Below are 71,765 nucleotides of genomic sequence, written 5' to 3'. Positions count from 1 at the left end.
CATGCAAGCCGCTCCTACTTCTCAGATAAAGAAAACTGGGTTTGAAGAAGAACAACATGATGATGCTGAAGGTGAGTTTCTTGCTACTTATCCTTGTAGGGATTACCAATGCTGGCATGGAGTTGGGCATGCTCAAAAGTGAACGTCATCATCACTCAAGTGAGGATGAGCCTTCGGAGTCTTCAAAACCATGCTGTGATCTCTGTGCATGCACAAAGTCAATCCCTCCACAATGTCGCTGTGCAGATGTTAGGTTGGGTTCATGCCACTCAGCTTGCAAAACATGTATTTGTGCATTATCTTATCCTCCTCAGTGTCGTTGTGTTGACACCACCGACTTTTGCTATGAACCTTGCAAGTCCAGTGATGATGACTAGGTATAATCAACATGTTTTAAATAACCTCAACTCACAAAGCCCCTTTAGGCTTTGTTTGTGTTATGTGAAGAAAGATTAAATAAAACTATGAATAAAAGCTCTTACATATGGCCTGTATTTTGCTCTTTCCTAACTTGTCATTTTTATTATTCTCATTCAAGTTATGTGTATCTAAGATACTAACATGTTTGTGTTCCTCTTAACACGCCTAAAGATCGAAACTCAAAATTCGAGAAATATGTATAACTCACGGGGGAAAAAAATCCAAACTCTAACTGGAGATATGTATTAATTGCTTGAACTAATTACAATTCATACTTTTATCTTTATTTTAAACTTTAGTAAAATTCATTTAAAAGTTAACATTAAACTATTAAATATAATTAAAATAAAAAAATAAATGTGTGTTATAAATTTATATTAAATCAAATGTTTTTATTAGAAGTATAACTTTTGATTTTCTGATATCAAAACAGCCTGGAGCCAACTTAGCCAATGCAAGTCAGATTCGAAGATATAAGAATATTCGAGACAGATTTCATTCGACCAACTCAACTTTATTCGAAATCAATTTTTGATTGATTTAAAATATAAAAAATTAAATTTCACCAATTCTATAAATTAATTGTATTTTATTGAAAATTTTAAATTTGATTTTGATATGCTTTTAAAACGAGTTAAAACTATACTTACTCGTTTTTACTGCACACGTTATTGTGTTATATACTTAAAATTTATATTGTATAATGACATCATAGTATATTTATGTTAATATGCATTATTTATTTTAAATTTATATATTAAAATATATTTTAATTTTATAATTTGATTATTCATAATGTGAAAATTATTAATCTTAATATCAAATTTCGTCAAAATAGAATAAAATCTAAAAAAAATATTTTCAAACCATAACCTTACGTCTTATAAATATTTAAAAAAATTTCAAATTCTAGCAAAGCCTTTTACTTTTAAACTTCTAAAAATTATTTTATTTTTCATTTTTATCAGACACCTTCCAAAAGTTTAGATAAAAAAATTGCAGGTTTAATGTAGAAAAAAAATTAACGAAAGACTAAATCTGCATAATTTTAAAAGAAAAACTTAAAAAACTAAAATTATACATAAACATAATATTTATCTCCACTATAATTTTCAACGGTTTATTTAGAAATTAGAATAGTTACTGGCTATGCTACTCGTGCTCACATATGGGTCTGAGCAGAATTTATTTTATTTAATTCATATACATTCAAAAAATTTTAAAATATCTGACATTATGTTGGTTATAAAGCCATTCTCCTCTCGTAAACATAATAATTATACTTTTGTTCTCAAAATATATATTGATCTTTATGTGTCATGTATTTTAAATTTAGTTTTTATGTATAAAATATTTTTTTAATCATAATTATTTTATTAGAATAGTCCATGATATTTTTGACAAAAAATAATGATTAAATTAAAATAGTTATATATAAATATAAAATTAAAATTATATAACATATATAAAGATGAAATTAAGATTTCGTTAATTATGACAACTATCGTTAGCGACGATAACTCGGATAATGAGAGGTAGGAATAGAAATGAGTTAGGTCGAGATAGATTTAAGATTAAATGAATCTGACTTATTATACAAAATTAAATTCTGAAGCTAAAGCTATAATCTGATATAGGCTAATTTTATAAGCTTGATTTGACTTTTTTAGAAGTCTAACCTAACCCAATAGCCTATTTAACACTAAGGCCTTCAAATAACACTATATTTAAATTTAACAGACCAGTGGGCCAATGAGCTAGTAGTCAAAGGGCTAGTGATAGCCACGTCGCAATAGTATCAAACAAACTAGATTTTCTTAAAAAATTTGCAATAGGAGTAAACCTAGGTCATCTCACAAGGACATAAGATACATTCTGTTTTTAGTTCCATCATGTAATTTCAGATTAGTTTAGGGATGGATTGTTTTGAATTAAATTGTAAACAACAGAAAAGAAAAGAACAAAGAATAATTCTAACGAAACGAAATATAAAGTTCAACCAAATCAAGATTTCAATCACTACAACGCAATTCTCATTGTTACACGAATACAATTCCAACGAATTTTCAATCAACACTAATTCAATACGACATTAATAATCCAAAATCTAAATCTAAATTATGAATTCCATCAAAACAAGAACTGCAATCGCAAACCCAGTACTCTAACGAAATTCAAAAAAATTGATTTATTGAATTATGTGAATTCATTTATTTCAAATCTAAAATTCTCATTCTCTGTTTAGAATGCAAACAAAAATTCAATATCATGAAAAATACGTAATTATCCTAATCAGAAAAGAGGAGGAAGAGCGATAATTCGATAGAACCTAACCCAAAACTCAAATGCGATATAGTTTTTGAAACCTTGAACCGATTGATAGATTAGCCTTACTTCATGATCATGCTTGCTTCGGCCAAAACCAGAAAATACGAAAAGATAAAAGGTAGAGAGATGAAAATAAAGGAAAGAATTTAAAATAAAGACTTTTTGAATTTTGAAAAATAATGAGCGGGAAAAGAAAAACAAGGATTCGTACATGAAGTCATAACCTCTATTTAAAGACAAAATAATTGGGCTTAATTAAGGCCAAATTCCCTAATCAGGTTCCTAAACACCTAACTAAGTAAAAGACAAAATAATTAGGCTTAATTAAGGCCCAACTCCCTAATCAGGTTCCTAAACACCTAACTTAGTAAAATCAACAATACAATCAAATTCTGAAAATTTCAGTGCAGGGCCGCAACATTGTGACGCAATTTTGGACCTAAAGATGCTCGAACTGGGCTTTTCTCCCAACAGAGAAGTTGTAGATCTCTGTCTTATCTTTCCAGGGACATTAATTTTGTCCAATTCTGAGTAGTGTAGCTCGAGATATGGTCTTTGCAAGAAACTGTGTCAAAATAAGAAATTATGGCGGGAATTAAGAAAGATTTATATTTAAGTCCTAAATTACTTACTAACACAAATCTAAACTAACACATCAAAATAATGCACTAATGAAGCTCAATTAAACCAAAAATATGGAGAGAAAGATGTACTAAAATTTGACTATCAACTAGCAAGCCCTATTATTAGTAAAATAGAAAATATACGATAAATAATTATATTTAAGCTTGGATGCATGGAATACTGGATGGATCTTGGACTCCTTAGGTAAGTCCAATCTAAATGCGAGATCACCAATGCACTAAGTGATGGTGAAAGGCCCATAAAACCGTTTGGCCAATTTTTGTACCCTTTGATCAGTCACAGAGACTTGACGATGTCAAATTACTGCTATTATGCATCTATTTAATTATTAACCCTATTGATTAGGGTGGTGTAAACTTGAATTATGTTTAGATGTGAAATATAAAGGTTGTATAATTTCTATGTGATGAGCTAAATTTATTTTGAAATTCTATGCTGTGATGCTGTTGAGTGTGAGCTATAGAATGATTGTAAATATGCTGAGAGTTTGGATAGTTCTGAAAGTATGGTTAAGAGTTGAAGATATTATATCCAAGAAAGAGAAATTGGAGTTTGGGTGCAAAGAATCTTGCTCAGGCGAGATTTGTCTCGCTCAAGCGAAATCAGATAAGGATGCCTCAATTGTAACCTTTCCCAGGCGAGGATGGATCTCACCCAGGTGAGAGCTGACCTCGCTCAAGCGAAAGGAACTCGCTCAAATGAGGAGTCGCAGGAAGATTGGAGAGCTTTCTAGACCCAATCTCGCTCAGGCAAGATTGTTGCTCGCCCAAGCGAGATGCAGCTCGTTCAAGCGATGAGATGCTCGCTCAAGCGAGAATATTAGAAATTTGAGGAGTTTTGCTGTCTGGTTTTCTCGCCTAGGTGAGGGTTGGCTCACCCAGGCGACGGCAGAGCTTGCTCAAGATTGCGCGCGCTGGAGGGGTATTTAAGGGACCCCAGCGTCCAGAAACGTCATTTTTCTCACCAAACAGCTTTCCTCTCTCGTTTCTCTCTGTTCTTTCTGCTATTATCCCTAGACAAAGCCTTCTCAAAGCTGAGATCCTTCCCGATCAAAGTGAGATCTACTATCTCATCGAGGTTTAGGTGAGTTCTCGGAGCTCAGTTATCACTTTTGCCTTATTTTCTCTTTCACTTCCTCGAGAGACTTAGATCTAGCTGTTTTGAGTAGATCTAAGCTGATCAAGTTGTGGTTCAACGGTCGATCTCTCTACGGGAACTACAAGGAACACTATTTTAGAACTCACCCTAGGTAAGGGGAGCTTACCTATCTTAATCTAGTTTATGTTGTGGGAACTGAGAATAACGGGCTGTAGAAGTAACTTTGATGATTATCTATAGAACTGTGCTATGATAAGCTTGAATGCAATGAGTTATGAGTCGTGGGTGTGTGTTGAGGCATCTAGTTGATGTGAGAGCTATTTAGTTTTGTTGAGATAATATGTGTTGAAAGACTTGATGTTGCTGTTAGAGTTTCTATGTAGCTGAGTGGTTGAGGTTGAGTGAGATATTATGTTTCGCTGAAATTACTGAAAATGAATATATGAGAAATTGTTGTGCTGTTAATGCTGTATAAAAATGCATTTATTGTTGTACTCTACTGATTTAGCTGTATTGTTTATGCTGATTATGAACAATTGCTGAGCTATAATATGCTGATTGTGCCGTGTTGCATCCTATTCATTATCATTATCATTTAGAGCTGATTACGATGTTGAACTGTGCTGTGTCTGGATCCATATACCGGGATGGGTCGCTCCCAAACCGGAAAACAGTTCCTCTGGATTACTTAGACTATGAAACCAAATGGAAGCTGTATTGCTGCATTTGCATTAGTTAGGCTGGGAATGGGCTAGACATGCTGTAATATGCTATGTGTTGATTTTATAAGCTGTTTAGATGATTTTATTCATGATTCGTTCATATTTTATTAATAAGGTTGTCTATTTCATAAGTTTACCCTTGCGCTTTATTGTGTTGGTACGTTTGTGCTGCAATGATCATACGATGGTATGTGAGCATAAGGTATAGATAAGGCATCGACTTCTTGAGCTGGAAAGTCTGGCTGAGAGACGTTGAAGTTAGCAAAGAGTTAACCATTTTTGCTTATCTATATTTGAGTATAGGCCTAGACGGTTGGGTTATAGTTTTACCCAATATATAATGTAATGTATAGTTGTGTAAATTTTGGAATTATTTATATAAATGCCATGAGGCTTGTTGTTTTCTTTAATTTGGATGTTAAAGTTGAAGATTTTGAATATTTACACTTTCTGTATTTATATTTATATATTTAAATAGTTCAAAAGTGTAAATGGTGGATTAATAATAAGGCAGAATGTTAATGATTCCTTCTAAAAAGGGGGTCGTGACAGACGATATGGCCTTAGATTCACCAACATGCAATCACCCAGCTTAAAAGAATGCGAAATACGATGCTGGTCAGCATATGCCTTCATATATGCCTGGGCCTTTAATAGATTGCCTTTCAACTTGTTAATATAGCTTCTCGAGTGGACAATTCTACATCAACAACTTCAAAAGTGCTAGACCCCGCCACATGCATAGGAAGGGATGGAGGAGGCTTGCCACAGACTGCTTGGAAAGGACTCATACATGTTGATGTTTGATATGCAGAATTATAATGCCATTCGGCCCAATGCAGAAGATGACCCCATTGTGCAGGTTGATGGTGAACAAATGTGCAGAGATATTGTTGCAAGATTTGGTTAATCACTTCAGTTTGCCCGTCACCTTGCGGGTGGTAGGCAGTCATCATTCTTAGTTTCATGTCACTAAGTTTAAACAGTTCTTGCCAAAAATGGCTCATGAAAATTGGGTCCCGATCAGATAAAATGCTCCACGACATTTCATGTAACTTGCAAACCATGACCACAAATAATTGGGCCCTCTAAGCAGCAGAAAAATTGGATCTCAGCATTCCAAAATGGGCAGCCTTTGATAGGCGATCGACAACCACCAATATTAAAGTATAGGTTTGGAATGAAGGGAGGCCTATAATTAAATCTACCGAAACATCTTCCCAAATCCCAAATGGTACACGTAAGGGCTGTAACAACCAGGGCATGCATGGGTGTTTTGACATACTGGCACATAGTACATTTCTTCACATAGTTATTTACATCTTGTTTTAGCCCCTCCTAATAAAAATTCTCAGATATACGTCCCAAAGTCTTCGTAACCTCCCAATGTCCTCCAAAAAGGGGTAGCATGAAATTCCTCCAGTATAAGAGCCTTCAAGTCAGTATGGAAAGAAAGATAAATTCTGCCTTTGTAAAATAAGACACCTTGGAGAATTTTGTAATCTCGACGAGCATCGGGGTCTTGTGCCACCATCTCAATCAACCGAGTCAATATAGGATCAGTTCAATTCAGGTCCTAAACCTTTGAGAATAGATCTGAATGAGGAGTAGTGATGCTAAAAATCTGACTGTCAAGAATTGAAGTGCGAGATAAGGCATCTGCCACTCTATTTGAGGTCCCGGGTTTGTAAATGATCTCATAGCAATATCCCAGCAACTTGGAAAGATAGTACTGCTGCTCAGGAGTTTGTATAATTTGCATCATTAACTCTCTCAAACTCCTTCGATCTGTATAAATCAAAAAATTCCTTCCCAATAGATAGGTGCGTCACTTCTTAACCACTTTAGTGATAGCATGGAGTTCTCTCACATAGGATAACCCTTTTGTTGTAACACTGCACCCATTCCTAAGCCTGAGGCATCCGTTTCTAGAATAAATTCTTACTGAAAATTTGGTAATCGCAAAATTGGGGCTGAGACCATAGCACATTTAAGATTGTCAAAAGCTTCTTGGGCTGTAGGAGACCAGTTGAAGGCATATTTTTTGAGCAAACTGGTTAAGGGTAGCGCAATAGTGGCATATCCTTGGATGAACTTGCGGTAAAAACCTGTAAGTCTTACGAACACGTGTAACTGCTTCAGATTCGTGAGTACAGGCTAGGCAGTCATGGCACGTATCTTTTCTAGGTCTGGGCCAACCCCATCACGAGACACTATATGTCCAAGATACTCAATTGCAACCTGCACAAACATACACTTCACTTTCTTAAAAAAAATTGGTTAACTAATAAGCAGTTAAACACAATTTTTAAATGATGGACATGTTCAATTAATGATATTTGTTATATATGAGGATGTCGTAATAGAAAACTATGACGAATTGGCATAAATGGGGTTGGAACAACACATTCATAGTGACCTAGAAAGTGGCTGAGGCATTGCAAAGCTTGAACGGCATAACAAGAAATTTGTAATGCCTTTTATGAGTCAGAAATGAAGTTTTATGAATATCCGCCTCATTCATTTTGATATGGTGATACCCAAATCACAAATCCAGCTTACTGAACTATTGGGTTCCATGCAATTCATCTAGAAGTTCTTCAATTGATGGAATTGAAAACTGGTCCTTACTTATGATGGCGTTCAATGCAAGGTAATCAACGCAAAACCTCCAGCTACCATCCTTCTTGCGGACCAACAAGACTGATGATGAGAACGCATTGCTGTTGCGTTGGATAATTCTGACATCTAACATTTCACGAATCAGCCTCTCCATTTCTTGTTTCTGAAAATGGGGGTACCGGTATGGCCTTACATTCACAGGATTGGAACCCTGTAGGACTGGGATTTTGTGGTCAGTGGTTCGCGAGGCTGGAAGGGTGTTAGGTGTGTCGAATAAATGTTCATATTGGTCAAGTAAGCTACTCACTTGAAATGGGTATGGTTCGGTTGGAGTGTGTAGTGAGGAAGCGGGTATGATTTGAAAGTGGAAGAGCTCAGCTATGGCGTTTACGGATGAGAGGCATTTGAGCTAGTTCACAGTAGCTTCGGCTGGTTTGGGCTTGGTTTCTCCCTTTAATTGCACTACTTGGCCATTTTTTATGAATTTCATGGTAAGGGTGTCATAGTCCGTTAAAACTGGGCCCAAGGATTTGAGCCAATGGATTCCCAGCACGCACCCGTTAGCGGAAGAGCTAACAAGTCTACATGGAATTAATGTGGCCTAATTTTAAGACCCATATTTAGGCAATAAGTATCACATTTCAGCTCTTCTCCGTTGCCCACAAGGATTGAGAAGGGTTGGGCCTCTTGTACAATTAGGCCAAAAAAACTTAACCACTCTTTCCTGGACAAAATTGAGGGTGCTACCACTGTCTGCTAAAATTGCAACTGTTGACTTTCCAATAACCCCGTGTGGACTAACCCGTTAATGAGTGAATACTGATCTGGGCTTCTCCTGGATCTAGGTCATATGGTGGATCGAGTTGTGGGCCTAGAGTATGACTCATCACTTCCAATCATTGATCCAACTCTTCCATTGACGAAAATTCAGGAGCTAGAAGGAGAAGATGGAATTGCTTCTTACAGCGGTGTCCAGAGACATACTTCTCATCGCACCAATAACAAAGACCTTTTTCGCATCTCGCTTTAAGACCATCAGATGACAATTTTCAAGCTGAGGGAGGATTTTGATTGTTATTTGGGATAACTAGTGTGGGAAGTAAGGGTTTAGTGTTTGTGGGAGTGGGTAAAAGGCCAGTGGTGGTAGTTTTTGAGGTAGTAGGGGTAAAACTCGAGAAATATCCCAATTTGGATTTAGCAGCAGCAAGCTTCTCCTCCTGAAGCTTCGCAAGACTAATAGCCTCGGGAAGTGAGTTAGGGCGAAACAAAACCACCTCTCGTCAGATTTCTGGTTTCAGCCCGAATATGAAGCAACTTAGGTAGAAGGTAGCCGAAAGGCCATACACACTATTAGCAAGGGTCTCGAAGTGAGTTTGATAATCTCTCACTATTCCTATTTGGGTCAGTTTGAACAACGCACCTTGGAGAGTGTCGAACTCTGTTGCGGCAAAACAGAGTTCTAAGGCTCGTAGGAAGGCAGCTTATGATAAAAGTTGCCTATTAGTATGCATCCACTAGTACCAACTCAGTGCCTCTCCTTCCATGTAGACGGAAGCAATTCTCAATTGTTGGTCATCAGCGGTGTGGTGGAAGTCAAAGAACTGGTTCACCTTGAAAATCCACTCCAATGGGTCTGTCTAATTAAATCGAGGAACATCCAATTTGATGGTGGTGGATAGTCGAAGGGGCTGACTAGTGTCATCCACGAACAGTCCGATGGTGTTTTTGTTTTCAGTGATTTGGTCCAAGCTCTCGATTTTGGTGGTCATGGTTTGCATGGTGGAGAGGAGTGTCTCGTATATGGCATAATCAGATGGTTTTAGAGGTTCCTTCCATGGCTATTGCTCTCAATGAAAGCACCAAAATGATAGGTGCAACTTAAGAATAGAGAGAGATAAGAGCACAACAAGGAGAAGAATTAGAAAGGGAGAAATAGAAGATAAGAATAAAAAAAGTGAGAGGAGAATCATCTTTTTTCCATACCCCCAAATGCGACAAAGCCATTACATTTATAGTCTATTAAAAGCATAACTAACTAATTGCATAAGCAATGAAAGAGCAACACAATCATCACTTTTTACTCCGAGCACTATTCTTGTGCCTATTCTTAGAACCACAAAGTCATTAAGCCGTTTGGACCTAGTCTTCTTCCTCCTGGGCTTCTCAATTTCGTGGGCCCGATGATAATCTTTCTCCATCTCAACAGTTGAGTCTAACTCTTGCTCTAAAACTTCTTCCTTTTCATGGATCATATCACATTTTGTATTAGACGAAGTTTTCTTCATATCTAGAAATTGCTTAGCAAAGAAGAATGACAAGTGAATTTAAATGGGTAAAAGAAACTACTCCTCACACAAACAATCCATGTAAAAATACCTTAAAATCACACAATTGGACAAGTATGAAAAATAAAATCATTACATTGTTTTGGCTTTGTTTCTTGGAAATAATCTTCATCCATCTTTTTATGCATGTATGCACGCATGTGTCTATATATATATATATAGTGAATATTCATTTTTTTATTATTTTTTTATTGATTTTACTTTTTTTTGGTCTAAAAGTTTTTATATTTATAATTTTATTTTGTAAAAGAAACATTCTGAATTTAATTTTACAAAAAAATAATGAAAACAAAATTTTTTTCTGAATAAAAGGTTTGGTCTTTACAAATTTAGAATAAAACAAATTAGAATTCCAGTGAAGAAATTAAACACTTATTGATTAGAAAATAGCATCAATGATATCTCTTTTATACATTGTACAAGGAAAAAAAAAGACAACTATCGGCACCGGATAAACGGGAGAAGATAGAGAAAAGATCGGGAGAAGAAGGAAAAATCAAAACTTGGAATTATGGAAGCATTGAGGAAGACTAGTTAACAGCGAAGGTATGTGACTATCTTTTTCTTATCTCACGCTGATTTTTTATTGTTCTTTTTCTTAGTTATATTAACGTGCAGTATTTCACTTTCATTGACTCATATTGTTATCTAGCCTACATAGTGCCTAAGGTCCGGCCACCCAGCCGACATTATTGAACCAAGTATTTTCTAATATATCATTTTGCAACGTTATGCCTACTTTTGTTATTTGCTAAAACTAATAGTTGGTGACCATTTGCTACTTTGCTTTCAGAATGAAATAAATCCAAGCGTGCTCTGTTAGCAATCATATATTCCCTTTAATTAGTGTTTTAGCTTTTAGAAATGATTTTATTAAAATACGATTGCTATTCACCTCGAATGGTTATGTAAATGTTACAGTATTTGTTCTTCCTATTGCCTACGATATTGGCAACATGATTTATCACTGGACTGCACTCATTCTTACATTAATTCCTATATTCTTATTACTTATCCTACTTATCCTACGTTTCATCCAGCTAACAATTTTTAGTCTTTCATTTAAGATCATGAACTTTATTCTTTGCAAAATTCAAATAATAATATAGAATAGATAGGATAGCATTAGAAGTCTTGCTGTAATTTATGTAAAATTTTACTAGTTTTATTTGGTTATTCATTCATCTTGTTTTTTATTAGTGTGGTTATTTTTATTATTATTATTATTTATGTTAATTTATTGTTTGCATCTTAATTTTTATTTATGATATCTAGTATTATTATTCTTTATTGCATTATATAATTTTAAATATTTATTGATAAATTAATTACATTTTTAATAAAATATTAAATAAATAAATAATACAATATTTAGATCAATTTGTAATATTAACATCTAACTTCTCTATTATCATATGTTATAAATTAATAAAATCTACATATACGATATACCAATATTATCTTAAATTTTATACACTATTAATATATTTTAAAAATATTGATTTCTAAAATTAATTAATTATCGTAGGTTTTGTGCAGTGACGATTAGGTTTGTGGACCTGAGTGTGAGTAAAACCAGAGCGTGGTTGACCCCATTGTTTATTTTCCTGTCTTGCTGGGTCCTTGTCTACAATACAAGTACTGGGTTGCAGCTTCCATTAGAACAAATACCTTCATTCTCAGCTTTATGTAAGAAAACTCATTTTTGTAGCCATGTCATTCCCAAAACCTCAGACGCCCCCATCTACCGTTGTCGATGATGCTGTTTTCTCCTTCAATCGCATGCTCAATAAGCGTCCTCCCCATTCAATATTTGAATTTACCAAGATTCTGGGATGCCTCGCTAAGGGTCAGCAATTACAAACTGCCATTTCGCTTTTTCAACGGTTGGGATCAAAGGGAATTCGGCCAAACTTCTATACATTAAACATTCTGATTAACTGTTTATGCAAACTGGAGCGCAACATGAACTTATCTTATTCCGTCTTGGTTGGCCAAGATCTTTAGACTGGGTTATTTGCCAAATACTGTAACCTTAGCTACAGTCATCAATGGTCTCTGTCTTCAGGGCAATATCACAAAGGCATTGCAGTTTCACGACAAGGTAGTAAACAAAGGATATGAGATGAATCAAGTTACTTACGGAAGGTTGATCAACGGATTATGTAAAGCGGGACAAACAAGAAGAGCAGTTCAGCTGTTAAGAATGATTGATGAGAGAAATATTCCGCCTAACGTGGTAATGTACAGTACAGTCATTGATAGCTTGTGCAAAGATAATCTTATAAATGAGGCATGTGATTTTTTATCAGAAATGGTTGTCAAGGGAATCCATCCCAACGTTGTCACCTACAGTAGTATAATTAATGGATTTTGCATCTTGGGTCAACTAGAGAACGCTGTTAATATGTTCCATGAAATGGTTTTGAGAGGAATCCACCCAAATGCTTATACCTGTAGCTTATTGGTTGATGCAGCTTGTAAGAAAAGAAAAATGAGAGAAGGTAGAAGTGTACTGGCTGTGATGATAAGAAAAGGAGTGAAACCTGATGTTGTTTGTTACAATGCTTTAATGGATGGCTATTGCTCTGTTAATGAAGTAAAGAATGCAAAATATGTATTCAACTCCATGATACGGAGTGGTGTAAGGCCTGATGTATGCAGCTACAACGTCTTGATTCATGAATTATGCAAGACTAATAAGGTGAATGAAGCCATGGACATCTTTATAGGCATGCATGCCAAAGGTGCGGCTCCAAATACAGTAACTTACAATTCTGTTATTGATGGTTTGTGCAAAAAAGGAAGAATTTCTGATGTTGGGGAGCTTCTTGATGAGATGCAGAACATGGGTCAACGTGCTAATATAGTTACCTACAGTTCCTGGATAGATCAGGCAGATTTGGCGTTTAAATTGTTTAAAGAACTTAGAATATATCAGGGCATTCATCCAAATCCACACATATACACGATTGTTATTGATGGATTATGCAAGAGTGGAAGACTTAAGGATGCACAAAAGATTTTTAAGCGTCTTTTGGTTGAAGGCTATAGTCTTGATGTTCATATATATACTGTAATGATCGATGGACTTTGTAGCGAGGGCTTGGTCGAGGAAGCATTGGCCCTGAAGTCAACAATGGAAGGTCCCAACGTGGTAACTTTTGACATAATTATCCGTGCTCTCTTTGAAAGGAATGAGAACCACAAGGCAGAGGAACTTCTACATGAAATGGTTGCCAGAGGCTCATAGAGTAATTTTAGATACTTTCTTGTTTCACATCATTTTGAATTTTGGGTGAATTTTGAATTTGTTTGAGGCTATATAGCTGAGGTATTTAACTGTAAGGATTTTTCTGCTATTTGAAATATCCTAAGCTTGCTCCTGCCACATTTGAAGAATCTGTAGTGTATGTGCCAGCATGCATGAAGTGAACATCAATTTGGGTGTTTATTTCCATGATAGGCTTGTTAACGTCTTTCAAAATAATGATCTTTAGTTATTTATGTTTCAATTTTCAACTGGTTGTAATGTAATGTGAGGACTATGTTCAAGCTCCAGTGTATGATTTACTCAAGTTTAATTTCTTTCTTATCTTATTTTATGCTTAGTTTCTTAAGTTAGTGAATGAGGATTTTTTTATCAATTTTTTAATCACATATTTTATATTTAATTCAATGTATTGTGATTTAATTACATCGTTATTTAATTATTTTGATCTTGGTTTTAGCAGAAGGAATGAGGGTGATTTAATTGCAAGGTTTTGTAGAGGAAGATTGGCATGCTTTGGAATGTCAAATTGAGTACACTAAGTGAGGACAATGCATGTCAAAATTGCAAATTGAGAAGTATATTAGATTCTATGAAGCCCTCTTGAATATTTTCTTATCCCTTATTAATATATGTTTTGGTTGTAATCCCTTGATGTTTAAAATAGTTAATTTTAGTCTTTGTCATCATCTTGTTTTTGTTAAGTCATGATATGGCATGTCATATACTTAAATGTGTCAAACTGAGGCATCATGATCAAACGTAAATTGATAAAGGATCAAAGCAAAACAGTACTATATAGAACGAAAACATTTTTAAGTCATTGCTTCAAGGGCTATGTTATCCCGACACCAAATACAGTAATTGTAGCAGGCCTTACATGTGCGGAGGAGTGACCGCCTCACACCCTTTCTGGGATGATCACATGAGACCCCAATACTGTGGGGAGGTGACCCATTCAGGCTCTCATGTTACGAGAATAAGGATAGTTGGATTCTGATGGGCAACCAAAGATTCTTGGTGACAAACATTGATGATAAACTCCCTTACACCATCAAAATGGAGAGGGAATACATTCCTGATAGAGCGTGTTTGTTCTAAGGATTTTGCCAACACTAGTTTGGACCCAACTCTCTTCAAGTATACCGAAAATGTACACGACATCATAATATTCTTGAATTGTTCCTCTGGAGTTTCCAATAATGGTGTTGGAAACTCCTTTAAGTGTACAAATAATATTTATCAGAATCGAGATGTTTTATCTGTGGATGAAGATGGTTTAGACAAAGGTACAGAGCAACTACTTAATGCCTGCAAGCGTATAATCCAAGTGCAGGCTTTAGATGGAATTCTTCATTATGATGATCCTGAAGTTGATTGGTGGGTTTGAGGTGAACTATATTGCTAGCTTTCAAAAATGCAAAGAGTGCATGGAGAGCAAAGGAGCTTGCGGAGTGAATGGAAGCAATGAATTTACCTGTTACTGCCACGATGGATCTGATGCTTTGAATTGCTATGGTCACATTGATGAATATAAAAGTATGCTTTTCCCTTAGCCTCTTCTATCTCTTATCTACAATTCAACTTTTTCATTTAAAGATACAAACACAAATTCTCAAGCTAGTGTCTTGCCCACATGTAAATTCAATTTCTGCTCCACCCAATAATCATCTCAGTTTCTTAAGTCCCATGTGAATTTGGTTGTTGAAGCTGAGAGGTATGGTGTAACATGCGATTTGAATCGGTAATTTTTGTAGAGTAACATGATATTGGGTGGGAGAGTCGCAATTTTCATCACATAATGATTCATAGAAAGTCTCACTTCTCTTTCCTATCGAAATCCCCTGCCTCTTAGGTGCCTACTCTTTTCTTCAAAGTCTTCCAATTTTGAACTTCGTAGCACCGCCTATTCAGTCATCATTCACCGAAATTCTACAATTTTGAACTTGACGTCACTTGAATTGAGATTGGTGCACCAAGTCCAAGAGTCTTCAAAATCGTCATGCCCATAGAAAATAACTATAAAGCTTAATTACTAAATAAGAATTACACGTAACGAAGTAAAATAATTTTATAAGTACCAAAAGAGTTATGATATGGATTCTTTTCCCACTCACACATGGACCCCTCTAATCTTTTTTCTAATTCACCAAGTATACCCAAGAAAAGTTTCTTTGACTGTTTCATATATAATTTATAGCTATATATATAACTATCATCATCTCACTCAAAATCAATACCCAAAGTGCTATTAGCTTTACATATTGAGTACCCTGAGCCATGTCAAAGCCTTATACTCCGTGCTTGCACTAGTCATCATATTCATGGCATGCTATGCTGATAGCTCTAATACATCATCAATATGTGCTCCTTCTAATTGTGGCAACATCTCCATTCACTACCCTTTTTGGAGACGATCAAACACCATGGTTGAAGAATTTTGTGGTTATCCAGATTCTGGTCTTGAATGCTTGGAAGACAAGGCCATCATCATGCTTCCAAGTGACACGTACATGTGAGAGAAATAAACTATGACAATCATTCAATTACCCTTGTTGACATAGATGTTTTGAACGAACCATGTCCAAGGGCACAACACAGTGTTTCCTTACACAACCTTCCTTTGTCTTTCAGCTCATTAGATGTAAATCCTAGTTTCTATTTCAATTGCAGTTTAAACCCTTCATCTGTTGACTAGGGAATTGATGAGAAGGACGGTGGGAGGGTTGATTGTTGCATTCTTAAGAGATTTGAGTGCCCAATGGAAGGATTTTGATGCTATTTTGGCAGATCCTAACCTTGCTCCTGCCAAACTTGAGGATCCGGTACTGTATGTGCCAGCATGCATGAAGTGAACATTAATTTGCACTGTATTTTATTTCCTGATGGGTTTGTTAATATCTTTCAAAATAATGGTCTATAGTTACTTACGTTTCAATTTTCAACTGGATTGTAATGTAATGTGAGGAGTATGTTCAAATCACAGTGTGTGATCTTGCTCAAGTTTAACTTCCTTCTCTTCCCACTTGGATCGATTTGTGAGTTAGACATGAAACACACACATTTTCTTAAACTAGTAAAAATAATAATAATAATAACTGAATAGATTCGATTGCATTGAGTCCTTTGAAAAGAAGAGTATGTATAAATAATAAAGTACAAATTTGACTATAGATTAAAAAATTAATAATTAAAATTGGATAGTCCTTGCGAAACATGGTTATAGAAAGACAAATAGAAATATATTGACCACTTAGCTAGATTAGGACACAGTAGGGTCAATTTAATACCCTTATTCCTTTTACATCTTATGTACTTTCTCTATGTATGTTACATTTGGAATAAGTATAAATAGTTTCGATAAAACATGAATAATTCAGAAGTGTATAAATAGAAGGATTCATACACTCGTTATTTTAAGGTTTTGAGTTACATTGTAATTTCCAACGTGTTGAAACTCTCCTTCATGCAGATTATTAGGGAATTCTCTTTCCTTAAAGTCAGAATTATAAGGAAAACTAACAATATATTTTTTTCCTATTTTAGAAAGCATTGGAAAGATCAGAACATATAGAACATTGGATAGATCCTAAAAGGGATTGGATCTTTTTCTGAAGTGAAAGATTCTTTAATTGTTTCTCAATGTTAGCAAAAGAAACTTCTTCTTTCAAAAAATTAATTTTATTTTGGATAGAATTGATATTTTTAGTAAAATGTTTACTAAAAAATTTGAAAGTTATTTACTTACCCAAATGATAGGTGGAAATACCTTCTTTCAAAATCTGAAGTGGGAAAGGGGCTTTAATAAAAGGTGTTCCCAAAATTACCTCATTTTTCAAATATTTTACAAGGAAAAAGCTTGTTTCAATCTTAAACCCTTGATTTTCTATGACAGTTTTGGATAATTTATAATTAATCTTGAGCTTAGAATCACTAGCAATGCTAAATTTTTCAGAGGTTTTTTCAAAATATTTTGTAGGAACTAATCTTTCTAAAATACAATTTGAATCAGCATCAGTATCAAAGAGTGCCAAAGTATCAAGAACAAAATCATCAATAATGATCATGATGTTAATGTAAAATTTTTGAATTTTGACCTTGTTGATCAAACACATAAAAGTTTCTTCAATTTTCTCAGAATCATTATTCTCAAGAGGTTTTTCTTTCTCAACTTCAAATTCACTATCACCATCAAGTTGAGAAAGAATAGCCTAATGAATTTATTGTTGCTCTTTAATATCTTTAATCCCTTTTTTGATATTGTTAATTTCAATATGGAGATCTTGGATAGTGGTTGGTTTAATATTAGAATTCTTTTCTAATCTTTTAAAAATATTTGTTATATCGAACTTATTAGTAGTGAAATGTTCTCTAAGTTTGGGTTTGTTTCTAAAACATCTTTAAATTTGTTAAAAAATTCTTTTGTTTCATGAAGATCAAATATAGAACTTATTGCTTCTATAAGGAGATCTTGTTCTTTTGTTAAAACATTAATTTAAAATAAATATTTGTTGTAAATTTATATTAAATCAAATGTTAATAAAAAGTATAACTTTTGATTTTCTGATATCAAAACAGCTTGGAGCCTCGTTAGCCAATGCAAGTGAGATTCGAAGATGTAAGAATATTTGAGACAGTTTTCATTCGACTAACTCAACTTTATTCGAAACCAATTTTTGATTGATTTAAAAAATAAAAAATTAAATTTCACCAATTCTATAAATTAATTGTATTTTATTGAAAATTTTTAATTTGATTTGATATGCTTTTAAAACGAGTTAAAACTATACTTACTCGTTTTTACCGCACACGTTAGTGTTATATACTTAAAATTTATATTGTATAATGACATCATAGTATATTTATGTTAATATGCATTACTTATTTTAAATTTATATATTAAAATATATTTTAATTTTATAATTTGATTATTCATAATGTGAAAATTATTAATCCTAATATCAAATTTCGTTCAAAATAGAATAAAATCTAAAAAAAATATTTTCAAACCATAACCTTACATCTTATAAATATTTAAAAAAATTTCAAATTCCAGCAAAGCCTTCTACTTTTAAACTTCTAAAAATTATTTTATTTTTCCTTTTACCAGACACCTTCCAAAATTTTAGATAAAAGAATTGCAGGTTTAATGTAGAAAAAAAATTAACGAAAGACTAAATCTGCATAATTTAAAAAAAAAACTTAAAAAACTAAAATTATACATAAACATAATATTTATCTCCACTATAATTTTCAACGGTTTATTTAGAAATTAGAATAGTTACTGGCTATGCTACTCGTGCTCACATATGGGTCTGAGCAGAATTTATTTTATTTAATTCATATACATGCAAAAAATTTTAAAATATCTGACATTATGTTTGTTATAAAGCCATTCTCCTCTCGTAAGCATAATAATTATACTTTTGTTCTCAAAATATACAGTGATCTTTATGTGCCATGTATTTTAAATTTAGTTCCTAGGTATAAAATATTTTTTAATCAATTATTTTATTAGAATAATCCATGATATTTTTGACAAAAAATAATGATTAAATTAAAATAGTTATATATAAATAACAAATTAAAATTATATAACATATATAAAGATGAAATTAAGATTTCGTTACTTATGACAACTATCGTTTGAATAACTAAAAGTAGGGAAGAAAATAAATTAGGTTAGGATAGGCTTAAAGTTAAATAGTTCTGGTCTACCATATAAAACTAAAGTCTAAACCTAGACTAATAGTTTGACTTAAAGTTTTTAAAAGTCTGACCTGATCCAATAGTCTATTTGACATTAAGGTTTTTAAATAACAGTACATTTAAATTTAACAAACTATTAGACTAATGAATTAGTAGCCAACGGGCTAGCAAGCCCTATTATTAGTAAAATGAAAGACATATGATAAATAATTATATTTAAATATTATGTTTAGCTAATATATATATATATATATATATATATATATATATAACTTTATAAATACCATATTTCAACATGACATATTCAATCACTTCACAAAATTTCATATTTCAAATAATCTAAAAGGTACCATGTCTATATTATCTAATCTAAAATATCAAATTAATAATTAAGATATTTATTACAAAAAATAAAAAATGAGACTATAACGTAAAACTTAACAAACAATTGTTAAAAATAACTTTTGTATGTTATCATGAATTTAAATAATTATATTAAAATTAAAAAATTAAAAAGTATTTAAATTAAAAAGACTATAATAAAAATTAAAAAATAATAAATTCTAATAGATTGAAATATTTTAAAAATTAGATAAAGTTTTGATTGATAATTTTTTTTACAATAAATTTAATTTTGTTACTTTAATAGTATAATTATAATTATTATATTATTATAAATTAAATACTAAATTATGTTATATATATATATATATATTAATATATTTTAATTGATAATTTTTTTAAAGTTAGTATTAATTGATACTCTAGTAATATAATTATAATTATTATATTATTAAAGTATAAATACTAAATTATATTATATATTATATTATATATATATATAATTTTTTAAAATAATTATTTAATTAGACTGATTTGAGTGGAAAGTTTTTGTTAAAAGTTTAAAGTTGATATTAGATAGACATTTTCAAAAGTTTAAGTTTGAAAATTATAACAAACGAGTCAAGTCTGATTGAACTTTAAATAAGCTAGCTATAGGCTCCTGATGAACACCAAATTAAAAATTTAATGACCAAATAGAATTAATTGGGATATTGAGTTCTGATCATCAAATTTATATCAATGTTATGTAAGCTTTTCCATTCTTATACTGAATCTTGGAGTCATATTTGTTGAATTTGATTTACGACCTTAATTTCTATCTTTTGATTGATTATTATAATTTTAAATTTTAAATTTTATATCATTTAAAATAAAGTAATGTGATAAACTATTCATTAATTTAACTTTTATATAAAATTTTATAAGTTGATCAACATGATAAGAAATTTAAATTCTCAATATAAAATTTTTACAGTATGAACTACTTAAAATATATCATAAATATAATTTTTATATTAATTATTACAAAAATTAATAATTCTTACAAATATGACAATTATGATTAAATGATGAGTATATTTAATGAAAAATTTAAATTAATATATTTTATATTTAATAAAAATGATTAAACTATAAATATATATTTAAAACTTCCAAAAGAAATTATTTTTATCAATATACTTTCTCATTATTCTTCATCATATAAATATAATTTTTTTTCTCAAATGATAACTTTCAATATGTGGATAACTCAATAAGGCCGAATAGAATTTGATATCATGCCAAAAAATTTGAATTTCACTCACTTTCAAAAACTATTTTATAAAAGTAAGATTATCTGAATTTTTATAAAAATTTTGATTCTATTCCTAATTAACATGGACATCTCAACATAAAATATTGTATATATTTATATAATACATGTGTATTTCATAGAGTATTACACTAGCTATTTTATATTTTTTTTAAATTTCCTTTAAATCTTAATTATTTTCAACTTGACGCATTTAGAATTTTTTTTTTCATTTGAAATTAAAAATATAATTTTTTCTCCAAATATAAATTAAACTACTTATTTTTTACTCATTTTATTTGAAATAATCATGTATTTTCTCTTTCAACAGTAGTAACATATATGTGCTCTCGAGTAAGAAACACTTGCTAATATAATATCAAATCAAATTCCTTTACGAAATATTTTATTTAACTTATAATAACTTTACATTTACTTTATATTTTTTTATTACATCATTTATTTCATATATTATTTTTCCTTTTTTTCTCTAATTTATATATATTTGAAGTTATCTTATAGAAAAAAAGTATAGACGTGTTAATTATGAGAGAATTATCATTCCAGACATTTGCTTAACACGTACGTGTTAATCATTAAAATTTTCAACATGGAAAACAAACCTTCATTAGCAATATTATTTATTACTTGAACCTCTGATCCCTGCAAAATGTATAGAATAATAATTAATAGACAGAGCCTAGCAATCGTGGAAGCAAACTCAGCCATCAAATGGTGCATGTGTGCCACCTTTCAAGTGCAATGCAGATAAGAACGAAGACATGCATCATAAGTCTTTCTTTAAAAACAAATAAAACACAAGAATCTCGCGCCATGCGTGGACAAAATACTATTTTTAAAACAGTGAATCTGCTTATTGTTTGATAAAAATTTCTGCGTACAATAATGAGAGCTTAATTGAAAAAGAGCATTGTCTATTATATATACGATACTTAATAAAATTGTTTATCATTTGTAATTACTCTAATTCCCACCCTAATGATACACTTTATATATATGATAATAAAATTATAAATTATTTTATTTATATACTTTTAAAAAACAATTTAAAAATATATATTTGTTTAGAATGCTATCCACGCATTCTTTTAAATATATTTTTAATATAAGAGTGAATTAAAAAGGTGGATGCCATCTCTATAAATAAGTAACTCATTTCACTGCAACACATCCACTTCTCATAAAAAGAAAATTGGGTTTGAAGAAGAACAACATGATGATGATGCTCAAGGTTTGTTTCTTGCTACTTATCCTTATAGGGGTTACTAATGCTCGCATGGAATTGGGCATGCTCAAAAGTGAACGCCATCATCACTCAAGTGAGGATGAGCCTTCAGAGTCCTCAAAACCATGCTGTGATCACTGTGCATGCACTAAGTCAATCCCTCCACAATGTCGCTGTGCAGATGTTAGGTTGGATTCATGTCACTCAGCTTGCAAAGCCTGTATTTGTGCATTATCTTATCCTCCCCAGTGTACCTGTTTTGACACCACCGACTTTTGCTATGAACCTTGCAAGTCCAGTGATGATGACTAGATCAACAAGTCTGAAATAATAAGCTGCATGTGGTCTCCAATGAATAAAGCCCCTTTAGGCTTTGTTTGTGTTATGTAAGGAAAAACTAAATAAATAGAAACTTGGAACGAAAGCTCCTGTTTTCGTAGCCCATAATTTGCTCTTTGCAAATCTGGGTCACTTTTGTTCTAAGCAAGTCTTGTGTTTGAAAGAGATTAACATGAATGTTTTGGTGAATTTTACTTTTGCTTGCATTTGGTTCCATGATAGTGTAGATTAACCACATTATCTACACCCTATTTGCACCCTTTCAAAAACCTTTAATCGACACTCTTTTAATTTGTTGATAAAAAATTAACAATAATATTTTGACACGCTTTTCTTTTTACATTAATTTTACACACTACCTTTTCTAGAAAATAAATAAATAAAAGATGAGACAAATATAATTGAGTTATTCTTTCCAAAAAAGTCACTGGTGCTCACGCGTTCTGATTTGTTGAGACTTAGAAGATTATAGGTTCCTACTTTTCTTCATTTTATTAATCAATTAATCTTCTTATTTTGTTCAACAATCAATTAGTCTAATTATGTCATTAAAATCAGGCAGGGAGGAATGGTTGTGTACGTGGGTTTATTTTTGGGCAAGGTGTTAATGGGTTTAGTGTACGTAGGCCTGGGTGTAAATTTCGGGCTAATCCAGAATTCTTGCAAGTTTTCAAATTAAAATAAAATCTAACCGAAGTATTTGGAATAGAAGTGGGCCTTAAGAGCCAAGTTTAGATTTAATAAGAAAAAAATTGTTAAAAAGTATAAGTGTGATTATAGTTTTTAAATAAAATTAAGTAAAAATCTATATAGACTTTTATAATAGAAACTAAATATTGTATTTACATTTATTAGTTTGGGGTACAAGTAGTCTTAAAATATAGTCAGATGCCAAAATGAAGTTTCTAAAGTATTAGTTTGTTAAACAAATATTAAATAGAGTCAAAAAAAGTTTTATTAAAAAACAAATTTTAAAATAATAATTACTGTATTATAAGTAAAATAAATACTTATATGAACATGAATTAAACGATGTAAGTGTAGTTATTAATTTGAGGCATGAATAGTTGACAAGGAACATTTCTATATTATTAAATGGTTAAGTATATATCAAATAGAGTTAAATAAATTTCATAAGAAACTTTTTAAACAATAAGCACTTTATAAATCTAAATGGATACTTATGTAAACAAAAACAAAATGATGCATTTATTCTAAAATGTAGACAAGGGTCAAAATAAATTTTCTGAAGTAAAGAGATATCAAATAAAGCTAAATAATTGTGTTTAAAAACTCTTTAAGTTGAAATTTGATTTAGCAAGCATATACTTTCATATTAGAGCACAAAAAAAATCTAAAATATAATAAAATATTAAAGGAATGTTTTTATAATTAAATACCTTGTGTTTTTTTAGTACTATGAGAATGTCTTATCCCTTTACTTGTCAACTATTAGCTTACTTCTAATTGCTTCTGTTTTAGCTCTTAATAATTTCTATCCTTTCAATTCTTCACAAAATAATTAATAAACTTTAAATCTAAAAGAGAAGCTTATGAGTAGTTAAGGAAAAAGAAAAAACTTGTTAATTTAAAAGATTAATTATTCTTGATAGAATTTACTTACTTTAAATAATCTCTTCTCTTTTTCCTTAGAACCAAGACCTGTATTGTTTTTAGTGTTATAGTAGGACTCACAACAAGTAAGATACAATAATGCAACCTACAAATTTTAAGACAATGGATGTATAAGTCCTATCTACTTATAGATTTCTAATTTTTCCATATCTCATTCTATGTGTGACTCAATTTATATTTGATTTTAACCCTTAAATATTGTGGCTCTTAGTTATGTAGAAGAGAAAGTGAAGAAATAAAGAAATTAATAAGCTAAGTGAGAAGTGTTCAAGAAATTTAGTAGAATTTTTTGGATCAACAACTCATCAACAAAATTTTTTGAATTAAGAGCTATCAACTCTCTAATTCATTTGTGTTTTAATATTAATCAAGTTAATATATTTAAGCGTAATTTTTTCTCTTCTCTTGCACCTTATATTAAAACAGCTAAAAAATAAAGGAGGCAAAGAACAAAAAAATTTTGAAAAATAAATTATTAGTATAATGAATGTATGGATGTGTTTAACTTCAATCTATCTTTCTAAAAAAATAAGAAACATGATTATACATAAATTTCTAACTATCTAAATAATCAAAAAAATTTCCTTAACTTTTGTTTTCAAAGCTTTTAAGTATATAAAAAGCCTTAAAAAATGTATAAATACTTGGGATGCGTTAATTGCCTTAGTAGGCATTTGTAAACAAAATATTTAAGATTACTTAAATCTAAAGAAACATGTGCATTAATATTTAATATTGTGAATTAATGTTTATAATTTTACAAAACAAAATAGTAAATTTTTTTACCAATATTAAGGATTGAACGCAACCCTATTATTTGAAGATAATATAACTTTTTAAGTATTTATACTTTTGTTTATTATTTTTCCTCCTCATCCAACTAATTTTAGATAAATTGATTTTGTCATTCATAAAAATTTAACCATTTATATGTTTACTAAAATTATTTTTTAATTGGAAGAGTTGAGTACAAAAAGAAGAAAAAAGGAGGTAAAGAAGTTAAGTATAAAGATAAGAATTTTTTTTTAAAGAAAATTGACTTAATTTTTTATTATTTTTATATTTTTTAAGCAAATTTATTTCACTTAAAAAAATTAAATTATTCAATTTTTTTGCCACATAAAATATTTAGATTTTTTTTACAATTATACACTTTTATTTTGAGTTATGTGTCGTTATTATGACATTACCGACTTCAGCTATGTAGGAGTGTTAAAACAAACTAGTCCAAACCTGTCTCGTTTAAAAATGGACTAATTTTTCTAGCCTGCCTAATTTAAGAATGGGCTGGCAAGCTAACAGGCCAGTCTGCCAAAAAATAAAAAAAAGTTAGTAGTCCATTAAATTAATCGCTAATCCACTAAAAAATAAAATAAAAATAAAAAAATTATAATAAATAATAAAAAATATTTAAAATATTCATAAAATAATATTTTATTAATATTTATTTTTTAAAAAATAAATTTTGAACCTAACGGGCCAACGGGCCAACTTGTCCCGACCCGTATTTTAGCGGGCTAAAATGGAATAGACTAATGGATCACAACATTCAACTCGACCCGTCAGATTAGGTCCATTTTGCCAACCCTATAGCTATGCGACGCTACTCATGATATTAGGATTTTTAATAAATAAACGGCCTTTGTTTGTGTTATGTAAGAAAAAAGTTAAATAAATAAATCAACTTGGAATAAAAGCTCTTGTTTTCGTGGCTCATGATTTGCCCTATGCAAATCTGGGTCACTTTTGTTCTAATGACAGTTGTGGCTTTGGATTTTGGTGAATTTGACTTTTAGCTTGCATTTCGTTCCACGATTTTAGGATTTGTAAGTAAAAATAAAATAAAATACATGTGTAAATTAAGCATAACCTGCATCCTATTTACACTCTTTGGGGCAAAAAAGGAGGTGGCCTCAAAAGTGAAACATAACTAAAACAAAAGAAGACTAAATCGGAAGAAAAAAAAAACAAAACATAAACTGAAAGTAGTCAAAAGAAGACAAAGACAATGATAAAAAGATGAAAAACAAAAAAGGTGTCCTCATTATCATAAAAATTGATTGTGTAGTCGAAAATTATGTGATCTCGACTACTCACAGAACATACAAAAATTTGTCCTGTGTTACAGTTTCCATACCCTTGTCCTTGACTCTGGGTTGTACATTTTGTTTTGTCGTTTCTTCTGTCGCACTTGTATTTTGGTTGTTGTCCGTAGTTTTCACACAACCCATAAACCACAAAGCGAAGGCCCAAAGTTGTGCACATCAGAGAGAGCCCCAAGAGCTTCAAATCTCACTCTACCATTAGGATCTGCTTCAAAATTATCAACCATTACTGGTGTTGGAGCTGGTAGGCCATGTCTTTGGCTAAGAATAAGTATCTCACGACAACAATAACAAATGAGAAATTGGACCTATAAACAAATAAGAACCAGTGAGGAATAGAATGTGACGAAAAAATTGGATAAAATTGTTGTGAAGAAAATTAAAAGATTGGTTGAAAAAAAAACTTAGTTGAAAGATTAATAAATGAGATAAGAAAATATACTCTTTACCTTATTTACAATTATATTACAAAGAATAGATTCAAAATTTTGTAACTTTTAATATCCCTTTCCTCTTTAATTTTTGAAACAAAACTATGCCTTCGTAAAAAAATTTTAATCTCCTTTAGTTAAATCCTTTTGTTATACATTTTCAAAACTCTCAGATGTACCAACCTAATTTCCATTTTTAAACATTCTCTTTTTCGTCATTTTTCATCATCCTAATACAATTCATTTTCACATTATGAACTGCCTTAAGTCTTTTATATAAATATTTATACAAAGAAGAAAATAAAAAGAATCATATATTAAAAATAATTTATGCCACTTAATTTAAAATAAAAAACAAACTTCCAAAAATTATTGGAATGTAAACTAACTTTAATTTATGAGAGTAAATAAATTATTTCCATGCATCTTCAAATCCTCTACATAAATGATCCACTTCACAACTAGCCTCTTATTTTAGAAGCATTTGTGTTCAAATATTAACCTAAAGGTATGTTTTCTTTCTACTTATCCTTCTGGGGACCACTGCAACTTACTTTGATCTGAACCTCTGCTCAAAAGTGATTATTCAAGTGACGAGTCTTTTTCTGGGTCCTAAAAGTATGAATCATGTTATCATAAATGTAAATTCATTATTTTCTATTTGTAATTATAATATGATATATATATATATAGGACAGAATTTTTTTACACGTCTAAAAATTTTACACTTAGTTTAAGTTTTTTATTTAACTTAAATCTAACGATCAATAAAATAATAAATTATAACCTATTAAATTTAAATTAAATAAAAAACTTAAATTAGATGTAAAAACTTTTAATACAATAACTAAAATTTGATTTTTACAGTTGACTCTCTTTAGTGTAATAAGACTTAATTTTAGTGGTTATTGTATTATACAGATTGTATAAAGTTATGATTTTTTACATGTAATGTTAATTAATTATTAATAATGTTTGATAAAAAAATATATATATATATATTATTAACATATTAAATAATAAAAATAATATTATAGATTATACGATTCTAATATAATAATTAACTATTAGATTATATATAAAAAATATTTTACTATCATACTTTAACTTTTAGTTTTTTATTTGCTCGGTAAAAAAACCTAAGACATTTTTTTTTTACTAAAATAAATGTATACACGTTGTGATTGAATATTTTTAAAAAAATAATATTTAAAATATAAGATGTACTATATCATAATAAAAAAAAGAAAGTATATGTTATTTAAGAGTCACCATATTCTATTTACCTATATGCTATCCCTCAAAGAGTGTAGTACATTCTTATTTTTTGCTTGATACAAATGGGTAGATTATAGTAACAAATGCATGCCTTCTAAAAGCATATTTCTTTATTTTAGCCTTCCAAATATGATTGAAAGTAGTGTGATGTGCATGCTCTGCCCAATACATATCAACCATTTATAGCCAACCTTAGTAGAGTTAGTATCCTTGATATAGGTCAATTTTAACAGTAGCCTTTGTAATATATATATATATATAAAATATTTTTTTAAATAAATATATAATATAGATTAAATTATTTGAAAATTTTATTTTTTTTAAAATTTAATTTAATTTAGTTTTATTATTATATATAATATATTAAAATGATAAAAGTTTAATAAAATTACAATAATTTAAAATAAATTTTTAAAAATAATATATTATAATTTTTTTATACATAAAGATATATTTTAAAAAATTGAAAGTCTATATAGAGTAATAAAAAAATATAAATGCAAATATGGATATTCATTAAATAAAAAAGTAAGCAATAAATAAAATTATTGTAACGAAAAATAATGTAATTTATATATTGTTTTAAAATATTTTTATTTTAAAAATTACATACGATAAACTATTGAAAAAAAGTAACTTCATTTAATGTCAAGTTAAAAGACAGTTATAAATATGCTATTAATAAACTTGGAATAAAAACACTAATTTGGAATACGTATTTAAAGCAAGTTAAAAGGCAGTACTTGCAATTATTATAATATTATCATTTAAAACTGTATATACTAACTTAGTTATTACTATTTTAAATGATATTATGACTATATATATATATATATATATATATATATATATTCAATAACATATAATTAAATAAAAATATATAAAAACAAATAAAATAATAGTTGAAATTGAAAATTAGTTTTACAATTTAAAATAGACATACAATAAATAATAATATTTTATTTTATTTATTAATTCAATAATATATATAACATGCTTTAATAAAATTATAAGATTTAGATTAATTTATTTAATCATATTTAATAATTTAAAATTTAATTCATTAAAATTATTTCAACTCAACTTTAAACGAATATTTCTTATATTGTATTATCATCAAACATTTGTAAAATACAAATATGTCTGAAAATTATTTAAGAATAAGTTCATTAATTTTAATTCTTAAAATTTATTTTAAACGTTTAATAACATATTTTTAATAAAAATCATTATATAAAATATAAAAAATAAATTTTTATTATTAAAAATTTAAAGTTCGTAAAAATTGACGTTCACATTTTACTCTAAAAGAAAAAAAGATTTATGAGGAAGAATATTTAATGTTTTCTCATGAGTTTGTAGGGCCCATCTTTTTCGGTGCTCTGTTTGATTCCTACCCATCGTTCATTTCACCGTTTGCTGTTGAGTGACGAATGCCTCTCCACTCTGTTCAGAACCACACTACTCACCGCTCCATTCAGCACTAAATACCTCTGCTTCTAGAACCTTCGCAACCGTTTCAGTCAACGCCACTCGGTACCCTCTCTCTCTCTCTCTCTTTCAATCTCCACATCCCAATCGCATGTTTCTTCGTTGGTGTTAATGTCGTTCATGAAGACGATGTTGTCGGTTCTTTGTTTGATTTCGCTTATCAATGTGCCTTTTTCTATTTTCTTTTTAATTTTATTTTCTTGTTTTTATACATTTTTATTCTTGGTATTTCTCATTGTTTTAGGTTTCAACTGCAACACAAATTGCATGTCATGTGTTTTTTGTTTAACTATTTTATGCTTCAAATTTATGTTCTTTTTTGTTGATCATTATTATTTTTTGGTTGTTGGAGATTGACAACAGAGAAAAGCATGGGAATAGGGAGATATGAAAGGTAGCATGCATAAGCATAGTGAGTATCATTGAGTGGAGAAGATTGAATTTAGGTTTATGATAGAAAGGATGGATGATGAAGCTCGTGGTGATTCTTTCTGGTTAGGGGAAATTAATGGGAAGGTTCAAACCCCCACGAGAAAGAAAAGGAAATACAGAACAAAGAAGAAGGAATATGATGGGTGGGGATCGGTTTCACTTATTCAGTTTCTTAAATCGATTGGTAGAGATACAAGCACCATGACAGATCAAAGTGAGGTTGCCAAAATTATAAATGATTATGTTAAGCAGAATGATCTTTTTCATCCTACGAAAAAGAAACGAATTGTGTGTGATGAGAGACTTCATTTGCTGTTTGGAAGGAAGACCATTAGCCGGTTGAAAATCAATGACTTGCTCGAGTCACACTTTGCGGAGAATTGTGAAGAATCTTCTGATGATATGTTGTTTGACAACTTTGACTCGGATGAAGATGAGAATGCCTTGGCAACTTGTGAGACCCCCAGAACAGCAACTCTGGAGAGAAAGAGTCAACCAAGGAAAACGGTTATTAAAAAACCAACGAGCTGTTTTGCTGCCATCGTTCCTTCCAACATCAAGCTTGTTTATCTGAAGAGGAGTCTAGTTGAGGAACTTTTGAAAGACCCTGAAAGTTTTGAGACTAAAGTAGTGGGAAGCTTCATAAGAATCAGATGCGATCCCAATGATTACCTTCAGAAAAACTCACACCAGCTTTTGCAAGTCACAGGTAATTTGGCTGCTGTAGGTTGATTATGACATTGCATTCTACTAAATGCTCCTTTATTATTACTGACTGCTTAAGTTTAATACTTATGTTTGTCAGAAGCAGAAGCAAGAAACTTGAAAGCAAACTCAAATGTATTTATGTATTTTTTTTTATACATCATTAGTTTAAGTCATGTGTTTGATGAACCAGCAAAGTAGTCAAATTAGTGCTGATTGAATGATTTGGACTAGTCACAATGAATGATAATGAACAAAATTATCTGATCCAATAATATCCTGTCGGTTGGGATTCTCATCGATGAAGCAAACCACGATGTGCTTCCTAAAAGGAATGGTTTGGACTATTTGCAATGAGTGACGACAAACAAAACAATCTAATCCAATACTCTGATGCTGGGTGGGATTCAAATAACTGAAAAAAAATTGTACTTATCGTGTACATGTCACTTAATATAGGTCACTTGTCAGTTATTATTCATCCTAACTGAATTGTGGTTTAGACTATTCACAATGAAGGACGGTGAACAAACAATTAACTTTCTATGGGCTCCTTCCAGGAGTTATTTCCCAAAGTGTTATGTAGTTATTTATTTATGAATTTGGCAAGCCAATGGAAAATTGAATATGACATATATAGAAAATTTTGACAATGAGATTTATTTCTTCTAATCATATTTATTATAATCTTATTATTCATGATTAGAATTGCATGATTCAATATGATTGACTTGCCATGTCATGTAATGGATCGTAGATGATTTGAATCTTATGAGTTATGATACATGAATGAATTGGTGTGATTCCATATCATTAATATGAATTGCATGATTCAACAATTCGTTGTTTTTTCATTTTCTACCATACTCTTACCATTTCTTATCAAAGATATTGCAAAGTTGGATAAGTTTAAATTGTTAAAGGAATAGGAACCAAAGGCATACACTGTCATCATGCTATACAATGTATCTGGCTATTTAATTGCTCTATTTTTAGTCTCTAAAATAAAAGCTCCACAAACACAATTATGACTTCTAATTTCTTTCATGTGACATGATTTATATGATATATTTCAAGCTATTTTTGTCATGTCTTTGACTCTTATGATTTGATATGATTCATGATTCAAAAATTAGCTTAACGATTCACAATTTGAATTGCAATTTGATAACCTTGCTTCTTGTTAGTTAAAATACAGTTCTTTCTGGGCTTTCATTCAGGTATAAAGAAGAGCTCTGAAGCAAATGGGGAAATTCACTTTCAAGCTTCTGGTTTCATTAAAGACATCAGGATTCAAATGCTTTCAGACGACAATTTCTCTGAGGTACAGTAAATTTATCTTGCTATTTTTAGCTTTATTTAGAAAAAATAGTAGACTGCCATTGAGGGTTAACTCAACTAGTAGCATCAAATTGCATTGATTCGAAGGTATTGGGCCTGATTCATGCCATTGATCCCTCACTGATAAATCATTTGTACTGTAAGTACCATTTTAAACAGTTTGTGCCATGCCCTGAACTTGGAATGGGGTGACTTCTCCTTCCCATTAATTTTCATGTACCCCACAAAAAAATTGCTAACTCTGGCACATTAAAATCAAGACACATTATCTTTATTGATATGATATATCAAAATTTAAAATTTTAAAACTAAATTCAAGTTAAGATTGGTTAAGATCATAATAATTTTAAATGTTTGTTTATCTAAAAAAGGATATCTTTACTTTGATACATTGTATGTATCAAGATTTACGATTTCAATCAAATTAAAATTGAAATTAAATTTAAGAAATAGTATTTGAAAGGAACAAAAAATGAATGTTCAGAAGCCATTTGGCTTAGTCAAGATAAGAGTAGCTCCTAGAAATGCTATTTTTCAAGAATTAGGGCTTGAATTTATAATATAGGGGTGGATTTGCTTTACTGACTAAAATAATTCTAATAAATGCTGACAAATTAATAGCATACTTTTGCATGAGAATCACAACTTTGTGTGACTGCTTTATACTATCTTCTCAGTGAGATTTATCATGTTCAAAAACTTTCTGCCTTCCTTATCTGTATAGTTCTGCCTTTATATTTTTGGGTTTGAGATTGTGAGACTTTGGTTGCAGGAGGAGTGTGAGTATTTGCATCAGAGAGTAAAAGATGGCATGCTCAAGAGACCAATGATCGTAAGCTCTTTTTAGCATTTTAATTATTCTAAAATAGAAAAATTCCTGCAAACACTAGAACAATCCACTTCCTTAAACAGTGAACTGTAAGGAATAAAGAGCCAGTGTATTCTTTATTCATGAAGCCTATTTTATTTTAAATGCTGTGTCTGATGCTTTAAGAATCCGACTAATGTGACATTTTTTTATGCATGGTAGGTGGACATAGAGAAGATGGTAATAGTATTGCATGAGGATATGACTAAGCATGTATGTACTGAACTGTTGTTGAACCTAGTGTCTTCATTGCTTTATTTATGTTTCTGTTCATGATTTTCTCAGTTTGTCAAGCTAATTTTTGAATCATGAATTATAAATTCTGACAAATTGTAAGTTTTAGGGGCACAGTGTTAAAATAGCTTGAAATATATTATAAATGATATATAGTTCTCAATTTGATAATTTTAAACAAGAAATTGACAAAATAACTCAACCACAAGTCTCACCAAACCAAATTGTAAGTCATAATTGAGTGTGTGAAGCTTCTATTTCAGAAGAATGGAAATAGAGCAGTGGAATGTCATCTACTTCATCCGTGTACACAACCCTAACTAGCCTAGGTTTGGTAATAGATTATTTTTAGGAAAAAAAAAAGTTTTTTCTTCAAAAGCTCTCTCAAGAAGCTGTTAAATAAGCAATTATTTCTCCAAAATAAGTTGAACCAAATGCACCCCTGATGGGAAAAGACATGGTTATTGTTGTATACTATAAGAAGGCAGCTGGAGTCATTTCTCGGGCATTCCCACTTTTTACTCCACGTTCTGGAATCTGCATATATTGATCGTATTTTGTTGTAATATGTAATCAGCACTAAGTCTATATGCTTAATGCACCAGGAAAAGCCAAAATTTAGTTCTATAGCTTCATGCCATGATTTATCTATTGTTGTTGTCTATTCTCAGAACTTTGCAATGCTCCTGGCTAGCTATACTCTATGGCAAATTAGATCAGCATTGATAATAATTTCATTTGCATGCTCTCGTTTGATCGACCAGTTACTAGCACTGGCTCTTCCATTAATAGAAATTGTCATTCAGTGTCACATTCTATAAAGTACTCTTGGGAATAAAGAAAACTTTTGAATTTAAGTATTTGACATTTAAAACACTATTTATAGTGTTTATGCATCCTAATCATACCTGTGTGTACATTTAAAGTTAAAACTAAATATGTGTTGTACATGCTTGTTTCAAATACAAAATTCTATTTACCCTTCTTATATTTCGGCTTTACTTTTCCCGACTTTCCTGCTTTTTTGTTATGTGGTGAATTTGTTTTAGTGGCTCACAAGAGAATTCACGCTGTTACAAAACCTTATTGATCGAGCAAATGAAAAGGGTTGGCGTAGAGAATATCCTTTTCAGATATTTAATAAATGATGACATTTTCAATATTGTGATTATTTCTCCCTATTCATTGTTTGTTCAGAAGATGTAAACATCTGCTGAGCCTAGTTAACACATTACATTACTCTCATTACACAACTAAATTTGTTCTCTAGTAGGTACTTAATCGATTGTTAACTGTACTGTTTGTCATAAATAAAAGTCATTGACTGTTTATGGCAATCAATTTATACATAGTTCACCCAGGACAACTTCACGATCCTTGATTGTTTTTATTTCATATTTTATTTATTTACTTATTTTTGCAAATGATGATACTGGTATGATGATCATTCAAATAATAAATAAATAAAATCTGTTCCTGTCATTGTTTTCCAGGCCACTAAAAATATTTTGGACGCTAGTTGATCACCTAATTGATTTGAGCCATCAAATCAATTCTTTTCAGTCCTTACATGGTTCATCTGACAGTTGTATAATTATTTAATTTGTCTATTTCCTGCATTAATTCTCAGTGTCATATTGTTGGATAATTTTTAGGGTGAGGGTCTATTTCTTCAAAACCACATCACAAACTTGGAGTAATGAACATTAATCTGTCCACATACTCCTGTATAAGAAAGCAGTCAATTGTAGCAATGAGCATTTTGCATTAGGATTCTGTCTGATCATTGTGAGTCTTATGCTATATGCTTTGTTTAGTGATCTTTTAAAAGTCAAAATCTGTAAAAGATTTTCCATAAAATAGAGGTTCCTTAATCAATTGGAAATACACTAGATGAGTACCTACGGAGAAGGGAGAAGCTTCAGAGTCCAGAAGAACAGGAACGGTTATTGCGTGAAATTCCTGAAGTCATTGCAGAAGATGAAGATGAAGAATCTACAACACCGGATGTTCAAGATAAAAAGGTAGAAAACAATATACTGGAGTTTTGGCAGGCTACCTGTACAAAAACATCTGTTATGACTGAGGTCCCAAAAGCAATTGCAAATGATTTGGCATGCAAGGCTACAAAACTGGATATTACCGCTGATGCAGTAAAACAAGAAAGCAATTCACCAAAGTCAATTCTCAGCCTCAGTAGAGTATCAGAAGTTCCTCTTTTCAATATGACAAAAAATAGCTCTATGTTGAATTGCATCTCTGGTGACACTGTTGCAGGTTTGTTATAAACATTCCATGATTCTCACTTTTAATAATGTAAGCCTGTTTTTTGTCAGTGAATGCACTCGATGGTAATAGTGCAGTATGTTTTGTTTGGTGGGGAGGGTGCTGCATTTATTCATTATATACCTCAAAAGCACTGATGACAAGCCATGGAAAGAGCTTTACTGAGAAGATAATGAGCATTCTCCAACCAAAGACAAACTGCATAGCATAGAAATCATACTGCAATAACAGTTTTTTAACCTTACCTGCCAAAGCCTCCAAACTTGATGAAAAGAAATGCTCCGAGTTCTGTGGGCATCCCAATGCATAGGCAGAATTAGATTCTTTTGCGTCAAAGACCTTTTTTCTTCAACTTTCTATGAAAGCTTTTGAAAAAATTAAAAAGATTATTTCCCTTGAGAAAAACATTTCTAACTATGCACTTAGTCATAACCTCCCTTCTACATTCCACAATAGTTTCTAAAAGATTAGCCATAACAAGAGTATATAAACAGCTGTTTCCTTGTACTTTTTAATCAGATTAGTGTTGTTTTCCAATTTGAATTTATGTAGGGGGCACTTCATTTCTAGGATTAGATTTTTCTGTCTTTTCATATTAATGATGTCTTTCCCAGTTTCCAACTCCATCCTATTTGTCCTTTTCCATTAATGCCATTTTTCACTTTCCTTAAAAAATTTAAGGACCTATTTGTTTCAAAGTTGAGTAGAATTGATTTTGATAGAATAAATTTTGAACCATTGAAAGCAATTTGAATATGTGCCAGAGTTGATCTTAGCCATAGATTTTTATTGAAGTGTCTTTTATTGGAAAGCTTGAGAATTGGCTTTTGAACATGAAACCAAAAAGCACTAACTTGTTTGCATAGAATTAGTTCAGTATATTTATTCCACTTAGAATTGATTAAATCACACCCTATTAATTATCCTTTCTTCATTTGATGCTTTGTTTTAGTTTCTGTCATTGCTAAAGTGCTATGCCCATAAACCATATAATTTTCATTATAAGCATTATTTAGTATCTCTAATTCTGTAAACAACGATTTTCCTGTATACTATGCTGCAATCAAATTTGCTATGAACCTCAAGATAATGTATTAGTTTGCCCATTATAGTTTTTCTTTTTTTTTTTCTTTTTTTTTAATTTTACAATATTTTTCTCTCTTAATGGGTGTCAACTTACACATCTAAGCCTATTCTAATGTCATGCCATTGATGTTCTTGGCATGTTTTGGCAGAGCATCAATCATCTTGCTTATCTGTTCAGCAGCAGCCAGAGCCACAAACATACTTTGCATGTAAGAATGATGACATATCTAAGCCAGGCGAATCAAACGAAGCTAAGATCTCTCAAGGACTGCCTGACAATCAGATACAGCCATCTCAGATTCAGGTTATAGACCTAAGCGATGATGATGACAATGACGAGGATAAAGAAAAACCAATTACTTCAAAACAGGTTCCTGCTGAGCAGTTGGATTCCTTGATGTGGCATTACAGAGATCCACAGGGAAATGTACAAGGACCATTTTCCTTATCTTCTCTAAAACGGTGGAGTGATGCTGGTTACTTCACTCCAGATTTCAAGGTCTGGAAGTTAGGTCAAAGCCAGGTTGAAGGTGTATTTTTGGTGGATATACTACCCCAATTTTTCCCCATTCGATCAAATTGCAAATGATGCCTTACAAATCGAGGTGAATAATTCTGCTAGATTCTTAGGCAACCGCCAACCTACAACTTGTAACTGTAACTAGGAGCTCATGATCTCTAATTGAATCATTTGTCCTCCCTCTTTTGTCTACCTCTTTATCTTGTTAAGATGAACTGTTAATATTGTATCATTCATGCATGATCCATCCAAATTTTAGATTGTTTGGAGAAAAGTTGTGCTGTGTTACAATGCTCCAAATAAGGTTGTTATGGTTGTCCAAGCGGGAGATTGTGCGGGCTATAGTGAAAAGATAAATACAAACACTTTTTTGTACACTTTGTAATTAGTCCTTTTTTTAAAATGTCAAAGCACTTGGCTCATAAATTTTTGACATTTTACAGAAAAGAACAATCGCAAAAAGTGATGAAAAATGTACTCAAAAGGATTGTTTGCATTCCCCAATAGTGAAAATATCAACTTGGCAAGGAGGTTGATTCAGTAGACATGGCTCTACAACACTTGGAGAGCATTGTCAATAAGCAGACACGAGATGTTCTCAAGCTTTGGATTACATACAACCTGGTACCAATATGTAAATTTACAACAATTGTTCCCAACACCGCTTTAGGATTCTTGCTCCCTCCTTGTGTGGTTGATACAAGCTGCTCCCTGTTGGATAGGGAAGATTAGGGATGGGGATGGGGTACCTAAAATGGGATTTTCAATCTTAGTGCATGTTTGGGAATTTTTTGTTTTTTATAAATAATTGTTTATTTTTCAAAGGTTCTTTCAGAACTTTTTAAAATAAAGTATTAATTTTTCAAAATAAACTAAATCAAACGCACACTTAAGTGTGTAATTTTTCGTTTGGAAACTTTCAGATTCATGTTAATTTATCCAAACTATGGTTTTGAGGTTTCCCATTGGATTTTGTGATGAGGGTCGAGATTAAGATCTTGAGGCATAAATAATGATTACGCTGCGGCATATTATCTGGGAAGTGGAGGTGGACTTATCGGGTTTATGTAGTAGCTTAGCAATCTATTGGACCGGAAAATCCATGGGATGGTTAAAGCCCAATACCAACCACTAGCCTTTCCATTAATTGGGCTGAAGGCCTCTTGGGAGAACAACTAACTCTCATAATTTGTTTAAGCAAAAATTACTGTTGAAACAAATATATATAATTACTTATTTGTGTTTTGTAGAGTAAAAAATAAAAAGCAAAACTCGTAACTCTCGTTTACTTGGCTATCTAAAAGAATTTATGATGAATAAATAAGACTCAAATTTCGGATGTTTAATAAAATTTGATTTATACTTTTTTTTCATATTATATAAATCTCTCTTAATTTATGCAATAACGTAGCACTGTATATCCTTATTACACATGCTACTTCTAATTTCTTATATATTTACACTAATAAAATAATATAAAAAATATATTAAACAAAATTTTATTGAATTTTAATAACTGTGAACATAATTTACCTTTGTAGGATTGAGTTATTGTCATTAACCGATTATATCTAATTTTTTGTACGTGGGTCTGGAGGGAGTCACTTCAGCTTGAGTGATCTTATTATTTGTGCTCATTTTAGAATAAGACACTCTTAGTACACTTTTAATTCACCGATGTGAAACTTATATCCCAATATATATATATATATATATATATATATATATATATATTGCATTAAAATTATATTATATATATTAATTATAAAAAGGTTTATTTTTAATAAAAAAATAATTTTTTCAACTCACTTTAATATTTTTTCTTAAAACTAATTCTACCAAAATGCTATTTATGAAAGTCAAATTAATTCACACAGTGCATGTTTATTACGTCAAAATATCAATTCTGGACTAAATTGTCAATGAAAAAGCATTTTAAAGTTCAATTTTTAATATTAGAGACATATCTCATAGTCATACAATAATTCTCATGAAGTTATAAGATATAAAGGACTAGGAACAATTAAATTGGTTAGCATCTTTATCTTTGAAAAAAATTGAAATGTAAAATACTCTATTCAGCAAAAATGCTATTTAGTTTTGTTTCTTCTGTCTTCTATTCATAACCAAATGATTTAAAATTCAAAAATAAAAAGTGAAATATTTTTTCAAAAATGCTAACAATGAGATTCTTTCTATACCGTTTATTACCCAGTAATCACAAGCAGTGTATTTCATTTAATATAAAAAACAATACAAAAATAAAAATGTTGAATTTTGAGTAAATTAATTAATTAAAGATTAAAGCATTTGAAATTTTAAAAACTTTCTGCTTGCCAAAAAATGTTGCCCAGTTTTATTTCTCCTCTTTTTCCTATACTCTTCACCAAATAATAATAATAATAATAATTTGAAAATTAAAACTAAAAATAAATAAATAAATAAATAATATGGCAGTGGTCGAGGGTTTTTCTAGCACATTTTGGCGGAAAAGCCTGAGCAAGGTCTCTCTGTTACTGATTGCTAAACCCTTTCTTATATTATACACACTTCTCGAAACCCATCGTTTCTCTGTGCCCTAGCGCCCCTTCCGCCACCGCCAGCCACCGTTGCCATCGCCATCGATCGAACATTCTCCGCCCAACTTCAGGTAACTACCATTCTCCTTTCTGATCTGTTACCACTCGAGCCGTCATTCACTGCATCGCCACCCTCCCAGTGCACCTAGGGTTTTTCATTTTTTTTTCCTTTGGATTTATTGTTAATATCTTCGTTCTGCGCGTTTTCTTCATTCGGAAAAAGCTTGAATCTAGCGCGTTTTGTTTGAGCAAAACTGTTTTGTTGCAGTGTTTGAGTTTAAATAACTTGCTTCTGTTTGAAAAATGTGAATTGAAACTCTAATTTTCGTCAGCATCTTCAGGAGCAACTTCTCTGTTACTGGATTTAGTTTTTGCGTGTGAAGAAATCTCGGAATATTTTGAATCCAAGAAATCATGCACGCGCCAGTTCTAGTTCTCAGTAAGTTCTTTGCTCGAGTTTCTTCTTTTTCTTCTTCATTTTTAATTGATCACAATTTTTTTCTTTTGTTTATTTTTCGCTTTTTATTGAATTTAAATGGTTTCCTATTCGGTTTGTGTTCTTCAATTTTATTTTGCAGAGGACTCTTTGAAACGAGAGTCTGGAACCAAGGTACACCATGCCAATATTCAGGCGTCGAAGGTAAACACATTACAAATTACCAACTAACTAGCAACTACTAGTGTTCATTTGGTGTTTCTAACCTACTATGTTTGATGACTGTCAGGCTGTTGCTGACATAATCCGTACAACGTTGGGGCCCAGGTCCATGCTAAAAATGCTTCTTGATGCTGCGGGAGGTTAGTGTTTTCATTTTGTACGACTTGTTGCGACTCTTTTTAGTTTGGTGAGAAGGGTGTACATAGTTTTTAAGCTAAGACACAAATATTTGTTTTCACCTTTAGTAAGATGATTCTTTTTATAATTATTTTTTTTCTAATGGATGATGTGTCTACCATGAAGGCTCTGTTGTGCAGATTGTGTTTCTAAGTATTTATTGAGGCCCATTACTTTTCCTTGTAAATTATCAGGAATTGTGGTTACTAATGATGGAAATGCTATCTTACGTGAATTAGACCTTGCTCATCCAGCTGCAAAGGTATATGTCACTTTTGCTTCACTTCATTGATATTGTTTTGTCATGCATTATACATACTACTGTATACTGCTCTGCAGACCATGTCTTTTGAAAGCATTACCTTTTGTGAATTTCAGAGGTTTAGTTTCTCTTTGTTATGAAACTTTCTAATTCTGTTCTCATGTTCGATGTATACAGTCTATGATTGAATTAAGTCGCACCCAAGACGAAGAAGTAGGAGATGGAACAACATCTGTCATCATTCTTGGTATGTTTCTGCATGATTTAATAACAAATTCTTGATTTTTTTTGTATTGTATACTGAATGGAGGATCAGATCTTTTGTTGAGTTACTTGGCAGCATGTTGTCTTCTTGCCATTTTCAATATCTTGCATTTTGAGTGCAGCTGGTGAGATGCTCCACGTAGCCGAAGCATTCATTGACAAAAACTATCACCCTACAGTTATTTGCCGAGGTAACTTAATAGTGTTAGTCAGTGGTTCTTTCCAAAAAGGGTATAAATTGTATATAATGATTGTGACACTTTTATAATCTGCAGCATATAACAAAGCTTTAGAGGATGCTATTGCTGTTCTTGACAAAATTGCAATGTCTATTGATGCTCAGGATCGTAAGTTTCAATACTGGTTTAGTTCGTCTTTATGTTAAGACTAAAAAATTACTTCCTCTCGGCTCTCAGTAATAGGCTGAAGTCTACAGTGTGCTGAACCTTTTCAGTTCTGTAGACTATACTCCTATTGTTTGTGGAACCAGTGCCCTATTGGAACTGAGTTTAGTGTTGAATCTCCTAGTAATTTATAGTAACTGAGTAATGTGCAGAAACAATACATGATTGCTCCATTTAATTACTGCTTGACAAATAATCTTAATGCTATTATGAATCAAACTGCAGGAGCTACAATGCTGGGGCTAGTAAAAAGCTGCATAGGTACCAAATTCACAGGTCAATTTGGTGATTTAATTGCTGTGAGTATCCTTTTTCTCTTGTGCCAGGTTTTTAATTGATATTCTTTGTTCTTTTATGTTATTGCTTCGCTGTATGTTTTTTCTAGCATTTCATAAAATCCTTCTACTACCCAAAGTCAAGATGTGGATCAGGTTCTAGATTGTGCATATAACTTACCAAAATGTGGTTGTGTACTATGGGAGAAATGAAAAATCAGCAGGCCAGAATTAGTAGTAGGGGTGGTTATCTGGTAGGACAGCTTTGTAGCAGTTATTTATTTATGTGTTGTAGTTAAAGGAAGGGTGTGTCTGATATGTATGGTGTGTTGTTCTGTTGTCGAAGGCTGAGAAATGTTTTATCATAGGGGAGCCTTGGCTACTAGTAGGGAAATTTGTCTACCGGACATGAGTATTTGTGTACTCTGTTGAAGTTAATAAAGTTTCTGTTTTAAACCCTACCATCCTACGTAAAGGAGACCTAGTCTTTGGAGTGTTACTGATGGGGATGGTGTCTGACGGCTAAATATAGTGATGTTAGCTGTCATCTATGCTGTAGTTTTTTACAAAAGCATGAGGAGTTATTTTGATAAGTACAATTTGGGTGTTCATGATGCATGACGTGTCTGGCATTCAGACAAATGTGTTTATGTTTTATGCATAAATTAGATGGACCACTGGAATTAGGTGATTCATCTATGAATTTATCACACTAATATATCTTCTCCTTTAAAATTTCATGGATAAGCAAATAGCTTCATAATAATCTCATTTTATTTTAGCTCTTGGTCTTCAGTTTTGTTGTTTTCTGTTTTGAGTGAACAGGATTAGAACCTGATGATGCTACTTGACTGTTGGTAATTTGTTTTAGCCATTTGAAATTGCATAGCATTCTAGATCCATTGAATTATGTATCATATATTCTACCTTGGCTACTTCCAGGATTTAGCTATTGATGCTACTACAACAGTAGGTGTTGACATTGGCCAAGGTTTGAGAGATGTAGATATAAAAAATTATATCAAGGTTGAGAAGGTTCCTGGTGGGCAGCTGGAGGATTCAAGTGTTCTCAACGGAGTTATGATAAACAAAGATGTGGTTGCCCCAGGCAAAATGAGGAGAAAGATTGTTAACCCACGTATCATTCTTCTTGATTGTCCCCTTGAGTATAAAAAGGGTGAGAACCAGACAAATGCCGAACTGCTCAAAGAAGAAGACTGGAGTCTATTGTTGAAGATGGAAGAAGAATACATTGAGGAACTCTGTATGCAGATTTTGAAGTTTAAACCGGACTTAGTAGTTACAGAGAAGGGTCTGAGTGATTTGGCTTGCCATTATCTGAGCAAGCATGGTGTAAGTGCAATCAGGAGGCTGAGGAAAACTGATAATAACAGAATCGCTAAGGCATGCGGTGCTGTTATTGTGAACAGACCAGATGAATTGCAGGAGTCTGATGTTGGTACTGGTGCTGGGTTATTTGAGGTTAAGAAAATTGGAGACGAGTACTTTGCATTTATTGTCGATTGCAAAGACCCCAAGGCTTGTACTGTACTATTAAGGGGTGCTAGTAAAGATCTCTTAAATGAAGTTGAAAGAAACCTACAGGTAAGCTATTGACTTGTTTCTAAGGATCAATAGGTTGATCATACTGCTTTCTGAAATTTGTTTTTTTGACAGGATGCCATGTCTGTTGCAAGGAACATAATAAAAAATCCGAAGCTTGTTCCTGGGGGTGGTGCCACAGAGTTGACAGTGTCAGCTGCCTTGAAACAAAAGAGTTCATCCATTGAGGGCATAGAGAAGGTGAGTGTAGTTTCTATGAACCTGTGGATATCAATTCATATTTGGTGGATTCTAGTACTGTCACCTGTCTGGAGTAGCTAGCAGTTTACACTTGGTCTCACTTAGTATTCTTGTGGCTGACAGTGGCCTTACGAAGCTGCTGCCATCGCTTTTGAAGCTATACCACGAACTCTGGCACAAAATTGTGGTGTAAATGTCATCCGGACCATGACTGCACTACAAGGAAAAGTAAGAATAGTTTGCTATTACTTATTGTGTTCAGTCCTTTTTCCAAAGTCTTATCGTGTTTAATGTTGTGTTCTTGAAAATAATAGCACGCAAATGGAGAAAATGCATGGATTGGTATAGATGGAAATACTGGTGTAATCACTGACATGAAGGAGCGGAAGGTACTCTACTTTCATTCTATTCTGTTAAAGATGCATATTGTAAATGGTTCCAGAAATGGCAATTGCTATTTAGCCAACCGTAGTCACATTAGAATTCGAACTAACATTTTTCAGTTATTACCAAACGAGGCAACATGGTGAAGATAATCTGTGTTCATTTCATTGGAGGAATAGTCGTCCACCTTATATTCCATGTGCCCATTACTGACAACCCTCCCCCCGGCCCCTTCTGAAATTATCCTTTGTCTTTTTTTTCAATTTATTTGTACTTACCGTCTTGATAAAGCATATTTGCAGCAACCGGACAAATAAAATGTTTTGTTCTAATGTGATGCTAGATCTGGGATGCCTACAATGTGAAGGCACAAACGTTTAAGACTGCCATTGAAGCTGCTTGCATGCTTCTGAGGATTGATGATATAGTGAGTGGGATCAAGAAGAAGCAAGCCCCTGGAGCAGGCGCAGGTCCTTCAAAACCAAAGGTTGAGACTGAGGCAGATGCTGACAGTGAGCAAATCCTTCCTGACTGAAAATTTAGTTCAACTGACATTGCTTTTTGACAGAGTTGAAGAAGTGTGCTAGGGTCCTTGGGTCTGTTTTAATCTTATCGTTATTCTTAGAAGCTTTGGGTCCTTGATTGAGCTGTTGTTTTGTGCCTTGTACCGTTTGCCAGAGCGAATTGTGAACTTTGATGTTACGACTGGCGTATGCTTTATTGAGTGCTCTTGATCCATTATTTTGAGAAGCTATTCTGGCATTTCATGCTATAATGTTTGATATCGTTTTTCTACATTTTCATCAGATATTATTTGTTTTATTTGAATTATTAATTGAATGAAGTGGTAGTAACTATTGATATATCATTTATCATGAAATTTGCTCGTGTAACTGTTAAATTTATCTGAAATCGATACTATAAAATTGGAAGGTTCGAGTCTTTAAATTTACTTTTAAGTATTTAAAAGTGATAAACTTTTATTCAAAAAAAGTCTTAAAATTATAAAATTATATAATCTTTTAAAAATAAAAAATTACTACTCAGTTTGTTGAACTCATACTTCAGGGCTGATGTAACATTTTCCTTAAATAACAACTCATTTATCTTAGTACCATAAAGATATCTAATGTTCATATTTGTTAAATTAAACGTAGGCAGTAAAAAACATTAATAGGGTGATTTCTTGGAATGATGTCAGTGCTAGAGCTCCAGTTGGATGCTTTTTGTGCTAGTTTCACTTTGTCCAATCAATCGAAATTAATTACTAAAATTAGGTATGTATTAACGAGTATAATAGCATGGTAAAACTAAAGTCTTTTGACAAGTATAAGGATTTAAAGTAACGTCTTTCTTAACCAACGAAAAGGGATATATTAAAAAAGAAATATGCTAGATGTCATAAAAGTTAATGTGAATTTTGTATAAATGTTTGGAAAAACCCAAATTTATTGTACAAGTAAAAACTTATTCCAACTTAAAATAAGTACATATTAGCTGCTCGAAATTTACTTAAAAAAAGTCTTCTTGTCTATGAATGACAGTGTAAAATATTGTGCAAGGTCAAAGGATTTAGGAGTGTAATATGTCGACATAAAAAAGGAGCGCTTATCAAGTCGATGAAGAAAAACGAGTGTCACCACAGGAACCTCCAATTCACACGAAGACATCTAGTACATCAAGGGCGGAACGCATAAGCATTCACTAAGAAATATTATACGATATCAAACTTAATGAAAAGTACAAAATCCATTTTTGGAATGCAAATATGTAAGTTCACACCGCACAATATTAACTATCACCAGAACTTAATAAGATCTTAACAACGAGCAGTGCAATATCTTCTTTTGCCCAAAACAAACACTATTACCACATTTCAGACATAGCTATCGATGAGAGATTTCCTCATCTCATCCACAATGGCACTAGGCTGAGCTTCTCTCAGCTTGAAAACACTCTCAATTACAGAAAGCTCTGTTGCTGTGGTGTCTGAACCACAAAATGCCGTCCAATCATTAACTGTCATTCCAGCAGCTATTACTTCACTGCCCCGGTTTACGGTACCAGCCACCAAAGGAACCTGAAGAAGTGTAGAAAGTTCATCCAAGTCTTCTATGGAAGTATGAGGGTGGACCTGCATCAAGTGAATGGTCAAAAGATAGTATAGACGCCCAAATTATGCATTTCAAAGAAAATTTATTTTACTCACCAAACCACCTCTGTTGGATAAGGCACAGTAACTACCAACAAGAATATTACCAGCAATCGTCTGCCTGAAAACTTCTACTCCAAGAACATCTGCAATCATCTCCTCAGTCTCCTGAACAAAAACATCAAATTGAATACTAGGAGCAAGGCACAATTCACATACCAGAAAACCTTGCAACGTAAATTTTGCATTTCATTTCCAAGAAATTACAGTTTATCAAAAATTTAAGGTGATCAGATTCAGAATTACAAGAGAATGTACGGGATAATTTGTCCATCTCCTTATTCAAGGTCCATCCTTTAACATTAAAATGTAAGTCTCTCATCAATTCAATTTCCAATCTTAGACATGAATAACAGATTAGTACAGGAAAGAAAATCTATAATCTACAATAAGACAATACCCTGTCAAGATCAGTGTGAGTGAGGGCCACATGATCATTACACGCTATACAATTTCCCAGTGCAGATAATCTTTCTTCTATTCGCTGAACAACAACTTGATCAGGTAGACTGTTTCTCAAATGTTGAAGTTCTACAGCAATAATCAAGGAAATAAGATCAAGTACCATGAGTCAGTATATCATAACTGGTATGGAATTATATACCACCAACAAAAATAATATGCAAGATACAAAACGGAAAAACAATACTGTTGTAATTCAGAAAGGAAACCCTCATATCATAGAGAATTAGTAACAACCGAGACATACAAGAGCTGATCAAAACCCAGCAATTTTTTTTTTAAAAAATGCTGAAAGGCTTAGAGATTAGTGTTGATAAAGATTATAGGCTTGCCAACAAATGAACATATTTCAGAATCTTTATTATATTGGCTATTTGGATAGCCACAAGACAACCATCAACCACTCCCTGTCTATGATTAGGTAATTAAACCAGTAGACATGTTTGATAACTTTCAATCACAATTATACAGTAGTGATATTGTTTAATATTTTTATGGATACAAGCATTTATTCATCTTAGCTGTGCTAAGCTAACTGTAATCAGAATCATCAATCAAATGCAAAGTAATGGTTTGACATTTTATTCACACAATGTATAGAGTGAATTTTTGCTTTGGGGAGAATGGAACTTACAAAGATGTTTTCACAGGCCATAGCATGATACTAAATAGCATTCCAAAATACAAAGAATCTAAAACATATAACAAAAACAGGAATCACCTTGGTCTGTGGTGGTGTGGGGCAAGAGAAGCCCATTCTTGTTTCCTGGAAATCAATGTAAAGGTAAATTCATTTGGTACAAACAAATGATAATGAATAATAGAGCCATCTTAATCCATGATATTGACTAATAATATTCCTTGAGAAACCAAGAGATCAAATGAAGGTAAGAGGAACTTTACCAGCACAAAGACGACCAATAATACGAGTACCACCAATGGATGTCTTGACCACAGGGATAACATCCGTTAACTCAGCTTCAAATACACTGTATCAAGCGACATATTGACATAATTCACTTATAGAACTGTCATAGCAATTTCAAATAACTTGAAACCAAATACAAATGTAATGACTTAAATTCATCTAGGAATTTTTTAATAGTCTAAAAAAATGAAAACCTGTAGAAGCTTTCAGAACCACCAATGGCAACCAAACAATAGGCATTGGTGAGTTTAGAGAAGACTCCAACTTCACAAGAATTTTCAAACTGAAGTCCTGCAGGAATCCATATTCAATCAATATATTCAGTTAAAAAGTAAACAAGGATTTCGACCAAAGAATAACTAATAGGTATATTACACAACATATATGAACAACATCACTAAAAAGAGCAAATAAAACAATATAAGAAACATATGCGTCTCACTTACTAGTTGCCATGATTGAGAATGACAAAAATCTTTGACCCAAGTAATCAAATTGAAGATGCTACAGAAAGAGTTCTGATCAGAAAAACAAAATAAAGGACCCATGTTTCATAAGGAAATAAATACATACAGTGTTAACAATATTTACCTAATATCTAATAATTCATAACTCTCACTTACTCAATCTGTGGGTCACAGATCTTCACCTTAGACTCACTAAAATTTGGCACAAAGAGGTCAAAGTTGTTCAAACCAACACTCCCGGGACAGTCTAAGACTACAGAGTCACATATTAAGTAACTGAAACTAATAATAACCAAATTTGAATAGGAAAATAGATAAAGAGCAATGGTATCTCCATTAGAAACTTGATCATTAAAAAATGTCATACGTTTCTTTAGCAAAGTCCATGCTGAAATATACAATCCAACAACTCCCAGCAACCAATCCCCATTTGGCCATCTGAATTACACTAACATAAAAAGTTTCATTTTGAAATGCATCTTTATCTTAAATACATGAAATACAAGAAGATTTAGTTTTGGTTCACTTTCAATTCCGTAAAACATAACTCAAAATATTATTTAATAAAAAGTTGATTAACTGAGAATTCTCAAAACCAACAGGTTCTAAAAGTGCCTCAGATCCAAAAAGAATATCATCTTTGACAACCGTCTTATTTGAATATTGAAAAATAAAATAAAATCGCACCTTCCATAGAGCACTTAAAACAAAATCATCCGTAAATAAAAAAGTAAACAAACTGTTACAAAGATGCACTTGGTATATTAATCCCCAAACCCCGAACTTAAAATGTGCCACTAGTATGTGAAAAAAGGATTAATGTGGTTTGTGTTGACAATAAAAGCCCACGACTAGTTACACAATAAAGATAATAAAATTACATTAAAATCAAAACCCAAAAATCCCAAATAATCCATAACCTAATTTGGGTTTGGGGTGTCGGTTTCAAGTTCAGCACGAAGGGAGAGTTGGTTGTGGAATCATGAAGGGGAGAATACCTGGTGCGGCGTAAAAGGGTGGAAAGTCACGGCGGAGGCAGTGGCGGCGACGGAGGAGAAGTTGCCGGAGATGAAAATAGGGACTGAGAGGCAGAGAGAAAAATTAGGGTATTGTCTTTTGTACTACTTTGTACCGTGGGCTGCACGATTCATATTTTATTATTTACATTTATTTTAAATTTATGAATAAACAAAATTTAGGTTACAAAATTAACTTTTTTCTATAAGAGATAAAGATAATTGGTTTAAACAAGGTATTGGTGGTCTCTCAAAAACATTATGTCTTTTTTATTTTAATTTGTATTCAATTTTAGTCTCTAAATTTTTTTTTAAAAAAAGTAATTAGAATTAAATTTGTGTTTTTATAACATACAAAGAGTAAAATAAATAATTTTTTTAAAAAATTCAAATTAAAAGGTATGAAATTTTAAAGAAATTAATAACTTATTTAAGCTAAAACATTTTAAAGAATTAAAAATGCATGGTTTTTTAAATTATTTCATTTATAAAAAAAAAATCCAATTTATGTAAGGAGGATAAGATAACTTCATGTTTTAGTTTACCAATTAAATCAAATCTTTGAATAAAGTTTTAGATTATTTAAATTGTTTTAATTTTCTATTTTATGATTTTATTAATTATAAATTTAAATATATTAGTTTAAAATATTAACAAATAAAATAATAATAATATTTTTGCTAAAAATATATTAATAATATTAACATTATATATTAAAGAAAACATTTTTATTTTTTCATCATAAAGTTTTTTAGCAAAAATCAATTATCTTTTTTAAAATTAAATTTTTGTTTTGGTTAGAGTTAGTATTTTAAGTATTTGAAGTATTAAAAATCTTACATTAATTCTAAATTTATATTCACATTTAAGTATTTTAGTATCTATTCTTAAATACTAAGTGCCATACAGAAAGATTGATATGGCATATACAACATCATTTTAAATAAGTGGAGTAGTAAATATGAAATTTTTTCTTATGAAGAATTCTAAAATTTAGCTTCAAATCAATTTATCCAAATGCTTCAGAGGTATTTAAGGAACTAGAGGATAGAATGTGAATTAAGCAAATTAATACAGTAGAAACTTCTATTAGTTGTCTCTCATGTCTTCTTCCTTAACAATATCTATTAGATGAAGAAGTTCAAATGGAGTAGCAACTTGGTCGAGCACCCTACAACCTTTCGAAGCATTTGAAGCTTCTTGATCAACAAGTACTTATTGAGGTACTTCTCTTAAAATGATCCTGATTTCTTTTGGATCAAAGTGATGATAAAATAGTCCTAAATCCAGTCACTTTGACAAGAGGAATAACATTCATACCATGTCCTTCAATAAAGTCTTCAAATACTTCAATCACGTCCAACTTGTCTATAACTTTATCTATTGAGAATTCTCAAAACAAACAGTCAGGAGACCAAATTAATTTAAAAAATGCAGAGGATAGAATGAGAATTTGACAAATTGATTTGGGAGAAAATTTTAAGGTTCTTTGTCAGAGAAAGGAAATTTTTTTCACATTTACTACTCCACTTATTCAAAATAACATTATATTTGTTATATCAGTATTCTCTTATAGCATTTAATGTGGCATGTTAATATTCAGTTACCCTCTATTAATGTTATGAGTTTATGAACTAAAATGCTCGTGAAAGTTAGGGATTAATGTAAAATTTTTAATATTTCAAAAATTAATACCTAATTCTGATAAGTGTATAAAATAAGTGATTTGAGATGGTGACTTAAATATTTTTTTATGTTGAAAGTTGGATTATTTTGCTAAATTCCCTTCAAACTTAGAACATTTACAAATACATATATATATTTTTGAAATGAATGCAATTTTATGGTTTTAAGCTCTTTTTGATCTATTTTTGTAGTTAGAATCACAGAAGAAACATTTGAAGAAAATTAGAAAAAGACAGAGGAAGAGTAATTGAAGCATGAAGATTGCAGAAAAATCAGCTTCTAGAGGTTTCTCGCTGTAGTGAGACATTCTTGCTGTAGCGAGATACTTTTGGGTCGTTGTAGCGATAATCCTAATTGTAGCGAAAGACAACCAAAATGACCTAATTTCTATCTCAGTTTCTCGCTACAACGACAATACCTCGCTGTAGCGAGAGAAGCTCGAACAGACCAGTATAAAAAGCAATTTTTATGTTCAAGTGGGGAGACACTATTCTAAAACCAGTTATAGAGGTCCAAAAAGGCGCAAGGCAAAGAAATTGAGTAGGAATACTTGGTTTTTAATGTTTTATCTCTTTTGTATCTCCATTTTTGTTGATTTGGTTGCCATGAGCAACTAAATCTTGTATGGGATTAGATGTAAATCTTCAAACCTGATGTATTCTTAATAATCTATATAAATAGAGTTGTTTCTTTTTCATTTCTAATGATTTGGTGATCTCAATCTGTTTCAACGGTTGAATCTAGTTATTTAACGATTTTTGGAGTTCAAATATGAGTTGTATTTAGGAAGATATTATTTAGATCTATATTTGATTAAGATTACTCAATAACTGGTTGCTCTAGGAATAAATTTTAAGTTGTTGATTGCTTTTAAATTCTGATTTTAATGTTGGATAGTTTATTAACTGTTTGAGAAATCAACATTTGAGAAATTATCTTAGAAATATATTTTCGAGGAATTGAAATATATGATTTGTCTTATTTTGCATCACATTCATTGGAAATGATCGCTATATTTATTACTGGAATATAGAGGAGGAGATAGATAAAATTCAATCTCAGCTTTAAACTTGAATTTCACCATATTTTACTGTAGTGCTTTACATTTTAATTGTTGTTTAATGTTACATGAAAATCATTCACCAATTCTATTGTATATAAGCTCAATTAATTTGTATCTTATTAATTAATATATTTGAATTGCTCTCTAAGGACGATATCCCGATACTCTACTGATTATTACTTGCAACAGACTCGGTACACTTGTCATGTTTGAAGGAAAAAAATCAACAAATACTAACTATTTTAAGGACTAAAGTAAAGATTTAGTTATTTTAAAGACTAAAATAAAAGTTTAGTCATAAAGTTAAATTATAATTTAATAATAACTCATGAACGATAAATGAAGTAAGTAGAAAAAAATAATAGAGTGAAAATAGAATATAAATAAGGTAGAAAATATTAGATATTTTGATTTTAATTAATGAAAATAAAAAAAAATTATTTTACTTATTTAAATAAATAAGTAAAAGTGTGAAAATTAATTTAATTATATTAAAAAGTATTTTTTATCATAATACTTTTTAATAAAAAAACAATTTGTTAATATTATATGAATATTTTAAAAATAAAAATAAAATTATTTTGAAAGAACCCCCCTACTTTCCCTTGTATCGTCCCTTCCGTCTCACCTAAAAAAAATTTCCTACTCCTAAATTTCTAAACATCTAAACACATTCCACTTTTTCAATTCTCTATATTTTCTTTCATCTACTAACTCTTTCTGCTCATCCAAACGCGTCGTTGCTTTGTTTGAATGTTAGATGAAATAGAGAACAAAAAACTAAGAGAGAAAGAAATAAAAGGGCAAAAAAATAAAGTAAAATAGGGTAGAAAAATATTAGATATTTAGATGGGTTAAAATAAGAAGGAAAGAAATCATAAAAATTCTTTTTCATGAGTTAAAAAAAAAGTGTGAAAAAAATAATTGAATTGTATTAAAAGTATTTATAAAAAATTGTTTTTAAATTATATTTTTTGATAAAAAAAAATTTATTTTGTATATAGTTTTAATATTTCTCAAAATAAACTCCCCATTCACAGTTCATTTCTTTAGATTTTGATAAATTATTATATTTTTCTTGATAATTTTTTAATTTTATATAATTTTAATATTTAAAAAAAATTCCTGAAAACTAGCCAATTCCCCTCTCCCTGTGTACGGTTCCTTTCTTTAGATTTTGAGTTTTTTATTTTTTGGAAGTGGGACTCACAGTAAAACCTCCCTCCATGCAATCAAACAAGGAATGCTTTTGTCTTAGATTTACTTCCTTTCCCTTCCAATATCTGTCATCTAAAAAAAGTGAATTTTTTTTTACTCATTTTAAGTTACAAAAGTTAAATTTTCATGTTTGATATGAATAATTCTAAAAATGATTTCTAAAAAACTAACATTTTCATTAATGCTTTCTATTTAAATTTTAAAAGAATATTTTTATGGGAGAGGAAAAAATCTAAGATTTTGATTTAAAATAAAATGTTTTATAGAATATAAAAATATAATTATATTCTTTAGCTGTGTTTGAGAAATAAATTTAAAAGAAACAAGAAGACTTATTATATAGTATAAATTTTTATCTTGAGATTTTTTAAACATGTAAGTGATTTTTTATAAACCCTCTTAAATTCATCTTTACAAGGATTTTTTTTTATTAACTCTTATTCTCTTTTTCTTTTCCTCTTCCCTTATTCTTGGAACCTTTCACTTTTTTCTCTTTCTAAAATTTTAAACAAAGCTTTAACATTCTTAAATTTAAACCTAATTTATGTTATCTCTTTATTTTATTATCATTTATTCAAACTCATTAAAATTAAATCATTTAATTAAATAATATAATAGTCCATATAACTTATAAACTAACTCTTATAAAAGTTAATTTAGTGTGATAGTTATTAAGCAAACAATTGAATTAGTAAAAATTTATTTAAATTTTAAAATTTCTCACTTTTCTTTTTATCACAATAATTTTTATCTTTTTTTCTCAACCAAAAGAAAAAAAGATTAAGTTAAAGAAAAAGAAGAAAAAAAAAAAACAAAGTCTTCAAGATTTATGAAAAGTTCTTAAACATAACATCAAGTAAGCTTTTTTAACTCTTTTTATGTGAGAATTATTAAATTAAAGATCTTTAATTTTTTGAATTGCAAACTTAGAAGAAAATTACAAACACTATTCTGAAAAACAAGATAAGAACACATGCAATCTCGATGTATGACTTTCCTCCAATCAATTTGATAATTATATTGAGTCAACCAACAAGAGAGGAAAAAAAGTGTCATTTGATATATGAGTTTTTCTTTTTAGAATTTATATAGAAAAGCATCTTCTTATTGTAATTGAAGGTAAAATAAATAATAAAAAAAAAAGAGAACATGGTGAGCATTTTCAAAGCATGAAATTGTTGGTGATCATGCATGAAACATTGGTGAAATTAAGAAACATGAATAAAAAATCACATGTTGGAATCATTTGTTGATAGATTTGCATTGAAGGAGAAAAAGAAATGGATAATGGTTAAGAATTTAAAAGAGAAGATAGACGTTGAGTTCTTTTATAATTGTTAGTTTTAAATGATATTCTTCATAATTAATTACAATTTTCTCAATCAAAATAATGTGCCTCATCTCATGAGTATAAAAGAGATTAACTTAATTTTATAGTCACTAAATACAAAAGTCATTAGAATATCTAACACACATTTTTAATAAATTTTTAATTATGAGATAAAATTTATTAAAAATATAAAAAATTATTAAATCAATAGCACGAAAAGGTAAAAGTTTTATAATTTTTTTAAAAAAGTAACAATAATTAAAAGTGTGTTAAAAAACTTTTAAGTTAGTCTTTTTCATTTCTCTTAATAGATAAGGTATGTTATTGAGAGAATTTTTTATTTTTTAATAAGTTATTTATTTATCTTTTTAAATTAATGCATCTAATTCTGAAATATTTTTTATTTACAAATAGTTAATAGTTTTTTTTAACACAAGAGAAAGAAGAAAAAAGAAAAAGAAATAAGTAATAATGTTAATATATATTGAATATTTTACATTTTTTATCTTTCTATTCCTGTCTCCTCACATTATTTCTTTAATCACTACTCTCTTTTATTAATTTCTCTTTTTCTTTCAAAGTGCATACATTCTCTCCATATGAGTTTGAAAAGTGAAAATAAATTAAAAAAAAAAAAGTAATCCTTACAGCACTTTTGTTTAAATAATTTATCTTTTTTTTATCCTTTCACTCGTATATTGTATAATTTTTTGTATTATCTTATTATTTTTTATAATAAAAATCTGAAGTTATAATAACATTATTCTAAATTAAACCATATGTAATGATAAAACTAAAATAAAATTAAACCATATCTTCCGAACGAGGTAAAGTGTACACTTACCCCGCTCACAGGTGTTAGTATGTAACGTGATATAATTGTTTACAAATTTGATTTTATAAAATTAATAAAATGTTTCGTTTTTTCAATAAAATATTTTTTTTACTGATTTTATATTTTTATGAGATCTTAAGTATAACTAAATTTTACAGATACTTTAAAGTTCAAGTAAATTTTTAAATTAAAAAATAAAAGAGAATAATAAATATTTTTATTTCAAAATTACTTTACATAATATATAAATTTTAAATAGTGTTAATATTATGTTATTTGACCATTGAATCGATGAAATTTAATATTTATAAAAAAATATTAAGTAGAATTTTGTTTACATTTAAGTTATTTTAATAATTTTATCATCAGTAAATTTATTTACAATATAATTTTTTTTATTAATTTATTTATTAAAATATAATTAAATATCATCATTTATTTAAATTATTACTAATTAATTAATTAATTTTTATTTAATATCAAATAAATATTAATAATTAAATACTATTTTTAAAAGAATTAATGTAAAATTGAGGAAAAAATATTGAAAGCCTACTTCTCATACGTTGAATACTTTTTATATCATTTCATAAGATAGCTTTTAAAAGTTAAAATTATTTTTACTTTTTTCTCGTAATACAACTCTACTATCTAATATATGAGAAAAATAGATAAACTATAAGTGTGTATTATCAAAAGCGTACGTGCTATAGCTTTTATAAATGAAAGCTTATAGTTAGAGGTGTAAGGTAAAATTTGTTATACAACTAAATATGTTGTTTAACAAAAACAAAACAAAAAAAATATGTTAAATGATTTAAAAAATAATAATATAATATTAAAATTAAATATAACTTATTTTATTTATTTTTGTATTTTTAATCATTTAACTGAATAATTTATTATTAATTATTTATTTATTTATTTATTTTCAACTAATTAATCAAATAATTTAATATTTGTTTATTTTAAACTTCTAAATAAGTTATAAACTTGTGTTATTCACTACATTCTTGAACTTAACTTAAGATGTCACAATACAATCTAAATAAGCGTTTATTTTAGTAATTTTTTTTATATAAAAACTTAATTATATCATAAATTTAATCATAAAATTATTTTAAAATAGACTAAAAAGAAATTATTATGCTGAATTAAATTGAAAAAATTATTGAAATAATATATATATATATATATATATATATATATAAAGTTTTTTTAAAGCTCTTCCAAAATTTTCTTAATCTTATAAAAATTATCATTTGCAATAAATAAATAAATCAGTCTATAAAATATTTTTTTAAAACGGAAATTAACTACCTTAATTTTTCATTGATTCTTTTCAATCAATATAGCACGGTTAATGTATCCTTTATTTGCAGTCTGCATACTAATCCAACAGCCCAATATACAATGCCAGTTAAAAAGTCTTTAATATTGATAGTTTGCTGCATAGAAAAATTATAAATTACGTAAATAAATAATATATTATTTGTGTCTCTAAAATGAATGTTATGATCTGTAAGATTATGAATTAGTTAGCAGTTACTATTTTGTAAACAGTATAAAAATACCTTTGTTTTAATTTTTAAGTGTGACGATAATAATAATAAAAATAAGTATTTTTTCCTTAAAGTACTTTGCATTTTTTGTATACTTTGATTATCTTTTGATCATTTACCCAACATAATATAATAAAAAAAAAAAAAACCACAACCGGTAAAATTTATAAGTGCAAAGATTACACGTCCCCTATGCTAGTACACCAGGAACCTGTATTCATAAGCAATGCTATTCAAAATAGCCATAATACATATGTATGTTGCCTTTCTCCTAACAAAAGCACCACTCCAAAATATCCAATCAACTATCGAATGAAAATAAACATAAATCAATTGATAATTAAACTTGATTACATATATTAGGATCATACACTAATCATCTTCAACGCTTGGCTGTTCAAGGTAGGAACTGAAGTTGGCCATTCAGGGACAACAAGGGACATAATATCACCCAAAATGCATAAATCTTCATCCTCTACAGTGTACACAATGGTTATTTTGTGTCTCTTAAAATCATAGAAGAAAATACGTTTGTTTAAGTAAAAGTATATTATATATTCGCAGTGAGGATCAAAACCCAGCAATTTCATATTGTTGATACTAACTCCTTTGAACTCATGATTCCCAAACAGAACCTTGTTATTAAAATAGTAGCTTTTGGACACCCACATGTTTATCTTGAAATTCTCAAGTTCGTGGATTGATAATTCCAAATGTGTCTTTGAAAAAACACACGCCGTAACTCGCCCATTGCATACCCCAGGGTATACATCACATGTTGGAGTTCCATCACAGGAATCACAGGGACTAGGTATCCTTCTCCACTCGAAATTACAACCATTAAAGGGATCATCACACACAAGAAAACCATGTCCCCTTAGCAACCAAAGCAACATTCCTTTGTAGACAAAAACATTCCTACGATATGAATTTGACATTAAAATCACACGTGAACGTGGGACATTAACCTTGGAAACACACCATTCACCGGTTTCGGACGAAAACACGTGCACTTGGAACTTTGAAACGTATCGAAAACACTGGATAGGGATATGCATTACCCGAAACCTTGAACGAGAATTATCACAAATGAATCCAACACTTGCCAATTCATGTTTGTGGCTCCTATGTATTGGTGGCAATGTGACACGTTGTTTTGTAAAAGGGTTGCATACAAAGTAGTGAGTGGAGCAACTGTTGTGAGTACTACATAAGACGAGGTCGTGGTGTGTGGCTTTCACCCTAACTCGATCACTATCTTGAGTCAAACAACGAGGGATAAAAAAAGAACCATTTAAGATGTGAACTTTCTTTCCGAAATCTATGTAGAAAAGCATCTTCTTGTCGTTATTGAAACTCAAATAAGCATGAAAAATAAGAGCAAACATGGAGGGCGTTTCTGAAGCATGAAGTTGTAGTTGATGATCTTGCATGAGACGGGGGTTAAAGAAGCATGGATCAGAAATCATGCGTTGGAATCTTTTGTTGATGGATTTGCATTGAAGGAGAAAAGGAAGGGGAAAACGGTGAAGAATTTGAAGGAGAAGATCGTCGTTGAGTTCTTCTATGTCTGTGGGCTTTGAATGCTTTTCTGTGACCTTTTCCATGATTAGTTGCTATATCTTCTAAATCAAAATAATGTGCCTCGCTGCCTTTATATAGGGTATCGAAGAGATTAAACTTGATTTTATAATAATTACATAAAATATGTTCTTTAAAAGAGTTTTTTTAATTAATTTTTATTTATTTTATTTATCTTTTAAAATTAATATTTTAAATTTAGATACAACATTAATCCTTAATCCGTAAACATTCGATAGTTTCGGTTTTATTTAATATTTTTAATATTTTTCTATCCCTTTATTTTCCTCTTTTTCTTCAAGTATAAATAACCTTTTTCATATGACATGTATTTACGGAAAGATATATTTATTTTTAATACAATTAATTTAAAGAGTTTTAAGATTTTTTAAAAATTTAAATTTTAAATTTAGTAACTGAAAATAAATTTCATATCTTTAAAGAGATAAAACATATCTCTTAACAAAACTACTATATTTTGTAGATTTTGTCCTTTTCATACGATATTAGAATCAAAATTGTGATTCATAAAAATAAAACTAAAACGCTGAGAAATTATTTAGATATAAAATTTATATGAGAAAAAAAATTAAAAAAATATTAATTATTAAAAACATCTTTTTATCACTTTTTTTTAATAATTCTTCTTAATTTTTAGTTTTTTTTATCATTTCACTTTTACTATTTAATACTTTTTCCTTTTATTCTTATAAAAAATTATAAAACTATGAAGTTAATTATAATAACATTCCTCTACCATGCTGCTGTATCACTTCCCCTACTCACCTTATGACGAGGGGTTAGTATGCCCCTTGTCATCATAGTTCACAAATTTGGTTTTATAAATTTATTAAAATGTTAAATTTTAATTTTTCTAAAAATAAATTAATTTCTCCAAATTTTTTATTTATGAGATTTTAAGTATTACTGACCGTTTTTAATGGATTTTAGAGATATTTTTAAGTTAAAGAATCAAAGAAAGTAATATATATATATATATATATATATATATTATCATGGTTATTTTATTAATAAAAATATTAAATATTTTCAATCTAACTGTTGAATTAAAAAATTAAAATAAATTAAGTCTATAAAAAGTTATAAAAGTTAAAGATTAATCAACTGTTTGTTGAAATGATGTGCATTATTGACATTAAAAATTGTATTTTTAAAATATAAAAACATTTTAACTATAGATGTAAACTATATTAATAATTATAACGTTAATAAAATTATATATTTATCTATAATATATTTTTTATTCAACTATTGAATTGTAATTATATATTATATTAATTATTTGAGTCAAATTTTATCAAAATTAAAATACTTTAAAATCATAATTAAAATAATGTTTTAAAATATATGTTACAATAATTTTCAATGTGTATGAAACATGTATCAAATAGTTTTAGATTAATTTAAAATTTTGTAAACATATATACATGTACGATAGTTGTTTTAAATTCAATAGTTAATTAATTTTATAATTAAGATTTTTAAATAAATATTATTAAAAGTATAGTAATTAATATAACTTACTCTGTGTGGAACATATCTAGCTAAATGTTAATTAAAAATGTGTGCATATTTCAATATATATATATATATATATATATATATATATATATATATATATTAAATAATAGAGAATTTTAGGACAACTTGAAGGTAGAAACCTTAAATATACTCTTCCTCTCTTTCTGACACACTCATGAGTTGGGTTTTCATTAACTTAAGCATTGGACTTTATGCGTAGTGTAAAGTCCAACACTCGATCTCACACTAACAAAGAGCAAAAAGAAAATGCGTAGTGTAAATTTATTCTTCTAGTTTAAGTTAATGCAATTTCACTTTATGCAACTGTGTAGGAATAAGAGTTTATTTAGAAAGTGTTAAGTTTATTTGTTATTGCATTAAAGAAAATACTAGATTGTATTTTTATATACATATATAGTACATATTCACTATCATAATTTTATATTAAATAGACATATTTTATTAATAATTTTTAAATAATTACAAATAGATAAAATCTGTCTGCAATTTATATAAATAAATTTTTAAATTTATCTATAAATTTATAACTAGATTTTTCTATATGTAAATCGGTCTGTTAATTTATAGACAATTTTTTTATTATATTTATTATAAATAAAGTTTATTATTTATAAAATTATAGACATATTTTTTTATTTATAATAAATTAATTTATAACAATTATTTTATTTATATTTCTTATATTACTTCATCATACGCATATTCTATTATCATTTTTCTCATTTCATTTATTACTTTTTTAAAACAACACTTTTCATTCTCAAAAGTTCTATTATTTTTACATTCTAACATTTTTTCTCCTTCAAATTAAACCTCACTGTCCTTCCACAATTTCAGCTTTCTTTAATTTGATACATATAAAAATATATTTATTCTAAAAAATTTTAATGCGACACTATTAATTTTAACCAACAATCTTAAAATATTAATTAATAATATCCTTATTTTATTATAAACATTTTATTGATTTTTTTTTCATTCGATTTGATCGGTAGGAATGTGATCCAAATCGTGCACCTGACACTTTATTGATATTTGATAATGCTTTACATTACAGAGTTATAATGCTAAGTGATCATGAAATTTCCTAGAGTTTGAATCCAAGACACAATTGAGCAGTGTCCTAAAATGTAACAAATTATATATCATACATTAATTGCAGATGTATATATTGTATTATACGTAATATTTATTTAAAATATTCTTTTTATAATTATGAAATTATAACATTTGGATCATACAAATCCAAAAATTATAAAATTCATCACTTGTGCGTCTCTAGATTCTTTTCCACACATGGACAGTGTTAATTAACATCTATATGTTGGTAAACTTTGCGCATTTAATATTTACGTATATTAAATTTTATCAATTTAATTGTCAATTTGTTAAATATTATTTCCATGATTATATGTATGTTAAATTATTAATTATATAAACCTTTTTAAATATTTAATTTAATATGGAAATTTTCTTTACATTGTAAACAATATAAGTATACATTAAAATAAAGTACTATGATAAAGTATTAGTTAATTTTAGCTATAAAATTTTTAAAAATTAACTTATTTTTCCAGAATGTTTACTTTTGGATTAATAAAATTAATATTTATAAAAATTATTAAAAGAATAAGTTTGTTAAGTCTAAAACATTGTGTTAATTGGCTATTCTTTTATGGCAAGGATTCGCGGAACTTACTTTTTTTATAATAATTTTGAATAAATATTAAGTTTTGTTAATTTAATTATTACATCGACAAAATTTATTAATTAGATAAATTAAAAAATGTAAATAATTTAAAATTCAATCAATATTTCTTTAATTGAATATTTTATTTTATTTTATGTATAATATGTATTTTAAAAAATATATAAGTTGATTTGGAATACTATTATGAATTCAATTTAAATTAATGCATTATATTGAAGATTTGATTTGTGTAAACCAAATCTTCAAATTCTAAAAGCAGTGACGTCAAAATCCAAACTTTGACATGATGGATGATAAAATATAAATATTGAATTTTATTAGTTTATTAATTATATTATTAAAAAAGAGTTGTAAATGGGTCATAGGTAATAATTGGGCAGAAGATTAACGAAAGGTCCCTTTCAGAATGCATCTTGACATGTACAGATGTCACCAGCAATTACGGTGCTGACATTACTTACGTGGGCGGCTCGCAATCTCTGGATTCTCTCTCTTACACTCTTCTCTTATGTTTATAGTTTTGCGTCTGAATCTTACTTTTGAAATAATCTACCTTAAAAAAAAAACTAGTTAATGTATTCAATTTTTAAAAAATTAATAACAATATTCTCAATTTATTTTATTTTAATTTAATTATGAGAATATAAAAATAATTATTTTATAAAAAAATAGAAATGTAATTTAATATTTTAAAAAAGTCAAATCTATTGAGACTAAATGTCACATTAAACACTTGACCATCGTTTAATATCTTCTTATATAATTTTAAAATTACTTTAAACTTTTAAAAAAAGCTTCTTATTTTTTTTAAATAACTGATTTCCTATAATCTCCAGGCACGTAGATTTGTGAGCATGTGAGTGGGCATCATGATATTTGTGCTATGTGTATTGTTTATTTGCTTCAGAAGTTAAATATTGGGAAAATTGTTGTCTTGTTAATATTATTAAGGGATAAGGATAGGAGACATCATAACTCGTAAGATTAATAACAAATTCAAATATCTTATTATTAGGTCCTTTTCTTTTTCCTTTTTTTCGAAAAAATTAAGGATACTGATAAATAAATTCACTAGGAAAAAATTCAAATATAATTTTTAAGTAATTTTTATTATTTTTCAATTAAAATTAAAATTATACTTTTAGTAATTTACGGCAACCTAAATACAAATATTTTATTAAATCTTATTATAAATACTATTAAAATTACCTAAAAATTTGATTTTTTTTATTATACTAATTGAAAATGCATTAAATATTTTAATTGTTAATGAAAAAAAAAACCCTTAGAAACATATAAAATATTATTCAATCAACATTTGTACTTAGTTAAGAAAACAATTTTAATCTTTTCCCTGAAAAGGTAAGTCAAATACTTCTTTTTCCCATTACTTGGTGGTTGCTTTTCTCTGAGAACATTGACAAAAAGAGAGACGGAAAAAAATAGTAGTCATAATTAAAATATTAAATAAGCATATGATATGATATGTTATGTTAATATGAAGGGGGGTGGGGTGGGAAGGATAGAGTTTAGCTTGAGGTGACCTTCAGAATTGGAATAGATATTAAAGATACAATCATTGATTACTCTGAAGGCCACAAATTCTGATACTTCTCTATCATTTCATTACTCCATTCAGGAGGTGCAATTTTTAATGTGTGTACTTTCCCAACTGTTTTGATTTTTTCATTTTAATTGTCATGTATTTTCTCATGTAGCACTTACCCATCTCAGAATCTTCTACATATTTACTATCCTTGTTTTCAACGTGTTTTTTGATCCAATAATTTCAATTTTCAACAATATCAATGGTTTGTTTATTACAAGTATTAACTTAGATTCAGAACTAGTGTTCGTAGCTGTAAGTTGTTGAAAACTTTGCCAGCTGTTTCAGCGGAAGAAAGTAAAAAAAATGTGTTTTTGAGTGTTTGAATGTGCAATTGGAATCTGATCACATGATTATGATGTGGCTGTGCTTGCAGGGTTTGATTGATATATGTGCTGTGAGTTGGGTTCCTGTGACACTAGCTGGTAAGAAGATGGATAAAGAAGGTGGTGCAAACCATGGTGATTATGTGCATGATATAGAAAATGAAGGTCCATTGGATGGGAATGAGGAGATTGGAAGGTACTGGTCAGGGTTATCTGACAAAAATGTGAGCTATTCAAAGCCACTTCTTGTGAAGAGGGCTAACACCACATCCCAGATTGCCATTGTTGGTGCCAACCTCTGCCCTATTGAAAGCCTTGACTATGAGTAAGCAATCTAGGTTTCTCTTTTGATAATAACCAAGTAAAATAGTTTGATTGAAATGATTGTGCAAGTAGATCATTTTTTTATTTTCCAGATTTAGGTTCAGTTTGCATAAACTTTTTAAAAAGTATTTATAAGAGAAAATAACAAAGTAAAATAATTAAATTCTCTCAAAGGTTAGAATCAAGTTATGTATCTCAGTCTTTAGAGGAGTTAAAAGAGAAAGCTTCTAAAAAATGTAAGATGCATTAGTTGATTTTGTTAAGGAAAGAGAGAAACCTTCAAATACTGTCTTTAGAAGCACCCATACAAGAAAGAGGAAACAAAAAAAAAAAAAGAACACACAAGTTAAGAGAAGTTTGATTTATTTAACCTCCTTATTTTCTTCTCATACAAGTCATTTTTAATAAAAACCTTTTAATTTTTTAGCTATTTCTTCCTTTTGAATGCTGGGCAAAACAGTACCATCCACAGCTGTTAGTGCCTTCCATTATAGCTAGTTTTACTTTAGCAATTTTATTTTTTTTTACAAATTTTATGTCAGATTCTATATGTTTCTATTTCTTTCCAAGTTCCCAAGGCATTTGAATTCATATAATTATGTATCAGCTAACCAAAATTACAAATGACAAGAACTCCAGAATTGTTTTGATTTTATTGGTTAATCATTTACTGAAGGAATGGGTGATGATGCCAGAATACTTATTCTGTAATTTCAGGATTTTTGATAATGAAATATTTAAGCAGGACTGGAGGTCCAGGAAGAAGGTTCAGATATTACAATATGTGATGCTTAAGTGGGGATTTGCTCTTCTTATTGGATTAGGTACTGGACTGGTTGGCTTCTTTAATAGTTTTGCAGTTGAGAACATAGCTGGTTTCAAGCTACTTATGACAACAAGTCTCATGTCTAAACACAGGTGAGATTGCTCCTAGCTCCAGATGCATATGCTTACCTATTAATGATATTTAATATGTACTGTATTCTTTTGGCAGGTGCTAATGGTGCTTTCATAACTTACTTTTACTTTAAAGATGTATATGATGTGCTTATAACGCGACTATTGAATTATTTCACAGTTTGATTGTCCATCAGTAAATCAATTCTTACATCATAACCAGAAAATGAAAATATGTGATATTTATGCTTTTAATTTCTTCCCCCCTTCCCAAAAGAGATATATCACATCACATCTAATGCTTCTCATAAGCTTATGGCACTCCTTTGGATTTGTCAAAACAAAGTAGTTAACAATATAGAAAATGCTTGATTTCCAATTATTGGTTTAGAAACCATGTGCCATTAGCTTACAAACTTTAATGGATCTATTATATAAAAAATACATATTATGATTGGCAACTACTCGTTTTCTGTCAAACTTCCCTTTCTGTCGGTCTTTCTTTGTGCTGGAGATGGAGTTAGCATAAGATGCATATATATATATATATATATGTATATATATTGAACTTTAGCATTTATCCTTTTGTATTTTCTAACTTAGATTACCAAATGAATGAACACATTCTTGTAGAAATTATTTTTTAGTCTTGAATCAAAATTGTAGCATGTAACTTTTTATCATGCATTATTTTCGTATATTCTCACATATTAATATGGCATTATTTGTGTTCTAATACAGATATCTTGAGGCTTTTCTTGCATATACTGGTGTGAATATATGTTTAGCAGCTGCTGCTGCAGCACTATGTGCTTTCATTGCTCCAGCAGCTGCAGGCTCTGGCATTCCAGAGGTAAAAGCATATCTCAATGGTGTGGATGCTCACTCTATCCTGGCTCCAAGCACCCTTTTTGTGAAGGTGAATAATACTACACTAGTAGATGCAAGTCTAGTTCCTCTCACATTCTTTAGACTTCCTGCATAGACACGGATAAAAAATGAATAACTCTTCAAACAATTGAAAATTAGCCAAAGCATCAGGGTTCTGTTTCATATCAAAGAATTTCAGTTAATATTTCTTGTGAGCAAGCCTTCTATGGTATTTATTTCTTGGAAAGGGTTTGATACAGTAGGTATTACCAAGGAAAAGTTAAAACAATTTCTTAATTATTCCTTCCATGGTATTTATATGTACTCTTTATTGTGAAGTGTTTGATGTATCATATACTTCTTTTTCTACTCTTTTATCTTTTAACTTCTAGAAAATTAAATGAAAAAAGATAGACCTTGCCATAGCAAAATCATAGAGATAAAACCTATTCCAGAGGCAATTTAAAAATTTTGAGTGAATTTGTTTCTTAATTATTTCAGTTCTTAAAGTTTTGATCCTAAACCTATTCTGATATTGAATAAGAAAAGATTAAACTATGACAAATTGCCAATCAAATTCAAAATATATTTCCTCCTTATACTGATACAAGCTACTTTCTGTTAGTTTTTAATTGATGGCACAAAATAATAAATTTCTCATATTTAGATATGTTGAAGATGTTGTTAGAATTTCATTTAGAGAATACAACAACAACAACAAAAGCCTTGTATCACAAAGTGAAGTCAGTTACATGAACCAAATGCAACATTTGTTTTGTAAAATACCATTTATATTATTTTTGGTTTCTCTAATGACCTTGGTCTTCTTCTACCTCTGTTATTAAGCTATCCTCCATTTGATCAACTTTGGACTTCTCCTCACATGGGCAAACCATTTTTAGTGATTCTAAATCCATCAACTTTTGATCCTAAACCTATTCAGGGGTCTTATCTTTTATATTCAATAACACTTAGCTTATGTTGATTCATTCCTCATACAAGCCGAGTTTTTAAAATTTTTTGTGGTAAGAACACAATGGAATCTTCCACATGTTGAGAATTTCAAATTTCTATTTGAAGCCTATGATTCTAAATGCAACAGATTTTGGGTTCCATCCTTGGAGTTTCTGCTGGATTTGTGGTCGGCAAGGAAGGACCTATGGTACATACAGGTGCATGCATAGCTTCTTTACTGGGGCAAGGTGGATCTCGCAAATATCACTTGACTTGCACTTGGCTCAGGTATTTCAAAAATGACCGAGACCGGCGAGACATGATTACTTGTGGTGCAGCTGCTGGTGTTGCTGCTGCCTTTCGTGCACCAGTAGGTGGTGTCCTCTTTGCCCTTGAAGAGGCAGCTTCATGGTATCTATTTTTGCTAAAAGTACACTTTCTCTCTCAACTTCATGGTATCTTTAGATTGTAAACTTCATGGTATCTCAACTTCATCTTAGCAGCAACAACTATTATTTTCTAATATGTTGTATGAGATATTAATTAAAAATCAGAATTTAGTTGCCTTTGGAAGTGAATGGGTGGGAGGAAAAAGAGAAAAAGTAATAACATACTAAGATAATTGTGAGTGTATGATCATTAGTGTGTAAAGAAAATATCATTCTAAGACAATAGAATTGCATACCATGCACATTAGCATTCTTTCTTATAAACTATTAATTGAAAAGCTGGCAGCTAACCAGCGATCATATAGAGTTGACATTAGTGTATTAAATAAACTTTATTTAGTAAAATGATCAGTGATTCATAAATAACTTCATATATGCAATAAATGGTTCTCATTAAATTAGATGAAATGACTGGTTATACAAAGTCTAATTCAACATTAGTAAGAATCTGAGGTATTTATGGACGGGATGAAACTTAATGCTTCAAGCCTGGAACTTTACCACTTAATGTAGATAGACTTATAGATGATCAAGAGCTTGCTGGTTGGAAAAAATGACAAATGGACAGGAAGGTTCTTTTCCAGGCCTCTAAAGCAACTAGTATTTTAAAATTCTAGAACTACTTAATGCTTAATATAATCCTTATCTAGAAAGATAACATTAAGATTTCTGTTTCTTTCCTGTGGACAAATGGACTATATGATGTCTACATGATATACTTTCTATTTCAAGCTATAAATGAAGGACATCGCCTTTCAGTTAAAAGCTTACTAAAAGAAACTCTGCCTCATGTTTTCTGGTTTTGATCTATGCTAAAAGTATGAAGAAGCTGACATTGTTGTTGGATGTATATCTGTCCTAGGTGGAGGAGCGCTCTTCTATGGAGGACATTTTTCACAACGGCAGTAGTTGCTATTGTTTTAAGAGTTGCAATTCAGTTTTGTGCCACGGGGAGATGTGGGCTATTTGGGGAAGGTGGTCTCATAATGTATGACATTGGTTCGGCCAATGTAACATATAATGTTGGTGATATATTAGCAGTAGTGATTTTGGGAATCATTGCTGGCATTCTTGGAAGCCTATATAATTACCTTGTGGATAAGGTTGTTCGTACGTATAGCATCATCAATGAGTATGTACTCACATTCAAGTTAAACTGTTCTTAGCCATTTATTTGTTGTTTTATAATTATCGTTACCAATCTGACTCTTCTAAAGTAAGCAAATGCATAAAATGAGAAAGTAAAGGTGCATCTACCCTTGATTTAGTTAAAATATCTCGTAAACTTAACCACTTTAAGGGTGGATTAACCTTTCATGTCTCTCTTTACACATTTACTCCCTTTAAAGGAGGCAAATAACAACAATACTTGTAGTCTAATGTATTAACAATGTAACTAATAGTCCCCTTTTTTTGTGTTGTGGCAGAAAAGGTCCAGCTTACAAAATCTCTCTTGTTGTCACAATTGCTCTTTTGACATCATGTTGCTATTATTTCCTACCATGGATTGCAAACTGCACCCCTTGTCCCGCTAATGTGACAGTGAACTGTCCTTCTAATGATGAGTCTGGAGATTACAAAAGCTTTCAATGTCCACCAGGCTACTACAATGATCTTGCTTCTCTCTTTCTAAACACCAATGATGATGCTATTCGTAATCTATTCAGCCCCAAGATAACCAAAGAGTTTCATATTTCTAGTTTGTTTATCTACTTTGCTACTATTTACTGTCTTGGTATAGTCACTTATGGTATTGCTATTCCATCTGGACTCTTCATTCCTGTGATACTTGCTGGTGCTGGCTATGGCCGTCTTATTGGTCGGCTCTTTGAACCGATCACCAAGCTTGACAGAGGACTCTTTGCCTTACTTGGAGCTGCTTCCTTCCTTGGTGGCACCATGAGAATGACAGTTTCTATTTGTGTCATATTGCTTGAGCTCACTAATGATCTCTTGTTACTTCCACTTGTGATGTTGGTCTTGTTAGTCTCAAAAACTGTGGCTGATAATTTCAACAAGGGTGTCTATGATCAAATACTTAAGATCAAAGGACTTCCTTATTTGGAGGCTCATGCAGAACCTTACATGAGGAATTTAGTTACAAGGGATGTTCTCTCAGGTCCACTAATAACCTTTTATGGCATTGAAAAGGTGGGGAATATACTACATGCTTTGAAAACTACAGGGCATAATGGGTTTCCTGTCATTGATGAACCACCTATTTCAGATGCACCAGAGTTGTGTGGGCTTGTACTGAGGTCTCACTTACTAGTGTTACTGAAGGAGAAGTCTTTTTCAAGCGAAAGGGATCTCGCGGATCAAAGTATCTTCCAAAGAATTTCAGCATTAGATTTTGGAAAGGCAGGATCAGGGAAGGGCATCAAACTAGAGGATCTTGATATCCAAGAGGAAGAGATGGATATGTATGTTGATCTCCATCCCATAACTAATGCATCTCCTTATACTGTGATTGAGACAATGTCACTTGCCAAAGCTGCTATTCTTTTTCGTCAACATGGACTCAGGCACATGTGTGTTGTTCCAAAAAGCCAAGGGGTATGATATTTTTTCTCTTACCTTCAAAACAATGTTATACTACTTTATTGGAATATGTCATTTGCATTGTGTGACCATGTAAACATTTCAGATATATACTTCATCCCTTTGCTTACATTTTATTTAAAGATTTCAAAATACATTTAGGGGCCATTTGGAAAAGCTTATTTGATTTTATGAAGTAGTGTATGACCTTCTTATAAGTTGTTTGTAACTTATTTCAATAAATTCCATGAAGAAGCTTAACAAAATAAACTCTTTTTAGCTTATTTCAGTAAGTTTCACTCTCAAGCTTATGAAATGGAAGAAGTGCTTAGTTAAGTTATCTACTAAATCGTGTCAATAAGTTTTCAACTTCTGTTGCTTCACCTATTGAAAAATATGCTGACACTCTCTACATGTTGCAGAGACCTCCAATTGTTGGGATTCTAACACGCCATGATCTTATGCCAGAGCATGTTTTGGGACTTTACCCCAATATTGTGCCTCACAAATGACAATGAGGGATCTCAATGAAAAGAAATTCTTTCTTGTGTGTTGAAGTGCTGCACTCATTAGTTGCAGCTGATCAGAGCTATTATATACATTGGAGTGCAATAATTATTCACAAAAAACATGAAGCAAAATATTGCATAAGATGTGGCTGCTGCTGCCTAGTTTTGATGCGTTATTTAGTTACTGTGTCAATATATAGATTGTTAATATCTATTTTAAAAATTCAGCTTGTTACTTTCAGATAGACACTTATAAAACCCAGAAACCAGTTGAAGTATACGGTTAATAAAGATCTCTTCTACATGTATCTTGTTTGATTTTTAGGGATGAAGTTATCAAACTTAATGATTAAATGTTAATTGTATAGGATTTAAATATATTTTTAATTCCGACAAATTATTTTAATTTTGGTTTTGATCCTTATACTAGTCCTTATGGCTTTGTTAGTTTTGGTTTTGATTTTTCACCAGCAATATGTCACCCCACGCATTCTTAAAGAAAATCGTCAAAATTATGTTTGGGATGAAGTTATACCCCTATTTGTTTGATATTAGTACCAAATTGTGTGCTAGATTGTAAAAACTTATTAGAGCATAATTGCTCCAAATTTTGTTTTTAACAAATATATCAATGTGAATTGGGTACAATCATCAATTTATGTTTAAAGAAATGTTTTTTTGTTGTTGTTGTAGGTGTGTTGACAATAAATCTCCATGTCACAATTAACAAGATCAAAAGGTGTATCTAACATGTTATTATTACAGATAAAAAAATTAATTTTCTAAACTTTGATAAGAGACATATACAACTATCAGCAGAAGAATAGGAATCATTGAGGCATTTGGCAGAACATTTTTTTAAGTTTTTCAGAAATTTTAAGTTAGGAATATTAAAATTTCATGTTTAGTATGAATACTTTAAAAAAATTATAAAATATTAGCATTCTCAATATTTTTTAATTAATATTCTCGAGAACATATTCACATAAAAAGGGTGAGAAGATTCTCATAGAAGTAAATACCCTTATCAAATATAAGTTTCGTTTATATTATTTGTTTTACCATTATCTATTTAAAACTTGTATTGCTAACTCATTATTATAATAAAATATTATTTGAAATTAATATGATTAAAATTTTATAACTCACGTCACTTATAGTAATTACTTGAGAGGACAGTTATATATATAATCTATTAGTTATCATAGAGAGTGTAGGACTATTTTAGAAAGAAGCATTAATATTCTCAAGAAATAAAATTTAAACCAAATACAATATCAAAATATTTTCCGGAATTATTACATAACATTGGCAATAATATTTGAGACAACGTATTTTTAATGTTCATAGGAAATAGAGTTCTTAGGAAACATGATTCCTAAGGATTTTTAAAAAAAAATCCTTATACCAAACGTTCCTTAAAAGAAAAAAGACAATGTATTGCTCAAAATTTATAGTACTTTTTGTCTTACAAGAACAAGAGTCAAAGTTTGGCATCTTTATTCTTGAAAGATTAAAAAACTTGTTTAACCAAGTATAATTCCTATTATTTTTACAAGTGGATTGTTGGTCATGAATATGAACATGTCGAGTCTGAATAACACATAATCCGTCCTTCACTCCAAGCTGCCCTTGCCAGTTTATGCGTAGAGACAAGAATTTTGGAATTATTGAGCAATGTGACATGTTTATCATGTTGGATATGAAGTGAAAAATTGTAGAGAGTAATAAACATGACATGTGACACCAAAATTTAACACCCATGTATTAGGATCTTTAAGAGGTGGTAAATTTGTTATGTTGGAAGAGATTTTACCCAAATTGAGATTTTTCTTAGGCTGGTCTAACTGAGGATTTGTAGCTTGAAAATTTTGAGATTGAAGTAAAGCCATCAATCATTGGTATTATGCAATGTGAGATTTATTGGGTTGTCAATAATAGACGTAAAACTTGGTTTTTTTTTTTACTCCGGAGGGTTTTGATGAAGATTGTAGCATTTGTCTTTGACATGTCCAAGAAGACCACAATCACTGCAAATAAGTCAGTCTTTCTTGGT

General features: G+C 30.2%; 6 protein-coding genes and 1 pseudogene across 18 annotated transcripts; 6 read left to right on the top strand and 1 right to left on the bottom strand.

Moving 5' to 3' along the window:
- The first annotated feature begins 17 nt into the window (after nt 1-17).
- On the top strand, nt 18-377 carry LOC113867029 (Bowman-Birk type proteinase inhibitor DE-3-like). Its single transcript, XM_027501944.1, has one exon. It carries the CDS (start codon nt 57-59, stop codon nt 375-377), a length of 321 nt encoding a protein of 106 aa, XP_027357745.1. The 5' UTR covers nt 18-56.
- Nucleotides 378-11,893: 11,516 nt separating this feature from the next.
- On the top strand, nt 11,894-13,433 carry LOC113866702 (annotated as a pseudogene).
- Nucleotides 13,434-22,006: 8,573 nt separating this feature from the next.
- LOC113867028 (Bowman-Birk type proteinase inhibitor DE-3-like) lies at nt 22,007-22,354 on the top strand. The gene has a single exon (XM_027501943.1). It carries the CDS (start codon nt 22,031-22,033, stop codon nt 22,352-22,354), a length of 324 nt encoding a protein of 107 aa, XP_027357744.1. The 5' UTR covers nt 22,007-22,030.
- Nucleotides 22,355-29,163: 6,809 nt separating this feature from the next.
- Nucleotides 29,164-37,612, top strand: LOC113867120 (uncharacterized protein At5g08430). 4 transcript variants are annotated; one of them, XM_027502155.1, is made up of 8 exons: nt 29,164-29,366; nt 29,674-30,462; nt 31,679-31,782; nt 32,572-32,631; nt 32,830-32,880; nt 33,951-34,021; nt 34,790-35,178; nt 36,423-37,612. In XM_027502155.1, the coding sequence occupies exons 2-8, from the start codon at nt 29,772-29,774 to the stop codon at nt 36,860-36,862; spliced, it is 1,806 nt and encodes a 601-aa protein (XP_027357956.1). In that variant the 5' UTR covers nt 29,164-29,366; nt 29,674-29,771; the 3' UTR covers nt 36,863-37,612. The 4 variants fall into 4 exon arrangements, with proteins under 4 accessions (XP_027357956.1, XP_027357957.1, XP_027357955.1 ...); XM_027502156.1 differs by having other exon boundaries at nt 29,255-29,366; nt 34,008-34,021; nt 36,423-37,167; XM_027502154.1 differs by having other exon boundaries at nt 29,263-29,366; nt 29,682-30,462; nt 36,423-37,472.
- A 1,653-nt stretch (nt 37,613-39,265) lies between these two features.
- On the top strand, nt 39,266-44,465 carry LOC113867088 (T-complex protein 1 subunit gamma). Of its 2 annotated transcripts, none has more exons than XM_027502078.1 (14): nt 39,266-39,443; nt 39,705-39,811; nt 39,951-40,012; nt 40,098-40,170; nt 40,402-40,469; nt 40,647-40,716; nt 40,856-40,924; nt 41,009-41,080; nt 41,363-41,436; nt 42,355-43,017; nt 43,090-43,215; nt 43,339-43,443; nt 43,530-43,604; nt 43,943-44,465. In XM_027502078.1, exons 2-14 carry the CDS (start codon nt 39,787-39,789, stop codon nt 44,132-44,134), a joined length of 1,674 nt encoding a protein of 557 aa, XP_027357879.1. In that variant the 5' UTR covers nt 39,266-39,443; nt 39,705-39,786; the 3' UTR covers nt 44,135-44,465. The 2 variants fall into 2 exon arrangements, with proteins under 2 accessions (XP_027357879.1, XP_027357878.1); XM_027502077.1 differs by having other exon boundaries at nt 39,714-39,811; nt 43,943-44,463.
- Nucleotides 44,466-44,999: 534 nt separating this feature from the next.
- Nucleotides 45,000-48,809, bottom strand: LOC113867095 (eukaryotic translation initiation factor 6-2). 2 transcript variants are annotated; one of them, XM_027502090.1, is made up of 8 exons: nt 48,667-48,809; nt 47,648-47,705; nt 47,396-47,492; nt 47,177-47,262; nt 46,995-47,039; nt 46,212-46,342; nt 45,809-45,919; nt 45,000-45,733 (listed from the first exon to the last, which is right to left on the bottom strand). In XM_027502090.1, the coding sequence occupies exons 2-8, from the start codon at nt 47,655-47,657 to the stop codon at nt 45,476-45,478; spliced, it is 738 nt and encodes a 245-aa protein (XP_027357891.1). In that variant the 5' UTR covers nt 47,658-47,705; nt 48,667-48,809; the 3' UTR covers nt 45,000-45,475. The 2 variants fall into 2 exon arrangements, with proteins under 2 accessions (XP_027357891.1, XP_027357892.1); XM_027502091.1 differs by having other exon boundaries at nt 45,309-45,733; nt 47,648-47,719; nt 48,667-48,757.
- A 13,788-nt stretch (nt 48,810-62,597) lies between these two features.
- LOC113866965 (chloride channel protein CLC-c-like) lies at nt 62,598-70,353 on the top strand. Of its 8 annotated transcripts, none has more exons than XM_027501807.1 (9): nt 62,758-62,889; nt 63,216-63,490; nt 64,207-64,407; nt 65,128-65,305; nt 66,359-66,621; nt 67,522-67,791; nt 68,087-69,215; nt 69,481-69,531; nt 69,623-70,010. In XM_027501807.1, the coding sequence occupies exons 2-9, from the start codon at nt 63,273-63,275 to the stop codon at nt 69,710-69,712; spliced, it is 2,400 nt and encodes a 799-aa protein (XP_027357608.1). In that variant the 5' UTR covers nt 62,758-62,889; nt 63,216-63,272; the 3' UTR covers nt 69,713-70,010. The 8 variants fall into 8 exon arrangements, with proteins under 8 accessions (XP_027357612.1, XP_027357611.1, XP_027357608.1 ...); XM_027501809.1 differs by having other exon boundaries at nt 62,831-62,875; XM_027501811.1 differs by lacking the exon at nt 69,481-69,531 and having other exon boundaries at nt 62,598-62,875; nt 69,623-70,353.
- Nucleotides 70,354-71,765: the final 1,412 nt, after the last annotated feature.

The sequence above is a fragment of the Abrus precatorius genome, unplaced genomic scaffold (assembly GCF_003935025.1).
Source record: "Abrus precatorius isolate BTA unplaced genomic scaffold, Abrus_2018 Scaffold5, whole genome shotgun sequence".
Taxonomy (NCBI): Eukaryota; Viridiplantae; Streptophyta; class Magnoliopsida; order Fabales; family Fabaceae; genus Abrus; species Abrus precatorius.
This window is presented reverse-complemented; position numbering and strand designations above follow the sequence as displayed.

What these genes read in the sequence shown, in the direction of transcription:
- LOC113867095 (XM_027502090.1), bottom strand. An exon ending in TATTGGTCGTCTTTGTGCTG is followed by an intron (nt 47,040 to 47,176) that starts GTAAAGTTCCTC and finishes ATTGATTTCCAG; the next exon opens with GAAACAAGAATGGGCTTCTC. An exon ending in CCACACCACCACAGACCAAG is followed by an intron (nt 46,343 to 46,994) that starts GTGATTCCTGTT and finishes TTATTGCTGTAG; the next exon opens with AACTTCAACATTTGAGAAAC.
- LOC113867029 (XM_027501944.1), top strand. Translation starts at nt 57, where the DNA reads ATGATGATGCTGAAGGTGAGTTTCTTGCTACTTATCCTTGTAGGGATT.
- LOC113867120 (XM_027502155.1), top strand. Translation starts at nt 29,772, where the DNA reads ATGATAGAAAGGATGGATGATGAAGCTCGTGGTGATTCTTTCTGGTTA. An exon ending in TGCTCAAGAGACCAATGATC is followed by an intron (nt 32,632 to 32,829) that starts GTAAGCTCTTTT and finishes TATGCATGGTAG; the next exon opens with GTGGACATAGAGAAGATGGT. An exon ending in CTCTGGTGACACTGTTGCAG is followed by an intron (nt 35,179 to 36,422) that starts GTTTGTTATAAA and finishes ATGTTTTGGCAG; the next exon opens with AGCATCAATCATCTTGCTTA.
- LOC113866965 (XM_027501805.1), top strand. Translation starts at nt 63,189, where the DNA reads ATGATTATGATGTGGCTGTGCTTGCAGGGTTTGATTGATATATGTGCT. An exon ending in CAAGCACCCTTTTTGTGAAG is followed by an intron (nt 65,306 to 66,358) that starts GTGAATAATACT and finishes TAAATGCAACAG; the next exon opens with ATTTTGGGTTCCATCCTTGG. An exon ending in CTTGAAGAGGCAGCTTCATG is followed by an intron (nt 66,622 to 67,521) that starts GTATCTATTTTT and finishes TATCTGTCCTAG; the next exon opens with GTGGAGGAGCGCTCTTCTAT.
- LOC113867028 (XM_027501943.1), top strand. Translation starts at nt 22,031, where the DNA reads ATGATGATGATGCTCAAGGTTTGTTTCTTGCTACTTATCCTTATAGGG.
- LOC113867088 (XM_027502078.1), top strand. Translation starts at nt 39,787, where the DNA reads ATGCACGCGCCAGTTCTAGTTCTCA. An exon ending in AATTTGGTGATTTAATTGCT is followed by an intron (nt 41,437 to 42,354) that starts GTGAGTATCCTT and finishes GGCTACTTCCAG; the next exon opens with GATTTAGCTATTGATGCTAC. An exon ending in AAGTTGAAAGAAACCTACAG is followed by an intron (nt 43,018 to 43,089) that starts GTAAGCTATTGA and finishes TTTTTTTGACAG; the next exon opens with GATGCCATGTCTGTTGCAAG.